Source organism: Quercus lobata, chromosome 5 (genome assembly GCF_001633185.2).
Source record: "Quercus lobata isolate SW786 chromosome 5, ValleyOak3.0 Primary Assembly, whole genome shotgun sequence".
NCBI classification, from domain to species: domain Eukaryota; kingdom Viridiplantae; phylum Streptophyta; class Magnoliopsida; order Fagales; family Fagaceae; genus Quercus; species Quercus lobata.
In genome coordinates this window covers 53,571,528-53,643,616 of record NC_044908.1, presented here as the reverse complement: position 1 = coordinate 53,643,616, position 72,089 = coordinate 53,571,528, and the positions used below count along the sequence as shown (strand labels likewise).

Below are 72,089 nucleotides of genomic sequence, written 5' to 3'. Positions count from 1 at the left end.
GGCCGAAGGATGAGATCTTCGTCCCTGCCCCGCATGGATTTTTCTTGCCCCATCCCCGCCCCGCCCCGCATGATGGGAAAAATTTCTTGCCCCATCCCCGCCCCTTAAGGCCCCACGAAGACCCGCGAAGCCCCACCCTACACCGTAAAACTTTATTTCTTGTTAATTTTCCCTACAACTATTACCATTTTTTCAAATAAAATGACATGTTTCAATAATAAAAATATACTTGAAATTATAAATAAATTTATCCTATCAAATTAAACTAATTTTTAGCAAAAACTAAATAATATTATCTAAATGTTTAACAAGACAATATCACAACAAAAATCTCATAACATGATAAAATAAAATTTTAACAAGCTTAAAGAAATAGTGTTGTTATGCAGCCAAATGCCTACACAAAATTACAAAAACAATTACACAGACACATATTTAGAGCCACAGACCCGTAACTCATTAAAAAAAATTATATTATGTACATGATGAAAAGTAAGTTGAGAAAGACCATATGAATCATGAATGAAATCATCCATTCAATAGTATATAAATTTGTTTCCAATAAAGACAAAAAAAAGAAGAAGTTAAAATTGGTACCTTATTTCCAACTTTGCTAGAGAGAAAAAAGAGGTAGAGTCACGTTAGGTAGAATAAAATAAGTTGATGATATTTTTGTTTAGATAGTAGGGTTTTAGGATACAATAAAATTACAATTTAACCCTTATTAATGCGGGACGGGGTGGGGATGGGGCGGGGTGGGTCTAAAAAGTGTAAACCCATCCTCGCCCCGCCCCGTGGTGTGGGTCTAAAATCTCGCCCCATCCCCGCCCCACCACCTTTGCGGGGTGGGGAAAACCCGCACGGGGCGAAGCGGGGAGGGGCGGGTCAAGCGGGGCGAGGAAAAATTGCCATCCCTATCAAGCCATATGCAAACTTGAAACTAAAAAGCTGTAATTGACTTAGGTATAAACATACCTTATTATCCCCACTAATAATTCAATATCCACTTGTGGGAGGTGGGATGCTTTGGGAAGGAAAGATTGTGGAAATCAGGGTGTTTCATCAATTCTAATTTGCATAATTACTAACACAATTTTTTGTGAAAATAATTGTTTCTGTGAAGTTCACCAATGACACTCTGATGATAAATTCAAACTAAGTCTAGTTCAACATATTAATAACTTTACTTGTGTGAGTTTTTAGGGTCATACCTTTTTATGAAAGCAGTTCTTCCCTTTTTCAACTTGGATATGTCCCACCAATCTCAAGTTTTGGAGACATATTTTATATCACTCTCAAGTTAGTATGTGGGCAATAAATAGACAATTTTAACTTACTCAATGAGAAGGCTAATCGTATCATATTAAATGCAATGTGAGGTAGTTGTGGTGCAATAAATGCTGAGAGGGTCATGCCTAAATAGTTGGCCTTTCTTTGAGGCAAATCGAAATGACTATTGCTTCTTTTTAGGTTAAATTTATTAACATGATGTTGTGATTGGTTAACAAGATTCAAGATTCATAAGGTCGGCATCCCTTTGCAGCTTTATGGATTGGTCTCTCATTGTTCTTGGCTTCATTTTAACCCACCACATTACCTTATAACTTCAACGCCATAATTAATCAAACAGAGAATTATGAAGAAGAATAACTATAAAATTGGATTTCTTTTTTTTAATTGCTGTAGACTCTCATTCACCTCTCTCCATTTTCCTTTTTCTATCCTGTTTAGCCTCTAGGTTGCACACCCTTTCTTTGTTAACTAACAGTTATGCATGAAATTTTGCCATTTTGTTATAGATTTTTGTTTTAAAATAATACAAGCGTATGATGTTTAAAATCCTATTGAGTAAAAACTCAAAGAACTAATTACTCTTCTTCGCAGGTAATTTATCATGTACTTTTGGAGGTTTGAAACTTGAACATACACCTGTCCACACTGACATTATATTTAATTAATTAATTAATTTTAAAATAACAAGAAACTTTATAATTTATCTATTCATCTAACATGAGGTTATTAAGACATTTTATAGTTTGACACAAGGTCTTGCTATCATAGGTGTAGGTTCGCTCAAGCCAACCTTCAACATATTAATAATCACAACATAGCCAAAAATATATCAATATTTTAAGACAATTTTTTTTAAGACAAAATAAACATGAACGAAATTGTATCTATCTCTAAATATTCTCGTATACTTATTTTATGCACACTCTTTTACTTAATATTTTAAATTGCATCTCATCAAAAAAAAAAAATCATTGCATGAGTTAATATACATATTTTAAATGGCAAAATTTCATATTCACATTTAAAATATAAAAAAGTAGATGTGAAATAATGGGTGTGAGATAATCTTTACCTTTTATATTAGGCTCTTTAGTAGCAATATATTTGCTCAAGATTATTTACAAAAATTTTTTTTCTTTTTATGATAAACAATTATTTGCATTCACTTATTACAGCGGAAACTATGATTTTACAAGATAGTATTAGCGAACTGTTGAGTTGGTAAACTCAAAGTGAATGCGTGTTGCATACTGCAAAAGTGCATAGGCACTTGTGGCATTTAAGAACTTGAGCTGAAAACGTTGCCATTTTACGCTCCGCCTCAAATGCCAAGGCAATTCAACAAGGCTCCAAAACCGTTTCCTTAAAGGCAAGTAACTATTGTCTCTTCCAACTAGCCTCGGTATAATTGATATAGATTACTATAATAAGTTATCACTTGTTTCTTAATTCAGCCTAATAAAATATTTCTTTTCTCTATTGTATTTTTCCCTGTTAAAAGTTATTGCATAGAGATAATTTATTCAGCCAAGGCTTTTTTTTTTTTCTTTTTTTTGTTTAGAAATGCTATGGACACACCCCTTCTCATACCCAACTCTACACTCTTGCTTGTGTGTCAACTCTTGAATGGATTTTAGTATCTTTAAGATCATATAGTTGACTCACACAAGTAGGATATGGAAAGGGGTGTGTCCCTATTACCTTTTTTTTTTTTTTTTTTTTGTCATACATTCCACGTAGGTATATACCGTATACATGTGGCATTTTACTTGGCATAAAAATGAATTTTTATTCTGGTGGACATTTTTCATCCATCACTTTAAGGCGTTGACTATTTTGACACAATACCAAAGTTTAAAAACCAATCTAACACATTTAAATGTTAAGAACCAAATTGACACATATAATAAAAATTAGGGACAAAAATGATAATGTACCCAATATTTTTTAAGTGAGAAGAAACAAAAATTGTTTTTTGTCTCATTTTTAGGATCACAAATTCACAACCAAACATACCCGTTGCTAATTTGTTAGGTAGGGTTGCCTTTTGGTCTTGATTCTAATCTTTGTCCCCCCTTTTTTTTTTTTTTTGAGTAAACAGTAATACTTATTAGAACACACACAAAAATAGTAATATTAGTGTTTTAAATCGGGTTTATAATATATTACATAATCAGAGTACAACTATAAAATGACCTAAAATTTGTAGTTGTAGACTGAAATTATAAACAATAGACGCTAAGCAGGATTGTCCCCTTTTGTTTTGTTTTGTTTTTAACAACTCAATATATTTTAAGTGGATGCCATAACTATTAAGTGGAAGTATTGATCTCTTTATTTATTTTTATTTTTCCCAAATATATTCATATACATATTATCCAAACATCGGGCTTTTCCAGTTAATGATGAGCTAGAGAAATAATTCCAGCATTTAATAATCAACTAATCATTAAAGAATGTTATAACGAAATGCACAACCGAGCATCCGAGGCACCCCACTATTGGGACTTCCTCTAACATCAATCATTTTCAATAATTAATGTAATCTTTTTAGTATAATTTCAATGCTCTTTAGGACCATTTATACAAGACAATGTCCCGTCCCAGCAAGAGATTTAAGGTCCCATCTAAATCATGGCTGGAAATGCCTTTATATGAACAAAATGGACATTCTAAATATTCAGCAAAAAAAATGGACATTCTAAATAATTATTGCGAAACATTAATTTGTGGCTATCTATTTAACTTCTCACTTAAGTTATAAAATTGAGTTGCGCTAAAGATACAACAAATTGTTACATCATATTTACAACAACTAAGGTGTCAATCCCACATAGATCAAAATAAAATAATAAAATATGTGCCTAGGACATATCACAATTAAAAATTTGGAGTTTGTGAGATTTTGTTGTGTCCATAGAATTTCTCATTTAAAAGAAAAAAACTATTTAACTTCACATTATACACAAAGAATTTCACAATATTTTTCACAACCACTGAGTTGACAAACTTTTACTGATTTTCGTTTGGACTTACCACTAACATCATTTTTTCACCAACCACTAATAATCTGCCACGTCAACAAATATGGAATTTTTTGTCTTCTAGATACCCACTACCTCTTTCTTAAAAATAAATAAATAAAAAATAAAAAATAAAAAATAAAAAGATACCCACTACCTAATGGTCACTCTAAAAGGGTAAGAACTAAATAGCCAACTAAAAGTAAAGACTTATAACTTTGATCAAAATTTAATTAAGTATTCTAACTTTACTTTCATTCAATCAAGTCCTCTAAGTTTCAAGTTTATTTAATTAAAACATTCCTGTCAACTTATGTTAGATGTTGACGTGAAGTGTCCTAATTTTGCTATTTTTAAAACTTTTAAGTTTAAAAAAATCCAATTAATTATTAAAAATAATTTATGGAAAATAAATTTATATATATATATATATATATATATATATATATATTCTCAATGAAACTCAACATTCAAAAACCAGTTGTGATGCTTGTCTTGTTCGTTGTGTTGTTTTGGGTACAGCCGTACAGGCAAAGGCCCTGCAACAACACCTTCATGGCCAAAATATAAAAAAAAAAAAAATACCCAATTTTGAACTGGAGGGAGAAAGCCTTTGTAAAAGGAGAAAATTAAATTAAGAATTGAAATAAATTAAAAATATGAGGGACAAAAGGTGTAGAGAAAGTGAAAGGGCTGTGAAAAATACAAATAAGAAACTAAATTGAACCCAACAACTGTCGATAACCAATAAAATTTAGAATTTGATATTATGGGTGTGATCAGAAATTCTCACCAATTACTGCAAATTACCCATCTAGACTCTAGAGATTTTGGACTTCCTCATCCACTACGATTGGCTGATAGTGCCCTTGAGGCAAACTTGTTCTCTACTTAAAAATCAAGGGTGAACACTAATAACAATCACAAGTTAACGTCTAGCAAATGAAGAGTGATGATAAGGTGTTTTTTTTTTTTAATTTGGAAAAATAATTTTTAGTAATTAATTGAAATTTTTTTTAAAAATTAAATAAATAAATAAATAACTAGGAGCACGACTTTCTCACACTCATGTCATGCTCAAGCTAGAAAACCACAATATTCAATTGAGTCCTCTAAGTTTGACCAGATAAGTATATTTTGTAGCTACAATTTTGGTTTTGGCATAATAGTTCTCAATATTCTCTTTTATGTGTATAGCATTGTTCAAAAACATGAGCACATATGTAATGAATTTTAAGAGTTATCTAATTTCCTTCATATGTTTAAACTTCAAGTTTATGTTCAAGTACAACTTTATGTTACAAAATGTTTGTTAAATTCATTAGGGGAAAAATTACTTTCCCCTTATATGTTTAGTTCGAAATTTTCCTCCTTATATTTAAAACTAACTAATTTCCCATTCTATGTTCCAAAATGCGCAAATATTCACATTTTGTTACTTTCATAGTAAAATCCAATCGAATCCTTTTGAATCTTGAAATATTCTTTTGTAAAAAGTATAAAATACCATTAACTAAAAATAAAAAGCTGAAATTGCCCAAATAATCTAACCTAGGTAAATTTAACCCAACCCATAAATTAAACATAACACATACAAAAAAACTCTCACATCGTGGTTCTCCCAATAAAGAAAATTCCCTCGAAAGTATTGGAGATGGAAAATTAATTGAAGGATGTGTTTATGAAATTATGAAGTTGTTTTGCATTAATTGTTGGGTTTAAAATTATTCTATAACTTATTATTAAACAACGTGGTGGATTACAAGTTTGTACAATGTACTAATCGTTGTACTACTACCATAGCTGCCAATGTACTGATATCCTCAAGTTGTTAATTTAGCATTAATTGTTGAATACTTTTAAGGAGTTTTTTTTTTTTTTTTTTTTTTTTTTTTTTTTTTGTGGAAGGGGGGAAACAAGATATAACATTAATTTGAATGTGTTATGTTTAATTTATAGGTTGGGTTAAGTTTACTTAAATTAGATTATTTGGGGTCCATCATTTTATTTTTAGTTAAGAGTAATTTAGACTTTTCACAAAAAAATATTCTAGGAATCAAGTATTTCATTGGATTTAACCGAAATAGAAACGAAATATAGGCATTAGCTCATTTTGGAAATATAAAACGAGAAATTGATTGGTTAAAAAAGAATACAAATCATTTGTAACTCTTTTTATGTTCCACCAATCATAATTTATCATGTATTTGTTTAGTTTTCCTTATAAAATAGCCAAAGTTTAAAATGGAAAAAAAAATTAACACATGACAAGTTGTAATTAGTGGAACATAAAATAGAAAACAAAAATTGGTACAGTTACAAAGGATTTGTACTCGTTTTAAAGACAATGGGGGAAGTGTTTTTACCCTAATGAATTTAATAAACATTTATTCCAACATAAATTTGTACTTAAACATAAATGTGAATTTTAAACATATAAAATAAATTAAGTAACTTTTAAAATTCATTCTATACGCGCTCGTGTTTTTGTGTGATGTTATGCACATATAAGAGATAAAACCAAAATATTAGCTATAAAATATATTTATCTAGTCAATTCTTTCTCACTTTCTCACGCTCGTGCTCAAGCTACAAAATATATTTATGAGGTCAAAGTTATAGGACTGAGCATGAGAAAGACGAGGACACCTTAATTAAATAAACTAAAAATAGAGGACCCATTTGAATTAAAACAAAATTAAAGAACTAAATTGAATTAATTTGGTCAAAGTTAGATTGTGTAATTCGTAATTTAGTCAAAAGTAAAATTGAATCACTTAATAAAAAAATACATTGTTAGTAAGTGGCTTCCAGACATATAATTTAAAATGTAATTCTCACTGTAATATCTTATTTAAAAACGTAAAGTCAAATTCATACAATTACTAATCATTAAGCATGGGAAATTACAAAAATCTTGAATTTATTAGGAAGTTTGAACCACCAAAGAAAGTTCGTACTATTAGAATTCCTATTCGAAGAACCTACCATAGCATAAGCAATTGGAACAAGCAAGATAGAAAGCACTTTGAACACTAAACTCTCCAGTCCTTGAGGGTGTTAAATATTAGCAACGCGATGTGTTATATCATGTTGTGTATGCTAAAGTAGATGCGGAAGAAGAAGCATAGAGGAGGAACACTGAGAACACAAGGGTTACGTGGTTCAGCCTTACGGCCTACATCCACGGAGGAATCCCTTAAGGGCTACATCTTTATTGTATGAGAGTGTAGTACAATAACCTCCTGTGTTACAATGAACCCTAACATGAGTATATATAGGCGACTAAACCCTAGACTACTAGTACAAGCAGGAATGGGTTTGGGCCTATTACATTGGGCTAATATATGTCTAATATATATCTCTAACACCCTCCCTCAAACTCAAGGCGGAATCTCGATGAAGGTTTGAGGTTGGATAAGTATGAGAAGATCACTTGGAGATGCCTTGAAGAATGCCTTTGAAGAAACCACAATGAAGAATGTGCCAAATGTCCAATTTCGGAGCTTCAAATGAAGAAACGGAGGCCAAAATCGGAATCTACGCAAAAAACTAAGCAAGATAAGCCCTTCTGGAAATTTTGACTTTTGGTCAAAAGTCAACGCAAAAAGTCAAAGTCAACTGGTCCATAGTCAAAGTCAACAGTCAAAGTGCTCACGGGTCAGATCCGGGTGGTCCGGGTCGGGTCGGTCCGGGTCAACGACGTGGTGCTGACGAGACGACACTGCTGACGTGGCTGATGACGTGTCGCTGATGACGTGGACTAGGGCGTGCGTGGCATGCTGACGTGGATAGGTGACGTCATCTGATGACGTCACACGTCATTAGCAGCAGCTCTTCGGTGCGTGTTCTATTCCTCCGGCGCGTGTCTAGAACTTCCGAAGGTGCGTGGAGGCGCGTGGAAGGGAGATTGATGCTCGGACTTCGGTGGTTTGGCAGATCAGCGAGCTGCAAGGCCGTCATGGCGGCGCGTGTAACCATAGGAGAAACTGACCCTGTGAAATCGGCGGCGCGTGGAGAAGTCGCTAGAAACTGCACTAGCGCGTGGTGGCGCGTGCAGCGTCATATGACCACCAGATTCTCAGGCTAAGTAGATCGGTGGACGAGAAGGCCGTCTTGACGGCGCGTGTGACTGAGATCTAGCCTGGGAGTCGAGAAACTGCGGCGGCGCTTGTGAGAGTTCCAGGAGCCATTGTCTGCGCATGGTGGCGCGTGCGGCTGCCGTTGGAGGTCGGGTTCCTGGGTTTTGGTCGCAATATGCCGTGGAGCACGTCTGTGGTGTTGGCTTCGTCAGGCGAGGCTTGGATTTGCACAGATCTGATAGGGAGAGACACAGATTGCTTGGGCTTGAGGATTTGGACATAGCAGGGAGCCATGGCGGCTGCGAGATGCTGTGGAGTCTAGATCCAGGAAACAAGCATGTGTGACTTCTGTTGGCGGTGTGCACGTGAGAATCTTCTTTGTTTGCTAGAGATGTTTGTTTGATGCCAAGAACGGAGTTTGACTCTGATACCATGTTAAATATTAGCAACGCGATGTGTTATATCATGTTGTGTATGCTAAAGTAGATGCGGAAGAAGAAGCATAGAGGAGGAACACTGAGAACACAAGGGTTACGTGGTTCAGCCTTACGGCCTACATCCACGGAGGAATCCCTTAAGGGCTACATCTTTATTATATGAGAGTGTAGTACAATAACCTCCTGTGTTACAATGAACCCTAACATAAGTATATATAGGCGACTAAACCCTAGACTACTAGTACAAGCAGGAATGGGTTTGGGCCTATTACATTGGGCTAATATATGTCTAATATATATCTCTAACAGAGGGAATCCAAATAAGCTTATCTTCAGAAATATAGATCATAAAGTGGAATTCTCTTGATCACTTCTACATCCATAGGAGTATAGTATAGACCCATATAATTCAAACACAAACCTTATTATCATTCCCAACTCTCCAACATGTACCCTATTCAAGTAAATGGCTTGCTGCCAAGATACTACGCCCAAGTATATGAAGGACGATGTGCCAACTTTGCATCCATGAAACTATCATTTGGCAAAATATTTAGCCTTTCAAACTTGAGCTAGAAGAGAGTCTTGATTGATAGTATTACCAAGTACTATCCTGGGTAATATTTAGCCTTTCCTCATATGAAGTTGAATCTACGACGGCAATTATCAAGTACTTACGACGGAGTTGTGCTGTAAATGAGTGTTAGCAACGGTCTCATCGGTAATATAGTATCACCGACAAGGTTTTTCCGACGGCCGTCAACGGCCTTTTACCGTCGGCAATACTAATCTGCAACGGCTTTTTGTGTTATTGCAACCAACTCTGGCCATCACTAGTCGCAATCTTTTTTGTAGTGTGTTAAGAATGCACTAGCCTTGCTTCTTATATGATAGCATATCCTGAAATCACATTCCACCCTGCTTCTTATATGATAGCAAATTTTAGACCAACCAACCCAATGAATTCGTCTTTCATCTGCCTTCTGACCACACCAAAATGAATTCATCATTCTTGTTAAATCCTTACATAATTCTAATGGAAGCTTGAAACAACTTGTAACAAAAGTAGGAATCGGTTGTACAATAGATTTAATCAATACTTCATTCCCAGCGTTAGAGAGACATTTTTCCCTCCAGGCATTAATTCAATTCCAAAATTTATCCTTCAAATTATTAAAAACTGGCATCCTTGATCTACCCACATTAGCAGGCAAACCCAAGTAACATTTCATGAGCGTCCAATATGGCATGCATAGTCACAAAGTGTTGATCTAAAATTTCTAATAATTATAAATTTATAATTAAGAGTAGTGTTTATTACACATACTCTATACACACACTAAAAATGAATTGAAATTGTGTGTGAATTGGTGTATGCACATTTTTCCTATAATTAATTCTATTTGTCAAATAAAGTTTAGTTAAGATAGTTAATAAATTTTTCTCCAAAAAAAAAAAGGATAGTTAATAATTATTAAATATCTTCATTATATTCAATGTTACTATTAGTAAAAAATTGAATGAAAGTCAATATATATATATATATATATATATAGTACAAAACAAAGATATACATATTTTGAAAAATGAACCATATTGTGTCTTTTTTATAAGATGAAATAAAGGCACGCTACTTATGTTTCTACCATGTTTAAACTTTTATGAAACATGGAACAACAAAATACAATAACTTAATGATAAAATAAAATTTTCTATGTTTCACCAAGACTTTTAAGGGAGAAAAAGAAAATATAGTGATACAAAAATAACATTATATGACAAAAAGTATTCATCAAACATAACTAAGATGTCGAAATTGAGAATTATAAAATCAAGATACTTTGGTGGCATCCATTACCTCTACTTTCTTTTAGCATTTACTCCATCTGTAAAAATTCTAGAATCAAACATGGTGTCTAAAAGTATCAAACATGATGTCTAGAAGTTTGGTTCTTAATAAAATATTACGCAAACACATGGGCAATGGAAGTAAAAATACAAAAAAAGCTGCACAAACATAGAATATTAAAGAAAAAAGAATGAAAAACAAAAATAACTTTGAAGAGAAATTCATGTAAAAGATACCTTGAGCCATGAGGATGAAGAGTTTATAGAAACATAAGAGTAGAAATGGCAAACCGCATAAAGATATTGTATGTATATATATAGTAGTAGGTAGGTTTGATTTAAAACTCTCAATGTTGTTGAGTAGCAATTGGTTTAAAACTCTCCAATTTGCTGAGTAGTATTTGATTTAAAATTATCATTTTAACATAATAAATAAATTAATAAAAAAATGATTTGTAAAATTGTGGAACTACCAAAGTTTATATGGCAAGCTAATAGTCAAATATCTTTGGTTTGGTTTAAAAATCTCCATGTTGTTAAGTATTAGTTTGGCTAAAACTTTTCAGTTTGCTAAGTATTAGTCGGTTTACAACTCTCATTTTGACATAATAAATAAATTAATAAAAAAAATGATGTGTAAAATTATGGGACTATCAAAGTTTATGTGGCAAAAATTAATAAATTAATGCTATGTTTGGAAGTTTGGAGGGAGAGGAGAGTAGAGGGGAATAGAGGGGAGGAGAGTAGAGGGAATTATTATCCTTCACCTTGTTTGAATGTTTTTTAAATTAAGTAAGGGGAAGGAGAATAATTAGTCTTTTCATAGTTTGTAATTTTGTTAATATGGTAAGAGTAAATTTGGTAATTCATTTAGTCAAACATTTCTAAGCTTTACTCTCCCTTCAAATCTCTCCAATTTGGGGAAATTAAAAATGAGAGGTTGGAAGTAGTTAGAACCCCTCCAAATCTCTCCCCCTCCTCCCTTAAAAAACATCCAAATAAGATAATTTAATTTATTTTCCCTCCCTCTACTCTACTCTACTCTCCTCCACTCTCCCTCCATCGAAACAAGCTATAAGAAACAATTGTGTGTGGAATTGTGGGACTACCAAAGTTTATGTGGCAAAATATAAGAAATTCAATTAATGGTCAAATGTCTTCAATTCAGTTTAAAACTCTCATTTTGATATAACAAATTAATTAATAAAAAATATTGTGTAAAATTGTGGGACTATCAAAATTTATGTGACAAAATATTTGAAGGTCAACTAATAGTCAAACATCTTTATGAAATTCTTTATGTATATAGTATTGCTCTTATATTATTCCACCACTATATATATAATGGTGGAATGATATAAGAGCAATACTACATACATAAAGAATATCACAATAGTTGAGTTAACAAGTTTTTACTAGTTCTCGTTTCAATCCACCACTAACATCACCATTTTACCTTCCACTAACAATTTGTCAGATCAGCATATGTGAAATTTTTTTCTTTCTTTTAGATACTCACTGCCCAATGGTCAAAACTCTAAGAGCAATAGCATCTCCAAGGATGCAAAAAAATTGTCTATTATATATCCTCAAAACCTACTTTATCTATTTTACCATCCAATTTTACAACTCACTCAACATCTCTGTTTCTATTTTTACATTCAAATCATTAAAATAATACAAACTATACCAACAAATAATATATATATATATATATATATATAAAAAGAATCAATTCTCTCTCATCTCTTTCTTCCTTTTTTTCCTCTCTTCCTCTCTCACTCCATCAAATCCACATAGCCAGCAATCACCAATAAATCCAGCAATCCCACTACCGCTAGCAACCACCTACTACCAAAACTTAGCCAATTCATCCAAAGTCAGCCATCACCACCACCATTGAAATACCACCAAACCAAAAAATAAAAAATAAAAAACCACTAAACCACCCAACTAGACCAACCACCCAACTAAAACAACCACCATCGTACCCTAACAACCCACAAACCACCACAACATCATTGCACCACAAACCCATAAAAATGAACAAAACTTCCATCCACCACTACCAAACACACCAAAATCCATACCACCGTTGCATCACAACCACCACCACAACTCAACCGCCGCATCACAGCCAAAACCCACCACCACATGACCCACCAAAACTCACAACCCACAGCCACGACCCACCAGAAACCCAGCTGATCCACAACCCCCATGCCAAACCCAAAACCCGTGAAACCCACCACCTAAACCCACACATCCCACAACCCATGCCTCCACCATGACACTCGCCCATCAAACACATGCCCACCCAAGGTCAATCTACAGCCAAGCAAGAAAGGATGAGGGGAAAGAGAGTGAGAGAAAAAGAGAAGAGAAAAGGAAGAAGAAAGAGAGTCTGAAAGTAGAGGATTAGAGGAGAAAGAGTTTGGTTGGTCACAATAATATGAGAGAGAGAGAGAGAGATTAAATGTGTTTTTATTTTTACAACCCATGAATAGTAGAGTTGTATATATACAATCTTAGAGCAATTGTAGTAGTGTTGCTAAAAAACTATATAGCTATTTTACCTCCACTAAAACACAAAAATAACCATACAGCAATGAGCTAAAAAAAAAAAATTATTCCCTACCCACTTAAAACAATAGACATTGGTTCATTTTTTTTACTTTCTTTTATTCTCACCGTGCTCTCTCTCAGTGTCACTCGCATCTCATCTGAAGCTCAAGCTCAAGCTCTCATCTCTCAAAACGCTCTCAAGCTTACTCTCTTAAACTCTAACCTCTCTGTTTACTGCCGTCGGCTTGACTCATCCTCAACGTCGCCGCCATCGAAGCTCGACGTCACCAACCCACCAGCTGTCCCAAGCCGCCAATCAGCCTCAGACCCACGCCGCCATCTGCCTCAGACACATGTTGCTGATCGCCTCAGACCCACTTCTCTTCCGTCGATCCACTTCAAGTCAGTTGTCTCTGTCTTCTTCATGTGGACGCTTGGGATTTTTGATTTGGGTATAACATCAAAGAATGGGTATAACATCAAAGAACGTGGGATTTGTAATTTGGGTATAACATCAAAGAATGTGGTCAATGATTTCCTTTTCTTGTTCCTTTAGTTTATTATTTTAGATGCAATAATTTTTTTGCTGTTCTTGCTCAATGAAAAGTTCTGTCATTTGATCTCAAAGCATCCATTCGTTTTGATTCATTTTGATTCAGAGCATCCATGAATGGACATAATGTATTTGTATTGGAATGTATTGGGAATTTTCTGTTTGCAGGAATTTGTTGTGTGGTTTTCTTGTAATAGTATTTATTTATGTTCTATTGCACAAAACCAGAAACAGAAGCACCCAAAAAGGATTTCTTGTGGTCATTTTAATGAGAAATTGTTAGTTTGGTTTTGAAATGCTCAAAAATGAATTTGTTGTTTTCTTTATCAGTGGGATTAAGCTACATGTCAAATTAAGTATTTATGCATAATCATGTTCTATTGTTATAATTCTAAGTATTTTAGGTTTTGATATAAATGTTAGTTTGGGAATTTTCTATTTGCAGGGAAGTATACATTTTTTTTTTTCTAATTTTATGGAGTCACGTAGAGACACGGAGTTACGTAGAGACCTAACATATTTCACGAGTATCATGAATGGGGATATAGAAATTGACTCACAACTTTTGGGAATGTCTCAAAATACTCCTATGTCAGTTTCTGATTCTCCACCTCCATCTCAAGTTGAAAATGTCTCTTCTACAAAAGGAAAACGGGGCTCTAACTTTAGTGTAGAGGAAGATCAACTCCTAATGTCAGCATGGCTCAATACTAGTGCTAATGCCATAAACACTAATGAACAAACACTAAATACATTTTGTCAAAAAGTTTGGGAATACTTCACACAGTGCAATACATCTAGTACCACACGTACTATTATCTCCTTGCTAAGTCATTGGGGAACAATTAGTGAAAAGACAAATAAGTTTGCCGGGTGTATGACTAAAGTTAACGCACATCATCAAAGTGGTATAATCGAACAAGATAAGGTATAAATTATATTGCAATAGTGTTAACATACCTATTCACCAATAGTTTGAAGATATTAATCATGTTATATTTCTTTTATATGTTGAGAAGCATGAGTCATAGGAACTTGTGCGAGCGTGTGAGTTTTATTGTAATTTGGTTTGAGTTATGTATATGAGTAATCTATGGACTACATTGTTCCAGCTATAATATGTGTTCTATTTTATATGTTTTCTTATAAAGTTCCTCCATTTCATAGTTCACATTGTTCCAAAATTACTTTCGAACAATTGAGACGATAATAGGCTATCATGACGATTGAGAAATTTTTTTTAGTCAAAAGATAAATTTGCATATATTTAAAACAAAATATTATTGTTACTCTAGTTTCTTATTTGCTATCATGATGATTGAGAAATTGTTTTAGTAACAAAAAAATGTATAAGTATAATTTGGGGTTAAAAAAATCACATGTTAACACTAGACGATTATTTGCTATCATGTGGCGGTGGCAGCGGCAACGGTGGAAGAGTCGGTGGTGGCAGCGGCGATGGTGGAAGAGTTGGTGATGGCAACAGTGGCGTTGTCGATGGTGGCAGCGGTGGCGTTGGTGGTGGAAGAGTTGGTGATGGCAGCGGTAGTGGCAGCGGTAGCGATTGCGGTGGTGGTGGAAGAGTCGGTGGCGGCGGCGGTTGTGGCAGCAGTAGCAATTACGGGTGATTGTGATTGTTGTTTATTGTAGTGGATATATTATTTTATTATAGTGGATATATTATTTTATTGTGATATTTATATTATTTTATTGTATTGAAAGTTAAAATAGATCCACTGCTGCAGCATGTACGTAGGTAAAATAGATAAATTAATTTTTTGTGGTGCTAAATAGCTAAATTTTTAGCTCCACTGTTATGGATGCTCTTACTGTTCACAGTTGGCAAAAAATTTTAAGTACCCATACTCGGTAAAACTCTCTTTTATTATCTTGGTTGGTAAAATAACAACTGGGAGATTTTACACCCCTTAATGCTAATGCTCTAAAAGGCTAAGTAGCCCACTAAAAGTGAAGGCTAAAAATTTGACTAAAAGTCAATTCAATTTTTTAGCTTCACTTTCGTTCAATTGAGTTTTCTAAGTTTGAAAATTATTCAATTAAAGTCTTCCCATCAACTTTCATTAGATGTTGCCATTAAGTGTCCCAATTTTTTTTTTTTTTGAATTTTTTAAGTTTTGAAAAAACCTAATTAATTATTAAAAAATAATTTCTATATATATATATATATATTTATATATATTCTCAATGAAACTTAACATTCAACAACCAATTTTAATGCCTGTCATTTTCATTGTGTTGCTTTGGCTATAAAAACAGGTCCTACTACGACACCTTCGTGATCAAAATAGGTAAAGTGAGAAGGAAAAAAACCCGATTATGAACTAGAGAGAGAAAACCTTTGTAAATGAATAAAATTAAATTAGTTATTGAAATAAATTAAAAGTTTTAAGGGAAGAATGGTATTGAGAGAGTGAAAGGGTTGTGGAAAATACAAATAAGAAACTAAATTGAACCCAACAACAATCAATGATGGATAACATTTAGAGTTTGATAGTATGGGTGTGATGACAAATTCTCACCGAGTAGTGCAAATTACCCATCTAGAGATTTTGGACTTCCTCATCCACGACAATTGGCTTATGGTGCCCTAAGGCGAAGCTGTTCTCTACTGAAAAATCTAGGGCAAACACAAATAACAATCTTAGGTTGATGTCTTTTGTTAAGAGGGAGTTGATGAAGAGTGACGCTAAGGTGGTATTTTTTTGAATAAAAAAAATCTGGAAAATATTTTTAATAATTAATTGGATTTTTATTAATTTAAAAAAAAATTGAAAACAAAAATTTAGGGCCACAACTTTTTTTCCTTTCTCATGCTCAAGTTAGAGGACGACAAAATTCAATCGAGTCCTCTAAATTTGACCACGTAAGCATATTTTGTAGCTAAAATTTTGGTTTTGACATAAGAGTTCTTTCTATTTTCTTTTATGTGTATAGCATCGTAAAAAATACAAGCACATATGGAATGAATTTTAAAAGCTATATAATTTCTTTCATATGTTTAAAATTCAAGTTTATGCTTTTGTACAAATCTATGTTAAAATGTTTTTTTTTTTTTTTTTAATTTCATTAGGAGATAAAGCATTTTTCCTACTTTATGTTTGAGTTAGTTTACAATTCTATACTTTATCTTTGAAATCAACCAATTTCTCACTATATGCTTCCAAAATAAGCAAATACTCACATTTCGTTACTCCTTCGTTTAAATCCAATAGAATCCTTTGATTCCTGAAATATTCTTTTGTGGAAAATCTAAAATACCCTTAACTAAAAATAAAATGCCAAAATTATCCCAAATAACTTAACCCAACCCATAAATTAAACATAACACATACAATTTATTACTACATCTTGTTTCTTTAAAAAAAAAAAAAATTAAAAATTCTCAAAAGTAATAGAAATTGTTGGCAATCGATTGCCGATTGTGTCTTAGAAAACGAAACAAGTCCAAAAAGAGTATGTTACTGCTTATATGGGAATAATTTTTTCTTGCGTATGTTGTTGTGATAACTCAATTACTTATAATCTTACATTATAATTTCTCCTTGTATTTTGACTAATTAAAATTTTTTTTTTTATATTGTATTTTAGGCTTGATGAACTTCACTGTGGCGTACCTACCTTAAAACTTTAAAGACTTCAAATTTTTTTTTTTTTTTTAAATAACAATTTTGACTTTAGCCTCATTTTTAAGGGCTAGAGTGGACCAACGATAAAATGGGGACGAAAATTTCAATTTTTTTTTACCAACGTTATATTCCCATATTTAGGTTTGATTTATAGGTTGGATTAAGTTTACTTGGGTTTAATTTACCAAATTAGGTTATTTGGGGTAATTCGGCATTTTAATTTTTAGTTGAGAGTATTTCAATACTTTTCACAAAGAATATTTCAAGAATCAAAATATTTCATTGGACTTAACTGAAGGAGTAACAGAATTTGGTATTCACTCTTTTTGAAAACATAGAACGAGAAATTGATTGGTTTAAAAAATAAGGAGGAAAATGTGAATTACCCCCAAACATAGAGGTGGGAAGTGTTTTTCCTAGTGAATTTGACAACAATTTTATAACATAAATTTGTACTTAAATATAAACTTGAATTTTAAACATATGAAAAAAAAAATTAGTTAAAATTCATTCCATATGTTCTATATGGAATGAAATTATATTTGCCATGATGCTATACACATTGTAAGGTCAATTTTTGGGGTCCAGGCCCAGCAGGTAGGTGATTCTGGCCTAAGGAGCCCTAGACAATAAATTCGTAGAGAGCGGGTTACAGAATTAGGTCCTAACGAAATGAGTGTTAGTTAACTTTGGGCCATGCAACGATTGAATGTAAGAATATCTCCTTCATGTCCACTGGATGCCTGGTCCGAGGAGACGTGTGGGTGCACTTCTGTTCTTGATCAAAGGCTATGGTCTTTCTCTCTCTCTTCTGTTCTTTCTTCCCTTTTCTACCGATCCACTCTTCATGGGGATTCCCTTCTTATATAGCCTCCTTGAAGTCATCAGAACCTTACACTTGTTGATCATCTGGACCTTCACTTGAGTACCCGTCCCATCGAATAACTCCCCTATCTTTCTGTGAGTTGTAGTGGTCAAGGTAACACTGTTCGTCTGTCCTCTCCACATTAATGCGGCCAGAAAAGTAGTTTCCCTGCATTTAATGCGGCAGCTGTAATCTCTTCCTTGACATCCTATACTCTATTCCCTCTCCTGGGCTTGTGGGGCTCATCCCTGCTACCAATACTCGTTGGTGTGATTCTTTATTACTGGTAGGATGCATGTTTGAGCCATACTTGGCATGTCCGAGGAGACATTCCTCCTCGGACCTCTTTTTAAATAAGTTTGGGCCCATAAGAATTGGGCCAGGAGCCCTTTTGGCGCCCTGCTTTCTCCTCAGACGTAGCTGGACTCTATATGGGGCTCAAGGCCCATTGCTTGATCTGGGGATGTTACCCCTACACACATAAAATGGAATATTTAGAACTTTTATGCCAAAACCAAAATATTAGCTATAAAATATACTTATATGGTCAAACTTTCTCATGCTTAGGCTGAGTTACAAAATATACTTATGTGGTTAAAGTTAGAGAATTGAGTGTGAAAAAGACATAGATGCCTTAATTGACTAATTTTGAAACTTCGAGAACTCAATTGAATGAAAGTGAAGTTTGATGGTTGAATTGAATTTTGGTCAAAGTTAAAGGCTGTCATTTGTGATGTTAGCCAAAAGTAAATTTGAATCGCTTATTAAAGGAAAATGTTTCTCTCCATACTAATTTGGAGAAAAACCATTCAAACTCTTCTTATATCATTTTTTTGGATGTAAATTTTGAAAATATTATCATTGGATTGCATGTTCTTATTATATTTTTTATGCTTGCAAAATTCCAAAAAGATCAAATTTCAATAGCTATGTCGTCAATCAAATATTTAAATTTCAAGTTTTTATGGTATTAAATTATGCATAAAATACAAATTTATTGATTATATAGTAAATAACATTTGATTTAAATGATATTTGATATGTATATTAAAAATATATAGAGCGCACAATCCAACAATTAAATTTTTAAAATTCAAACCTTGTCCTTAAAAAAAATATTATTAGTTAGTTTGGAAAGAAATTTTGTCTTTAAACAATATATCATTAGTAATTGGCTTTAAAGACATATAAGTTGAGACGTAATTCCCACTAAAATGTTTTATTTTTTATTTTATTTCAAAAAGTAAAATCAAATCATACAATCATCAAAAAAGGTTATGTATATATTCAAAAGATTCAGGTTACATATCTAGCAAATGTTGCCTTCCATCATCCACACGATCATGGGCAAAAGAATTCATATGATACCATATCTATTCCAAACCACAATTGCAAAATTAGCAAGATCTTTTTTATCCAACCATTGCAGAAAATGTGAGAAGACATCTTTAAACTCATCCTAATCACGACCACTCAGCTTCTGTGAAGCAATTGACCATACAGACCAAGCATTATTTTCCATTGGACAGAACCACAAAGCATGGGAAGTGCTCTCTTCACCTTGTTGACAGTAACACACAGGATCAGTGGCGGAGCCATGTTGGGCCAAAGGGGCCTTGGCCTCCCAAAATTCTTTCAAAAAAATTAGAATATATTCATTTAAACTTCTAAGATCTGAAATAAATAAAAACCATTCTCCCAGTTTAAGTTCCCGGCCTCCTAATCTCACCATTAAATTTATCTTCCTTTCTAACTTTTCGTTAAAAAACACACACACACACAAATAGTTATCTGACGTCAATACGATAAAAGCTTGTGTATAACATTTTTACAATAAATTTTTACAACAAATTTTAGTGGTAGATTTTTATTTTTTTTTGTTTTTAGATAGTGAATTAAATTAGGATCAATAATAGCTTACTAATTATAATTTATTATAAAAATATTGTAGACATAATATTTTTTTTTAAAGTATTACGTACGTAATATGTTCACAACAATTATCTCATAAAATAAAAGAGACAACAAGGGGTTTCAAACTTATTCAAAAAAAAAAAAAAAAAAAATAGCTTACTTTGGAATTAACGGTGGAAGGAGGCAGTGTTCTGTGCACTTGTCTTTTGTCTTCAAAAAACAATATCGGTTGATTTGCATTTGGGCTGACAGGCAACCGAGTCAACACCCATAAATGAGGCCCGTTCGGTAAATGAACTTAAATAATAGTTTTTAATTTTAAAACAATATTACATATTTTTTTCACATTTTTTTAACTAACACGTATTTTCATAAAATAAAATACAAACAGAATTATCAAACCCGAGTCATTTTTACTCTTTTCAGTTTTTCTCATATCTCTCTCACTCTCTCTCTTCCATCATTTTCCCGGTTTTTTTCATTCATTTGTGTCTGATTAGCTTTTTCTTCTTTCCTTCACAGTTTTAGGGTCCGTTTGGATTGAGCTTATTGTTGCTGAAACTGAAAACTGAAAACTGAAAACACTGTAGCAAAATAATTTTTAAATGTGTAAATAGTATCGTGGGATTCATGAATAGTGTATGAACAGTACGTAAACAGTGCATGAATAGTATTTTTTGTCCCCTGCACAGTGCTTTTACTGTTCACGTGCAGAGAAAAAAAAAAAAAAAAAAAAAAAGGTAGGAAAACGTAGAGCTGAAACGCAAGTTTCAGCTCTACCCAAACGGGCACTTACTCTAGAGTTTCTCAGATTGCTAAGCTCAAGTGCCTTCCAATTATAACCTCCACAGATCCACGTGTGTGGTTAAAAAATTAGACACTTCAAAAGCTACACACTATTTAATCTATTTTATCTACTCCCCATGTGTGATGTGACTCCTCAATTCCTGTTTACTTTTTACAATTTTTTTTGAGAAGACCCTTTTTTATAGGATTTTTTTTTTTTTAAACTGTACATATTATATATATATATATAACATAAAAATTGCCTAGCTCGTATATCATATATGTATATAGCCATTTCATCAAAAAAAAAAAAAAAATGTATATAGCCATAACTCTATGTAAACAAATAATTTTACAAAAAAATGGTGATAAAATAATATCAGTAGTTGGTTCAAATGAAAATGAGTAAGAGTATACCAACTCAACTATTATAAGAAATGTTATAAAAAATTATTGTATTTGTAATATTACTCATCATATAAATATAAAATAAAATATTTGATTAGATATTTAATTTTTTTTTAGATATTGAAATTTTATATTATACTTAATAATATATAATTTAATTTAATAAACTAGATTTATGGAAAATTTAAATATTATTGATTTATATAAACTTATAAAGCAATTAAACTCAACAAAAACACATTAAACACTCCGTTATCTGCACTCTATATTTACATTGAGAGAAAAAAAAAAATCATTTCATTTTCTAGTCAACCCCACCGCCCCCCCCCCCCCCCACAACACACACACAATTCTGACTCCGTTAGTGCTGAGGACATATATATATATATATATATATATATATATATATAAATTCTGCATAGTTGGCAATTAAAGAATCAATCAAAGCCCTCCATAGAAAAACCTTGAATTTATTAGGAAGTTGGAACCACCAAAGACTAAATAATTCTCTATAATTCGTATTCGAAGAACCAGCCAAAGCAGAAGCAAATTGAGAACGAGCAAGATATTAAGCACTTTGCACAGAAAACTCCTCAGTCCTTGAGATTGTACATTGTTCTCTCTTGTGTGTGTATATATATATATATATCTCTAGAACGAGACCCAAGCTCAAAGTTGCAAGCCTCGTTGCGCTTACCTTGCGGTGTTCTCACTTCTTGTAATCACGTGTCATGACATTATGTAAATTTGTAAATCAAAGTCAACATCATTGATGAGTCCATAAAAACTATTAAGGTTGTCCATCTTAATGGATGATCATTGCGTCATTAGTAGGCCATCAAAGATTTATGAGTAACCGCCCAACATATTCAATACCGATCATCAAAGGCCTTAAACCCTCTCATCAAGACAAAGAACGTTACAATTAGAGTAATAATCATCCTCATTTATGTCCAACAGCTACCTAAGTCATCTATAAAAGGGACAATCTGTCCATTTGCTAAGGTACATCAAAAAACTACTACAAAACACTATCTATATATGAAATATATAGGTTGGTACTAATTTAAGCATCGGAGGCTCCCCCACCGGGCACAACCCGATGGTCTTTTCGATCTATCTCTCCTTTATCTTGCAGGTTCTATAAGGTCATCTAATGTTCCGGATTGAACGAGGGACCCAACTGACGATTTTGGCATCATCAATCATCAACAAAATGTAATCCATGCTATATTGTAAAAAAGCATAAACAAAATTTATAAATTCGGCAGCAAAAATATATATATATATATAAAGGTTTTATGAATTTAAAATAGTATATATATATATATATATAAATAAATAAAGGTTTTATGAATTTAAAATCATACTATTTAAAATAAAAATTACTAACATTTCCATGCATATGCCCACTCCTGTTCTTTCATTTCGTCAAGTTCAACGTTGGCTGAAAATTCAACATTAATTTTTAAAAATATTTTGATCCCAATGGTTGAGATGATGCGTTATAAACTTATAATTGATTTCAATTCAAATAGTATCAATATTGAATCAACGTAAAAATGATATTATTTTAATCACAACATTTTAGTAGTAGTTATAATTAGATTAAAAAGTAATAGTTATATATATATAGGGTCTGTTTGGGATTTATTTATTTTGTTGAAATTGAAAATTTTTTGCTAAAAGTACTGTAGATAAAGGTAAAAGTTAGCTGAAATAGTACGGTGGAACCCATGAATAGTACCGAAAAGTGCAGTAGAGCCTATAAATAGTAACAAAAATAAGTTGAATAGTAAAATAAGTTAGTTTTTTAATTTGGAGCCAAACAACACCATAATTTGATTTTTATTTTTATTTTTTATATAAGATAAAAATTTTACTCTAACCTAATTTAAGTGTAAATGTATGTGAAACTCCCTCCTAGAACGAGTGGTAATAAGATTTTTTGTTAAGTGAATGTAATTTTTTATATATATATATATTTATATCATGATTCGTTAATTCCCTTGCCATCAAAGTTCTTCTTTCATAACTTAGAAAAGAGAATAAGGTCCTAGATTCAAATCTTGCAGTATACTCTCGGCTCATGTTTACTGGTGTCTTGTTAGGGCTAGGGGTATAACTATGGTTCATTTGAATCTCCCTTTTTTTTTTTTTTTTTTGGAATCTCCTGTTTCTGTAGGCTTAAGTCCAACAAATAAGATGCTATGTACTATGATCACGCGTAGGCAATACGCCAACTCAAATCTAACCCTACCAATTTTTTGTTCATTTAAAAAAATAAAAACCTAGAAAAAAAAAATTCACACATTATTAGACCGCCAAACACAAACAAATCTAAATACTTTCACTCGGATAATTGATAGTTTTTGTTTTTTTGGATGCGAGAATAATTTGATACTTGATACTTGATTTGATACCATAAAAGGTCGTTTCTGTGTTCCGACAGACTATTCCTAAAATACCCTTAGATTGTCTGCATGCAAGGCAGTTTCAGACACAACATTCCGAAAATACCCTTTCCTAGTCTTTAAAAGCTAGTAACCGACCCTTGGTCCCTACAGTACTCAATCACTGTAGGGAGTGGTCCCCACACATTACATGGGAAAATTGATTACTCAATATTTTAACACAAAAGTAAACACTTTAATACAAAACTAGTCTCCCTACGTCCAAAAAGATAATAATAGTGGGAGTAATACAATATTTTCACAATAAATTTTTAATGTTCGATTGTTATTGATTAATTTTTTTTATGTGTATTCAAATTAAAATTAATGATAAATTATTATTTGTGATTTGTTGTAAAATATTGTAAAAAAATGTTATGAACTTAATACTTCATAGCTTCTATAATATTTTTTTTAGTTGCACTGCTATAATAGTTGAGATAACGTCTAACTAATTGATTAATATAATGTATTTGCCAACAGAAAAATAGTAGTTAGACTTGAATTTTTTAAATGATTAATTATTTTAAGTAAACCATAAGTAACGCCTTCTCACATGGCCTAGTTGGACAAGAGAAGAGACATAGCTGTTACGTGAAAGCTTGTCATTAATCTATGAAATTCTCCCTAATGAATACAAAATTCCATTTTGGTCAAATCTGCTTAATTACTACTGTTTTTGTTTCTAATGTTTTCTTTGTTTGTTTAAAGATTCTAGAAAAGCAATGAGTGTGTTTTAAGGCAAAAGAAGTAACAAGGGACCCCACATATATGTGTGTGTGGTGTGAGGAGTGAGAGAGGATTGGTTTCAGAGCCACCATCAATAAAGACCCATGTTGTGGTCTCTGCATGAATGATGATGGCTCCTTTTGGGACATTATTGTATTTTCAGCACACTGACACACAGTTGCTTGCTCACTTGTACTTTTTTCTTTAATGGGTTTGAGTGGTTTTGGTCCCTTGTGTTGCTTATAGGTTTGAAATTTGGAATCTTGTTGGTGGGGTTTTAAGAATTAAGGGTAGAAAAGAATAGTAATATTGGGTTTTTTTTGGTTTGTCAGGCACAGCTTGGCTTGGTGCTTGGTGGTTTATTGGGGTCAGAAGGGAGGGGTTGACCTAATTTTGGTGTCTGGTTGAGGGATTTATTTTGAAGTTGTGGGGTTTGATTCTGGGGCTATTTTGTTTTTTTGGAAGAGGGTAATGTAAATGGAGTTGTTTTAGGCTTTTTTGATGGGTTTCTGAAGAGAAATGGTTTGTTCTCTTTGAATCTAGTGGTGGATTTGGGGCAATTTTGTTGGAAAATTTAGTGGGACTCTCTGCAGTTTTTCAGTTCTGTTTTTAGCAGGTAAGTGAGAGAAGAAACCACATTGTAGTTCTGTTTTTTTTTTTTTTTTTTAAGGTTCTGACTTCTGAGAGACTTGGCTTGGGAATTTTGGGTTTGGTTGTTCATGGTTTTTTCTGGTTTGATTTTGGTTTTTTAAGGTTAAAACTCAACTGGGTTTCTGTTTCTGCTGTCAAGATTGCTCTCTTTTTGGAGCAAAGGATTTGTTGGGTGTGAAAGCGGTTTTTTCAGTGTGAGATAGAGGTTACTGAGGAGGTTATCTTTGGGTGTCACATAAGCTCAGCGCTGTTGTTGAAGTTTTGAAGTGCTTGTATAGTGAGAAAATGGCTTGCATGAAACTGGGATCCAAAACTGATGCATTTCAACGGCAAGGCCAGGCCTGGTATGTAATTCAGTCTGTGTGTGTGAGTGTGATGTTACACTTTCTATGATGTATATATGAAATCTATTGGTTGTTGGAAGTGACTTATTTCTATTTTTATCATCCTTTATTTGCTTTTTTGGTGAGTTTGAACTTAATATTGTTGGACAAAAAATCTACTCTCTTCTATCGCTAGACAATTAGCTTACTTTGTCTTGTTAGAGATGTTTCACCCACTACAAAATCTGGCTGTTTTTAGTTCCAGTAATAAACCTTTGTGATCTGAACCGACAAGTGGTATTTTCTTGACAAAGGAAGCTTGCTCGTTCTGTTTGGCCTTATGACTCACAATCTTGTGTGTCTTAGTTTTGAGCTCTCACATTTGTACAGTAAGGAAAACTGAAGGTTTTGAGTTGAGATTTTTCTTTGTTAAAAGGTTGCTTGGGAAGATGTACATGCATTGCATTGCAGATATTGTGTTGACTAAATTGAACTTTGATAAAGTGTCTATAGGTGATTGGTTTACAATTTTGCTTAGTTTGGTAGAATTAGCACGGGTTGACCGTTGAGGAGTGGTTCAACTAATTGATGTTGATGGTCCTTCCTAACTGAGTGACAAACAGTTTTTACCACTTACTAAAGCTGATGGACAGTTTCAACTGCTTATCATTGTTTGTTCATCACCGATATCCTTATGGGCCGTTTGATATAACTCTTCAAACTAAGCTAATTCATCAAATGGGTTTGTCATTTTATTAATATGCACATCATCCATTGGATCTCGTATGGTCGAGGCCTGGGATTGGGGAATTTTTCATGGTAAACAAATTTACTGTACTTTTTTGTAAAAAAAAATACTTTCAAACCTAGCACATAAGTGAAGTGTGGTTTAACTCTTTTAAGTTTTATGAACTGATAGCAGTAAAGACCACAGTCATTTGTGGTAAACATAATTTATCTTAGAGAAAATCTAGGGATACAACTTTTGTGTCATAACTTTTGTTAAAACTTTGACATTGTCAATTGTGAGTGGTGGGTCCATGTGAAAGTGATTGTTCACTACTCACAATCAACCGCTTCTAGTTATGGCAAAAGTTGTGGCCGTAGAAGAACTGTTTAGCTTAAGCATAGTTATTATGATTAAGGGAAGAAGGTAGTTCTTAAAGGATGTTAAAAACTGTAAGTTCTTCCAAAGATCCGGTCAAAGAATATAAATAAATAGAGCAACGAAATTCCTCGGTTTAAATATATGACTTAGTACATCTCATATGCAAGACCAACTGGCTATGAAGGATGGATATGTGTATGATGTATGGACAAGAAGGATATGGATAACAAGATTTTGAAGATCTAAAAGGTTATTAGTTGTATATTATGGTAAATTAATCGTGCATGTGTTGCTAAAGTTCTTGTATATGTTTGCAGCTGCACAATTTATTTTCTCGGATTTTTTGGTATAGTTAAGACATGTTGGATATGTATTAGGGAGCACCTAAGAAGTATTGGTATCTGATAAGTATATGATGTGGATAAGGCTCTCTTGTAGAAGCATCTATTCGCTCACATTTGGTGTATTACATGCCAGAGCTTATGTGGCTCTTGTAGATTGTCTAGTGGTCAGAATAAATAATCCGAGATGGCTTCATGAATGATCAGATATGTGCACTTGCATCGTTTTTGCATATTTTCTTGTGGCAATGACAAAGACACAACATTAACCCATGTAGTCGGCTAGGTGGAGGAAGAATGAATATGAGATGGCTTTCTGCCCATTTTAATGTTCTATTGATGGTGGAATTAATCAGAATGTATAAGTAGTATATATGATTCTAGCATCTACAAACCTTAAAATTTTATGACACAAACATCTATTTTATAATAGCCTCTTCTTCAATTAAGGACCATTCATCACATTGTTCAAATAGTTTTATCAAGATGACACTTTCTAGTGCTTCTAATAGAGACGCCAAGGGTTAAAATCCCCCTCCCCCAATTGTAACTATTGAATTTTCAAAGGTATTATTGAGATCAATTTATAATTTTGTATTGTTTGCTGAAAGTTACTTTTAAGGACTATATTACCACGTTCACTAGTACCAACCTGGGATTAGTGTTTCGTGAACATTGTCTTTTTGTTTTGCCATTTTTTCAATTGAAGATATACTCTTAAGTACTCTTATTGATCACAAGGTGTTGCTTCCCTTGCATGTGTGCAGTATGTTAGTAATTTTTTTCCTGCCATTTGTTTTGACCTATCATAAATTGCAATGTTATAGGTTCTGCACAACTGGGCTTCCTAGTGATATTGTCGTTGAAGTTGGGGAAATGTCCTTTCATCTTCACAAGGTACCTTGTCTTTACCATATTTATATATGCTTATTTTCAAGATTTATATTCTTGTGGAAGTGTACTCGAATATATGCAACTGCTTTTTGTTAATTGATGAAATGGATACACTTCTTATACACAAAGTGTGTAATTAAGTACATCTAAAGAATTACGATGAATAAATATACAATTGTTTGAAGTAATTTATTCGACTTTTCAAGAATCTTATGTTGCATCATTTGTTATATGCCATGGAGGCAGTTCATTGGGTAAATTGTTGTTTAGATTTCTTGTATAGCCAGATTCTTCCTGTCAGGACTATTAACATTGAACAAGTTTCAATTACCCTTCCAATAGTCTTTTGGTGTAAATTAGGTTTAGATGTCAGTAATTCCTCATCCTCCCCCTCCATCATATTAATACCTCACATCTTGTTTTCTGCGTGTAAGTTGCATTTTTGCTACATTATCAGAAATTTTCTGTTGATTTCTTGCTCAAGGTGGCTGTTGATACTTCTGCCCATGCCAAACTAACTAGAGATCAGCATATGAGCATATATAAAGCTTCTGACAACTTGCACTTTCTTAAATTATGTTTTATTTTTTATATATTTATTTTTATCTTCACAGTCAGCTTACCATGTCCAGTAAATTATATAATAATTAATTGCAGAAAATTTTGTATTGGTTTCATATTACCTGTAAGGTATAATTCTTGTGTTTAGGTGAGTGGAACAGACTACCTACCATTTATGATTTCTTATGCTTGTTAGTAATTAATAATGCAGTTCCCTTTGCTCTCTAGAAGTGGGGTTATGGAAAAATTGATTGCAGAAGCATCTGAAGATGTAGAAGAAGGATGCACCATAAACCTTCCTGAAATTCCTGGAGGGGCCAAAACATTTGAACTTGTGGCCAAGTTCTGCTATGGAGTGAAACTTGAACTCACTTCCTCAAATGTTGTGTACCTCCGGTGTGCTGCTGAGCATCTTGAAATGACAGAGGAGTATGGCGAAGGCAATTTGATTACTCTGACAGAGGTCTTCCTGAGTCAAGTAGTTCTTCGAAGTTGGAAAGACTCAGTAAAGGCGCTGCAAACCTGTGATGATGTTCTCCCCTATGCTGAAGAACTTAACATTACGAAAAGGTGCATTGAGTCACTAGCTTCCAAGGCATGTACTGATCCAAATCTATTTGGGTGGCCTGTTATGGAGCATAGTGGGCCCATGCAGAGTCCTGGGGGTAGTGTGTTGTGGAATGGGATAAGCACAGGGGCTAGACCAAAAAATACAAGTTCTGATTGGTGGCATGATGATGTATCAGCTTTAAGTTTGCCACTATATAAGAGGTTGATTTCTGTCATGGAAACTCGTGGCATCAAACAGGAGATTATTGCTGGGTCCCTCACTTGCTATGCAAAAAAGTACCTACCGGGATTGATTCGGCGTCAGGGAGCCAGTGAGTCCAGTAACCGTCTGGCACCAGTGGCTTTGGGGGCTCCACCATCAGAAGAAGATCAGAAGCTTTTCTTAGAAGAGATTGATAGGCTACTTCCAATGCAGAAGGGCCTAGTTCCAACTAAGTTCCTATTTGGTTTACTACGAACAGCCCTGATTCTCCGAGTGAGCCCCTCTTCCATATCCAATTTCGAGAAAAGGATTGGGACGCAGCTTGATCAAGCTACCCTGGAAGATCTGTTGATGCCCAACTTCTCTTATTCCATGGAAACACTTTACAATGTTGACTGTGTGCAACGAATTCTTGAACACTTCCTTGCAATGGATCAGGTTTCAGGCGGGGCCTCTCCTTGCTCAATTGATGATGGCCAATTGATTGGGTCACCTTCATTGACACCCATCACTACAGTAGCCAAGCTAATCGATGGGTACCTCGCAGAGGTTGCCCCTGATGTTAATTTGAAGCTGCCCAAATTTCAGGCTCTTGCTGCTGCAGTTCCGGACTATGCCAGGCCATTGGATGATGGTCTCTATCGTGCAATAGACATTTATCTGAAGGTACTAATTATTTCATTGTCACATGGAAAGCTTGAGCACAGATAATTTGTTATTTTTTGACATGCATCTAACATAGCTGGACTGGAAATCATGTTAGATCATATTACATCTAGCCCAAAATTACTACTCTTAATCCTGATCCAGTTTTTTCTGTTGACCTTATCCAACCTGAATCACCACCTAATTCAAATTTGGTGGGCCAGGTTACAATTTTGACAGGAATTGGTTTCTTGGAAAAAGATTTTGGAGATCTAATTTTCTTTTTGCCTTCCCTTCTCTCTTCTTTCTTTCTTATATAGTCGGTTCTTGATTTCAACCTTTATGCCTTCTTTATTTATCAACACTTATTGACAGCAATTAGCTTCAAGTTTGTTGCTGTTGGGCACTGGTTTTGCCAAAACCTGAAATCATATTATAGACCCCTAAAAACATGGGAAAAAAGAAAAGAAGACAAGGCATGCTAGATTAGGTACATTTTCATTTTAAGTTTGTACTTATTTGGTTTCTCTGTGGTTGTTAAACCTGCAGTCACACCCATGGTTGGCAGAGTCCGATAGAGAACAACTCTGCAGGCTGATGGATTGTCAGAAGCTTTCTTTGGAAGCTTGCACCCATGCTGCACAGAATGAGAGGCTTCCTCTTAGAATAGTAGTTCAAGTTCTCTTCTTTGAGCAGCTTCAGCTTAGGACTTCCATTGCTGGCTGCTTCCTTGTTTCAGATAATCTTGATGGATCAAGACAGTTAAGAAGTGGGATTGCCCAATCGAATGAGGGAGGAGGATGGGCCACAGCTGTGAGGGAGAATCAGGTTTTGAAGGTTGGGATGGATAACATGAGGATGCGAGTATCTGAGCTTGAGAAGGAATGCTCAAGCATGAGGCAAGAGATTGAGAAGTTGGGTCGTGTAAAGGGTTCTAGTAGCACATGGGGAAATGTATCGAAGAAATTTGGGTTTAAGTTGAAGTCTCAGATGTGCAGTGCTCAAGCTGAATCTGTCAGCAACCAGAACAATGGTAATGGGGTTGGGAAGGTTGAGAAGTTGAAGGACATGCATGGAAAGCACAAGAAAAAGTCATCTCATATTGAATAAAACTTTCCTTAAATTGTTCATTATTTTGCAGTATTTCCTCTATTTCATTTGTAGTTTACACTTTTGACCCTTAAAGTTTAGGTCATTTTGGTCCTTCAAGTTTGAAAATTTTTATTTTAGTCCACCAAGTTTGATTATGTTTTCAAAATGGTCCTTTTGTCCATCTTCATGATCAGGCCATCAAGTGCCAATAAAACTAGGTCGTTTCTTTATTTCTCTCTCTTGATGGCTAGATTAGTCATGGACATGGATAGATGACCATTTTGAAAATAGAATCAAACTTGATAGATCAAAATGATAAATCTCAAACTAAAGGGACCAAAATGATAGCAATTCTAAACTTGATCCAAAAGGGTTAGGTCTTTTCTATTTTTATTTATTTTTTATTTTTTAAGTTAGGACATAGATTTCATCTCCCTCCTATATGTTTTTTTTTTAGTTTTTCCATTTTTAAACCCAGTGTAATGGAGACGAATGGAAGAAATTGTAATATGTAATTCTTACAATTGTTGCGCACTTGTGTTTTTTTTTCTTCATATTTTGAACTAGTTTTATATCTCTTGCTTGGCACAACAACTTTTTTCTTTTTGGTAGGGATTTTGACGTCAATTTCATAGTTTGTCATTGAGCAACTATATATGTCTGTTGTGTTAGACATTAGATTTGCGGTTGTAAACGAGTTGAGTTGAGTTAAGCTAAGTATTAGATGTTTAGGATTAGTTCAATGTGGCATGTCGAAGTTTGATTCATTATGTTGGTGAAAAAGTAGTAAAAAAAAAACTCTTACTTATTTACATACAAGTTATTTGATTAACTTTTTTTTTTCTTATATATAGAATATAGTAAACACTTATGTTAATTATATTTTGGTGCAAATTTTGGCAATGATATGGTGGCACCTTCTAGAGGAGGTGGGTTTTAGAGTATACTTGCTATACGTTTTTTGTTTTAATATTTTTTTTTAATCAACATATTAAATCACAAATTTAAAAATCCAACTTGGGTTTTAACTGTTTAAGTGGTAGCCTAATTATAATGGTATTATTTGTGGTGTCTCGTGTTTGCGGTTAATCTTCTTCTCTCTCTTTGCTACCTATTTATACCAAAAAAAGAAGAAAGAGAGAGAGCAACTTTTAATATATAAATGTCCGATATAATATGATATGATTCTAAAAAGTGAAAAACTAAAAATATTTAAAAGCTATAATAATTAATCATATTGTTGCTCTCCAGGTTGATAACTTGATATCTTTGCATTAATAATTCCTCGTTAATTCTTTGCACAAGAGCTAGTAAGTTACTCAATACTATTTTCTATATATAAAAAATAAAAATTAATTCTCATAAAAAAAAAAAAAATTTTTCTGGTTATGGAGAATTTGGATTCAAATTTCCTACCCTATTGTAATACTAATAATAACAAAAAGATAACTTTTTGTAATTCAACTCTTATCAGTTTCAGACAAACCCAAACACTGCATTAGCATCTTGACTTAATGAATAAGCAACGGCCAACGGGTATGCCATTTCCCCTTTTTGGGCCTGAAGTAAAGGCTTTGTCCAAAATCGGACCATTTAATTCAAGTAAAAGGTGGCAAAAATCAATAAAAATACTATTAAATTTATTTATATATATATTTTTTGGGTTTTGTACTTTACACACACAACTGAGTACCCTAACATGTGAAGTTACAATGATATAATAACAAAATCAAAACAGAAATTCATCTATTGCTTACTGAACCACAAAGTTGCGAATTGCCTTTACTGTGATGGGAAGGGAAAAAAAAAAAATGAAAAAAATGAGAGAGTAGAAAGAAAGAAAAGAAGAATTGCATGCTGTTATTGAAAGCATAATGGACTTATTCAACATGCAAATACCCTTTGAATTTTATTTTATTTAATCAATGCCCCTTGAATTTTAGAACTAAATAATTTTGTAGAATAGTAAGTTACATATTCTCTCCTATATATATATATATATATATTTTTTTTTTTTTTTTGAGATAATATAGATAGAAAACACAAAAAATGAGAAAAGAGAAAGTGAGAAGACAAAACTTATCATCAATGTTTGAAATTAATGTTACATATTCTCTTCTGTGTTATTAACATATTTTTGTAAATATTATTTTCTTAAAATGATAAACATTAAACAAACCTCACAAAATTTATGCATTAGAGTAACTCTACCTCTGCAACCACCACAATCAATGTTAAAGAAGTTGGGATGCCTCCTTTATAATCCATGTTTGCATACCTCCTTTTTAAAGTTGAGAAAGTTGTCAATTATTAATTTCATCACATTAGACTAATGTTACCTCTTTTGATCATTAGTAAGTGATCATTGCACTAAAACATATAAACATAAATACTAAATGACATAATTAAGTATTTCCAACGTAAATGTCTATAGTTGGCTATCAAAAACTTGGATCTCTGTAGTTTAAATTTTTCTTCCTAACTTAAAAATATATAAAAACAACTAAATGCATTTAATTAATAATTAAAAAAATAAAGCGCCACTAAAAAACCAAAACTTTGTAAAATGAATACAATGGGTTATACTATCCCTAATTTTCTTAAGAATTTTCTGTCTTTAGTTTTACCTATTTAAAGAAGAAAAAAAAATCCTGATTATTTAAACAAAATTTACCTAAAATTTAAATTCTGGTAAAACAAACTACTTACTGTAACTAACAAGCAAATTAGGTATGTCTACTAAGAAACTAATAAGTATGTTGATGCACTTACTAATATAGGAATTATTTTGTTATCTAATCACGTATCTTTTGTTTAATCACGAGATGTGGTGAAATGTTGGCCGGCCCTTGATATAATATTTTTTTTTTTTGATAAAGGCCGGCCCTTGATATGGTTGAAAACTTATGTAACAAACTTATTAATAGCTAATTAATCATATATCCTTTGTTATCAAAAGAAGATCATAAATGTTCATTTAGATTGAACCAAAACTTAAGTAACAAGTAACAACTGAAGTAACAAGTAACCAACACTACTATCGCTTGAACCGAAATATCAGCAAAAAAAACCTTCTTCCTTTTTTTTTTTTTTGGATTAATATATAAATATAAATAAACAAATAAAAGAGGTAACATTCCAAATCAAAAAAGAAAAAAAAAAAAACGTTTCTTTTTTCCACATCTGACTATTAATCCAATTCAATTTCAATTCCATTACGTCTCTCTTTCTCTCATCATCTCTATCAAATTCGTGGTCTTAGTTTAGATCTCTCTCTCTCTCTGCTTCGTAATATTGGATCTAAATTCAGTAATTTTGACTAGTATTATTACAATATAGTTTGGATTTTTATTTTTAGATCCGAAGGAAATGGACAATGGCGATATAGAGAATGCGGAGGAAGAATTCCCGGGCCGTATTGGCGCTCGTAAGTACCGACCTGTCGTTGCCAATGATCGCGCTGTGCTCCAAATGTCTTCAATCGATCCTGGATCTTCTTCCTCCTCCGCCGATCACCAAGCTTCTCGCCAGTACTTTCTCTCTCTACAATTGGATTTTTTTTTTTTTTTTTTTTTTTTTTTTGTCGTTGTTGTTGTTGTTGATTTGAATGGTTTGTGAAACTGTGAATGTGTGATGGAGTTCGAAGCAGCTTTACAATCTCTTTTTTCAGTGCTTTAGAAATCTGTTTGGATGGATGCAAAGCAAATCAGGCTGAATTTGATCGAGAAAAAGAAGAAAGGATTGTTGTTTAGGAGGATTGGATTAATGAACAAGAAAATGTTATTTTGTTAGGATGAGTTTTTGGACTTTTTTTTAAAATCTAAAATTTGAACTATCAAATCTAAAATCTGATTACTTTTTTTGGCTGTTCATAGTGTATGTTAGAATAGTCATGTTCTTAATTGAGTTCTTGCACATTTTCTTTACTGGTGGAGCATATTCAAGTGGTCAAAGTCGGAAATTTTTTGATATACATTTTGAGATAGTTTTTTTTGAACTTTTTAACAAATCTAAACTTTGATTATTTGATTGGTTGTTCATAGCGTGTGTTTAGAGTGATCATGTTCTTAATTGAATATTTTTTTCACATTTTCTTTGCTGGACGAGTCTATTGAGTAATGAAGTTAGATTTTTTGTCTGAATTTTGAGATAAAGAGAGCACAAAGAACTTAATATTCGATCTCTTTGATATTTTTTTGGATACGCAGAAATCAGTGACGTGAATTTGGTTCGGTTGTGCTTAAATTATAGGAATGGACTAATAAGATGGTTTTAGAACTAAAGGTTATTTTTTTGGATGAGTTTTGGAACTTTTCTATAAATCTGAACTCTAATGTTAAGAGTAGTCATGTTCTAATTGGCATTTTCTTCACCGGACGAGCCTATTAAGTTGTGAAGTTAGAATTTTTATCTGAATTTTGAGATAAGAGAGCACAAAGAGCTTAATATCCAATCTCCTTGATATATTTTGTATACATACAAATCAGGCGTAAATTTGGTAAATAGAAAACATCGCCTGGGAAAGCCTCACGGCCTGGTGGTCAGTGTAAAAATAATGACATTTTTGGATATGCCACTGCCTGTTTACTAAGATCATCATAGTTTATTAATGTGTGCGTCCCATTATCGCGGAAATATTCCCCCATGGCACACCCAGCATATGGGGCCAAAAATTGCAGAGGAGCAGGATCTGAAGCGGTGGCTGCTACAAGAATGGAATATTCCAAAGCATTTGCTTCTGAAAGAATTTGACCTATTTGTGCCACAGTTGAGCATTTAGGTTTTGCTTTAGATAAAGAAAAGAAAGCATTGTGTTTAGGAATGGATTAAGAAGTTTTTAGAAATAAGTGTTATTAATTTGGATGAGTTTTGAACTTTTTATAAATCTAAACTCTGATTACGTATTTGACTGTTCATAGTGTGTGTTAGAGTAATCATGTTCTTAATTGAGTTTTTGCAAATTTTCTTTACTGGACGAGCCTATCAAGTAGTGAAAGTTAGATTTTTGATCTACATTTTGAGATAAGAGAGCACAAAGAGCATAATATACAATCTCTTTGATATTTTTTGGATGCATAGAAATCAGGCTATGTGACGTGAATTTGGTTAGGTTGTGCTTAATTTAAAAAAAGAAGAAGAAAGCATCGTATTAGGAATGGATTAATAAGAAGTTTTAGAGCAAAATGATATTTGTTTGGATGATTTTTTGAACTTTTTACAAGTCTAAACTTTGATTACTTTTTTGGCTGTTCATATTGCATGTTAGAGTAATCATGTTCTTAATTGAGTTTTTGCACATTTTCTTCACTGGACGAGCATTTTAAGTAGTGAAGTCTGATTTTTTATATACATATTCAGATAAGAGAGCACATTATATATATATATATATTGTTTTTTTTTTTTTCAGAAAAATCAAAGTAGGAAAACAGGCTAATATGGGTGCTGATAGTAATGGAGGATCCTTGCCGGTACATGAACAAGCCAATGGTCCCTCGGGAGAATCAAAATTGGAATTGTTCGGTTTTGATTCTCTTGTTAACATTCTTGGTCTCAAGAGGTAGGTTGCTTTGCTTTTGTTCTTATTGTTTCTGAATTTAATCCATCTTTTTCTCAAAATTCAGTTTATATATTCCAGTATGACAGGGGAGCAGATTCCAGCACCTTCTAGTCCTAGAGATGGTGACGATGTCTCCATTACTCTTGGGTGGCCAAAGGTATATGCTAGTTTCTTGAACATTTATGCTGTTTCCTTGCATAATTTTTTCCCCTGCTGTTTGTTGTGGTATGCTTTGTTTTGATAGAAAATCATAATTTGAAATCACAGCATAAGAACTGATGAAATAACAATGCAGATAACATTCTTTCTTTGTATGTTAACGAAATGGAGATTTAAGAATCTAGGTTCTTATTTGTGGTTTTAATTGAAGAAAGTGTGATATTGTTTGTTATAATCTCTGAAGAAAGTGTGATATTGTTTGTTAAAATCTTAAGAACTGGTCTTTCTTTCCTGGATTTCATTTTCAATAGAGCCTTATTTACCGAGGGAAACTATGCCAAATTATTTTTAAAGATTGAATTTAGAGGTGTGAATCAGGTGTGTATTTGCCTTTTCATATGTTTCTTTTTACTGCTTCCTTCTATTCTAGATGTAACCTATTGCTTTGCTTGAAAACTGTTTGTGACTGAATATTGTATCAGAGTTATCTCTGGTTCATTGACCTTGGGCACTCGTCTGAACTATATTTCTGATGCTTTTTATTTGGTCTTTTGATGTGCTATCATATGCAGCCTGCTGATCCAAAATTTGGTACTCTGATGGGTGTATTTGTCCCGTGCTTGCAAAACATATTGGGAATTATCTACTACATCCGATTTTCATGGTAAGCAATGTTGCTGGAGTTCCTGCTGAGACTAGTTAGTTTCATAACACTTGATACATACATATTCACACACAACTGGTGGGTTATGCATCGCCACCTCCATATTGCTCTTATAAGGGGAAGAGGTGCCATTGGAGAAGAGCTCATTGGTTACATATGTATATATTAATTGATGGGGTCTCACCCTATTTTACGTATAATAATCATATTATTTATAGATCTAAACCGTTCAAACAAATCTTGTTTCTTGATAATTCGATAGTTGCGGGTGAAGCTATTTGAACCTTGGATGTCTCCATTGGAAATACTAGGAGGTGCCAAATCTATAAGCATGACAGTAGATAGTTGTCAAATTTGGCTTAGATCAATGAAGTGACCTATATGTTCATTTATATTTTCGTACTCTGTTTACTTTCGTATATGAAGTGACCCACACAATATAAATGTTTACTTTTTCGTACTCTGTTTCTTTGGGCTCGTATTTGGGGGTGTACGAACTGTACTGCTGTAGCTGATTTTTTAGTTTCTATTTCCTTTAGCTCTTGATCTTCTTGTATTTGTTTCTTTGTTCAAAGTGTTCACCATCGTGAACATGATGTTCAATTTTTTTCAATAAAAGTCTTATTACTTATCAAAAAAAAAAAATGTTCATTTATATTGTGTGGGTGTGCTTCTATAATAAGATAATGTGATACCGCTTCCCACTTTTGGAGCACTTAGGTGAGCATATTGCATATATGAGTTAAAAAAAAAAAAAAAAAATCCTGTGTTGCTTTTAGTAATGTCGAATTTATAATTGTCACTTGGCTATCTAGTGTATAAGAGATGCTAAACCTATTGAATGGTTTGAATTGCAAAAAATTCACCATTATACACGAAAATGGATGAGATCCCATCAACTTTGATGGAGCACTGTTCTATCATAGTTTCTCTCGTATGTGTGTGTATATAGAGAAAGAGAGAGTAGTACGGGCAAGGGTTTTAAAGAAGCAATAAATAACACTTTAGGGTTTAGAGTGCCTGCATAGAATCTGACTGAGAAGAAAAGAGATCTTCTTAGCATCTTTATATGTATAAAAAACATACACTTACACACACATTCAGATGGTCATACATGTGTGTGTGTGTCCATGCACATACATGCACAAATAGAAAGGGTATTCTCTCCTTTTGTGTCATCTTATGAATATCCAAATTAACCATAAAAAAATTACTAGTAGAAGAGCAGAGATATACATCTAAGGCTTATTTAGTCAGAAAAATTAAGAATACCATTTTTTGTTCAGTTCTCTCAACAAATATCTTATTACTTATCAAAGAAAAAAAAACTAAACTACCGTCAATCAACTTCCAACCCATGTTCACTGCCATTTTCTTCTTTAATTTCCCTGTGCTCCTTTCTTCATTTTCAATTTCTCTCCTGCAACTAAATAATTTACCAAATTTATTCATTTAACTTGTTTTATCTTTTATGTTTGTAACTGTAGTAATTCTCAATTATTTTTAAATAGTTAAAAAAAAGACACACATCATGTATGTCCTCATGTAGCGTGTGTTTGTGTGTGCATAGTTTTGTACACACACGCACATACTAGATGGGGGCATATTTATAGAAAAACGTTTATACATACTTATATTGACATAAGCAAAATCATGAAATCTAGATTGGACTCAACCATGACCACTCTTCAGCCAACCCCCCACACCCGCCACCAGCACCACCATAATCAATCATGATTGGCATGCTAGGTTCTTGCCATTTAGCCAAAGTTGGAAATTAACCAGTTAAAATGTGGGACTGAAATTGTGAATGTAATCATTTAATCATAATTCTAACAATCCCCTAATGTTTGGGCCCAAACTCCCCCTTGATAATTGAGGCCCAACATGTGAAATTTTTAACAATTTTAAATGGGATATAGAGTGGAGACATGGATCGAACTTAGGACTTCATGCTCTGATACTATGTTAAGTTACCAATTGTCCCAAGTGGTTAAGCTGTTAGGAAATTGTAAGTTTAGTCATTTGACTATAATTCTAACATATAAAACAATGGATAGGGGCAAAACTGCCATTTTTCTTTGTTGGTTTGACTATTTATGAAGAAAGATGTAAGGAGAATTGTGTGATTGTGTGATTATATGCTTCATGCAGTAGGCTACTGTGTGATCTTGTATTCAAGTAGATCATGTTTGATATATAATCAGAGTTTAATTCTTACATATCATTGCTTGATAATTGATTTTTACTTTCTAGGTGCATGTGAGCTTAAACTAATAAATTGTAGTGTTCTTAAAGGGAAGACATATATATATATATATATATATATTTGTGTGGATAAGTAATGTAAAATTTCATTGATATCAAAAAATAGAGTTACCCAAGTATACAGGAAGTATACAATAGGGGACCATACAATCAATCTTGCGAATTACATAAGATACTTATATCTTTTACCAAGCTACTTGAAGTCTCTGCTTAAGATCTTCATTTTAACTAAAGATAGAAAAAGGATGGACTAGTGTAAGGCTTATGAAAGAGATTGGGGGGGGGGGGAGGGATATCCTAGAAAAGTAGGTGGATGAAAGGGTGGAAGCTATTTAACATCCTTGTTAAGGGAAGTAATCTTATTAGATTTAGGAGAATTTTGGAAGTTTCAAGATTTTGAAGAGAAAACAAAGTAGACTATGAAAATAAATAATTCTAGAGGCTCTTTATCTGTGTAGACTACAAAGATGAGCGCCATTTGTTTTTGTCAAGTTGACTGTAAGGTGTAAACCTTTTTGTTAAGAAAAAATAAATTTCCCCATCTATTTAATGGACTAAATAACAGAAAGGAGGCACGCCTATAATATAATTAAAAAAAAAAAAAAACCTATAATGAAGTTTACTATTATAGAAAGAAAAGGCAGTTTTAGTTGACACCGCAATGTTGCAATTTGGAAGATTGTGCTACATTGCTTAATGTGGTGCATTTTGAGGAAGAGAAATGCTAGAAATTTTGAGGATGTTGAGTGGTCTCTCATTGAGCGTAAATCCATTTTCTTTTCTTCTTTGCTGGAATGGGCTAGAGCTCTCCAAGTTTTCCCTTGTGTTTCCTTTTTAGATTTGTTAGAGTTTTGTTCTTTGAGATGTTGATGTTGATCTTTCTTTGTATGCCCCTTGTACACTTGGAAGTTTTGCTAATTCAATAAAAGTTTGTTACTTATAAAAAAATAAAACTGTTATAGAAAGAAAAGCTCCAAGGTGGAAAAAAGTCAAGTAGGAGCTTTCCAAGTATGCCTGGACTAAATAACAACATTTGGTTATTTGGCAGATTGAAACCATCGAAAGATGGCTGACATTATTGTCTAAATTGCAAATGGACCTTGTTATGTCTACATGTTTATTGTTTATAACTTTTCCTAGATTGAAAGAATGGTTCTACCAAAATAACAATTACATGTCCACATGTGAATTGAGTGTTCCTTAATGTACTTGCAGTGTTTGAGGTATTGGTGTTTGATTTATACATGGCTCCATTGAGGATGTTCTCTTCTTGTGTTGAGAATTAGTGAGTCATTATTTTAAGGCTGCTTGTAAATTCCCCATGCGGCTGTACCAGGCATTTATTCACATTTGTTAGGGTGGTAATTTTGTAAGGGGGAGGGCTACCATTCCTGGGTTTGTGTTGAAGAACTCATTCTATGTTTGTTATGGGTAATTTATCAGGTAGCATAATAATGTAACCTGGATCTCTCTATAGTGACTAATTTTGACTGGATACTGATGATCATAATTACTTTACCTGTATGTCCTTCTTGTGGTTGTTTTTTTTGGGTAAATGATTGAATTCAATGTGTTGCCTTTCTTGTTTGACCAACTATTTTGTCAGTGATTTCTTTTTTCAAATTATGAGCATTGCAGGATTGTTGGTATGGCTGGCATAGGCGAGTCATTGTTGCTGGTGTCTTTTTGTGGTTTGTGTACTTTTCTGACTGGAATATCACTGAGTGCTATTGCAACTAATGGTGCGATGAAGGTAGATGATGTTTGCAATCTACTTGCTACTTTACCAGATTTGCTTGCCTCTTTTTGCCTCTGGGGTGATGATTATGAATGTCAATGAAAGCAAAAACCACTAGCTATTCCAAATATATTAATTGATCATGCTTGAGAGGAGCAGGTGTTATTTCTGGGATGTCAGTTTTGACAAATTATCCGCAAGTACTTTTCTATATCTTACTTGTTGGTTTCAATATGTTATTTTGTGAGTCAAGAAAAAATTGGGTAGGTTATTATTTCTTTGTGTAAATTTGCGAGGGAATTGAGGGACTTCTCTCTCTCTTCCTGATCGTTAAATATAACTCGCACACTCATATGGGATTGAACTATTCACTGCTTATTTATGGAGAGAGGAGATGCTATTTGGCCCTAAGATCATTGGGGACATTTTTGATGAGGGAAAACACATTTATTCTTTAATGTGTTTTATTTTGTACTGGGATACACTAGTGCAGATTGGTACAAAGTATTTAAAACCTGTGGATTAGATGATCAAGTGATGATGCAACACACACACTCACTCACATAGACACAAGATATTCACAGGGTTTTTGCACATATTTGGGTTTATAATTATATACATTATTGTTCAAGTGTTCTGCTGCATTATATTGTTTATTGCAAAACCTCACCTTTGGAATGCCTATTCATATTAAAATTTGCTCCTGTTGATTTCACCAAAGAGATCATGTTGGAATTAATGATAAAATGTTCTTGGAGGGTTTTGCTCGTTCCTCTTTTTTGGAATTTTTAGATCTTTGTAATTTTGTTTATATCTGTGTTGCTCTTGTATACTTCCCATGTACTAGGGCTTTACCCTATTTTCTTTTTCAATAGAACTTTTATTACTTATAAAAGAAATTTACTTTGCTTCTAGGGTGGGGGACCGTACTATCTCATTGGTCGTGCCCTTGGTCCAGAGGTTGGAGTTAGCATTGGACTATGTTTTTTCCTTGGGAATGCAATTGCTGGAGCCCTGTAAGTGTATTCTATGAACTTAGCTGTGATAATGGCATAATATATATGGTTGAGGTCCTTAAGAATGATAGTCTTTAGGCATGCCATTAATGTGTTCTCTATATTTTGCTTGATTTATGATATGAAAACATTACTGTTGTTAACTTTGCATTTTCATGTGCTTCTGGTACTAGGTATGTGTTGGGAGCTGTAGAAACCTTTCTGAAAGCTGTGCCAGCTGCTGGGATTTTTAGAGGTTACCATGAGATTTTGCTAGTTGACTGCATCCTTTTTTAGATAGCATGAGACTACCAATTGTTGACAGTTGATGTTTTGCACTTTGGTTTTTTTAATAACTGTGTGGTATTGGTACTGTCATTGCAACTCCGAACTTCTGGCCTGATACCAAGTTTGGTGTGAATTGGTGTGCGGTCCAGCATATCTTTAATACTGTGTTTTTTTTTATTTTATTTATTTATTTTTTTTATATAATAATTTTAAATTGGTAACTTTCACAGGACCCAATGGGTCTTAAGTGCACGACCTCACTTTCCACCTAGCACTTGCAAGAGGAAGAGGTGCCAGTTGAGCTTTAGCTCATCGGACTAATAGTAGAGATATAGTAAAAGTTGTGTTGATGCCAAGAGCCTTATAGCTCAATTGGCATCTCTCTATGCACAAACTGCTTGGGGGATTAGGAGAGAAGGGGTTCGAGCTGCGAGGTTGGCAGCACATTATTGTATTTTTTTTTTTTTCTAACTGTCTCAAAAAATAAATAAATAGCTGATGTGGCATCATTATTTTAAGGTTGTTACTTATATAAAAATAGTAAAAGTTGTGTTGATGATATCGTAATAATTTTGAATCTAGTGTCTTCTTCTCATTTGAAAAAAAAAAAAAAAAAAAAAAAAAAAAAAAACAAAAAACAAAATCCACTGTCTTCACCTTGACAGATGAAAAGATTTTCCTATCATGGAAATGGTTGTGCTATTTGAACTGTTACAGAATTTTGACATTTGATGTAGGACATGGAGGATCTTTCATAAAAGGCGCATTTTGTAATTCTTCCTTCTCTTTTGCACGTGTTCACCTTGCTTCCCTAAAACAATAAAAAATGTAGCATCTTTAAAAAAAATAATAATAAAAGAATGCACCCACCACATTTTTTTCTGTGTGAATGTACAAAAGCTTTTATGGTTCTTCTATATGACTATCCATTATGTTTGCTTTCTCTGAGGTTTGCAGTTGCACTCTGTATACTTAAACCCAATCACACTCTATATAGTTAAATTGTTGGCAGTTGTTTTTATTGCACAAATAAGCAAAATGTACCGTTCAAATATATTAAAATTGTATCTTGTAATATTTATAGGTTTCTTGTTGTTAATGCAGAGACTGTCACAAATGTTAATGTGACAACATTTGAGCGGGTAGAAAGTCCTAGTCCACATGACCTGCAAGTTTACGGGATTGTTGTGACTATTGTCCTATGCTTTATTGTGTTTGGTGGTGTGAAAATGATCAATCGGGTTGCACCTGCTTTCCTTATACCTGTTCTATTCTCCCTATTCTGCATATTCATAGGGGTCTTTTTGACAAGGAAGGATCATCCTGCAGGTGAGTGTATTTTTTATGTTTTTCAATTTGGGAATTGGTCTCTCTCTCTCTCTCTCTATATATATATATGTGTGTGTGTGTGTGTGTGTGTGTGTGTATTATTTAACATCACACTGTAGTGCACATGATAGCGATGCTATGAGTCTCTTGTAGTTGAGAGCATCAATAGACACATTGAAGTAGCTTTTGGGAGAATTTTGTTACATGTCCTTATTTAGTTAATCCTCGTGGGACCCAAATCAATGTCTAGAAGTGAAAAGTGGGCAAGGGTTAGTTAGGGCGTTCCCTGTAAGCGATGCACTACATCTGTACTTTTTTATATTTTGTTTAAAAAAAATATTGATTAATACTTGGGGGCCTAAGGCAATTGCCTCACTTGTCTATATACTGGAGCTGGCCCTACATATACGCACATACACACGTTTACATTCATTGTTATGTGTTGCATTTTTGGCTAATGATTCAAATATCAATTACGTAATAGGCAGGTGGTCTGCTTATGATATGAGGTCAGGTACTTTGATTGTCTTTATTTTGTGTGTCGCCATTTTTACATTTGTAGCTTTCGCCTTTAATTCTTATTAGATATTTGTGCTGCTGATTCTTTTATCCTTTTTCTGCTCATTCTGGAATTTATTTGGTGGAGGGGTCAATAAAGTTATCTTCTCTTGCAATCTTTGGAACAGTTGGAATAACGGGCTTGAGTTTGGACACTTTTAAAGACAACTGGAGTCCAGGTTATCAGAATACCAACGAAGCTGGAGTTCCTGATCCCGAAGGAACTGTTTACTGGAATTTTAAGTAAGCTATGACCCTAATTTCTTATGCCAATGTTATCAGATAAATGCCTCGTTTGTCTATTATATCACTTAGGGATCCAATGCTATTTCTACAACATATTTTAGGATTGTCTCAGCTTTAGAGTTTGGTGGATTGTTTGGCCTCCAGATTATTTATCCCTAGTCATAAGTTGATGATTTAATGACACTTTCAGTCATTTAAGAAAAAAACCTTAGCAATGATGGGGCTATACACCCACATGTCACTCAATATCTTTTTATTGGGTTTAAATTTTACAAATCTACCATTGGATTACATTTTCTTTTTATATCCTCCATGCTTGCAAAATTTCCAGAAGATCAAAAATAATAGATATGTCATCAATCAATCATTCAAATTGCAAGTTTTTATAGTCTAAAATTTTGCATAAAAAATAAGTTTATAGATCATATAGTAAATAATATTTGATTGACCCAAAATTTGACATGTGTGTAAAGAGCGTAAAGAATTCAACAATTAGATTTTCAAAATATGTAATAATGTTAATTTTTTTGAAGGAAGTTGTAGTCTTAGGCCACAACCAAGTTTGTAGCCAAACATATCGTGCTTTGCCATCATTATAAGAGAATTAGGAGTTTCCATTTGGTCCTAGTTTTACATTTAACTCTATTAATAACGTGACTAGTTGTGAGATATCAAATCAGTTTTTTATTTTATTTATTTGTTTATTTTTTTAGTAAATTGCTGCTTAGGAACTATGTATAGTTATTAAAGGTGCTATGCACACAAATTTTAGAGCAGGATCCGTTCTCAAATTTTCAGACACCACCTTACATGCTAATCTCATAAAAAGAAATGACTGTTTAAGAAACTTAAGTTGGGAAATGATTAAGAGGTAAACTAGGAAAAGAAAAATGAAAAGTCCAGTATTTATATAATTTATAAAAGAACTAAGAAAAGACTACTATATGCCAAGGACAACAGGAATCTGAAAAGAAATGAAGGAATCTGAAAAAAGAGAGAGGAAGAGACTTGGAAAAGAAATTAAAACAAAATAAAAAAAGGAACTGAGAAACACTGAAAAGGTAAGGAACAGACAGAGAAGAAGAAGGAACAGAGAGAGAGAGAGAGAGAGAGAGAGAGAGAGAGGGGAAAGTGTCGTCTCCTCTTGTACCTTCTGTTCTTTAGTGAATCCTTTACCTTTCAACTTCATATTCTCTCGATTCAGTCGATAGTATTTCAACTTAACATAGAATGACTATTTTTTGGTGCAGCGACATTTTTAGCAAGTAGGTAATCTGTGGTCGCTTTAGGTGTGCTTATGTGAAATTGCCTTGTGTTGGCTATGAAAAACTCTAGACTTGTGCTGCATTGTGCCTTTACTTAATGATGTAGGATAAATTGGGGAATTTTTCTACGTGTGCTTTTGCTGGGTTTAGGGTTAGGAGAATTTATGGATCTAGGGTTTAGGAATTTTTGAAGAAAGGATTATGGGATTGTGTTAGGGCTTTGGAATTATAGGTGGTTTGATGGCTATTTAGTAGAACAAAGTGTGTTGGGGTTTTGATAGGTAAAAGAAAATATATTTGATTTAGAGTTGAAAAGAGCTAAGAGGAAAGGGTTTTGGGATTGTGTTGAAGAAAGTGTTATGGGATGGTGTTAGGACTTACAAATTAAAGGTAGTTTGATGAGTTATTTGATGGCTATCTAATAGAAGTGTGGGATTTTAGGGTTTTTATAGGTAAAAGAAAAAGAATTGTTTTAGGGTTGAAAAGACGTAAGAAGAAATACATCTTCACCGATTGTCCCAAAAGCTTAATTTATTGGGATATGGTAAATTTAATTATTTAACCACGTAATTCTAACACTCCCCCCTACTTATCCAAAAAAAAAAAAAAATTCTAACACTCCCCTTCACGTGTGAGCCGAAACTACCTTATAATAAATGAGGCCCAGCATGTGAGAATTTAAATGGAAGGTAGAGTGAAGGAGTCAAAGATTGAACTCAGGATCTTATGCTATAATATTATGTTAATTTACTAATTATCCCAAAAGTTTAAGCTATTGGGATATGGTAAATTTAATCATTTAACTACACAATTCTAACAATTTCAATAGATCTTTGTAATAACAGAGGAATGGAAAAAGAGGTGGTATGTCTTAGAAAATACTTGGGAAAACATACCTAAGATGGAATGCTTTCTTAGGCATTTTTGCAATATGTTCTAATCCAAGTGACCTGTTGATAATGCTTCAAACAAATATTTCTTGTGTTATTCTTTTCTTGGGATATTGCAGCCTGATTTTGTAGGCAAACAAGACTCTTGGATTGCCTGGCATGGGAGTTTTGAAATGACACCCCCCCCCCCCCCTAGCGCGCGGGCGATGTAGGATTTTAGGAATTCAACACTAAGTTAGGATTCTTGATGAGATCTTGAAGGGTTCTTGAATGGGGTTTGATGTTTAAGGGTTCTTGTGTGCTAATCAATAAAAAGTCTGGACCTTGAAGGAGTTTGATGGCTGTTTGGTGTTAACACAGTGAATAAAGAAAGATAAACCCTAGGCAATTACACCTAGGTTTCCTAAACAGTTACACTTAGGAACGAGAAGGCAATCCCACCCTCAAAGTTTGAAACTAGCTACTGGAATTAAAAACAATCTCACTATGAATGTTATAGATTCCGATAAAGCCCTTTATTTAGGCTCACTCCAATCAATATTTATTATTCTTACCTTAAAAAAAAAACCTTTATATAGGCTATTGCTAAATTAGTAAATCCTTTCCTTAAAGTACTAGGATGTGTAAATATCCTATTTTTGAAAAGACTAGGACTACTAATAACTATAGAAAAGTACTTAAGAACTTCTAAACCAAATAAGAAAAGGACTTAAAACACAAATAAGACTTTGGTACAGCCAATGACAACCAGAAAATTAAGACCTTACAGATTCCCTTATTCTTGTTAAACTTAATTAAAATTGATCCAGCGGCAAATGAACAATAAAATAAGACTAAATTCAACCTACTTTAACTAAGAAAGGTCCCAAGAAAGTTTTCCATTATCTGAAATATCCCAAATTAATGCTTGAGCACTAGAACCAGCTTTGCCCCGTTGCTTGTAAGTCTCAGAGTGGGCTGCCAATTATGAAACTCATCATCCCCCCATGTGCATGCGGGTAGATGGGCAATATATATATATATATATATATATATCGCCTGCCCTGTCTTAACTTGCAACAATTGTGTGCATGACAATCAGGTTTTTATTTTCATTTTTATATTTTAAATGGTTCCCCTTCCCAAAAAAAACCAGCAATAACAAAAAAGTCTTTCTTTTAAAAGGGTCTAGAAGATGAGAAGTGGAAAATGAGGTCATGAGGTTCAATGAAGCCATATCTAATTTTTGTATTTAATTATCAAAAAAAGAAAAGAAAAAAAAGAGTCTGGAATTGTTTGCACTTTGCATGCTTGTTTAAGATAATGAATTTATTGAGAACCGAGCATCCAGATCCTTGGATCATAGTAAAATGTAGAATGCTGTGAAATTTTAGTTGTATTGTCTCAAAAGTTGTTTCCTTTGTGGGTAAACTTTTTGTGATCCAGGATTTCTCTGAAGCATAGCTATAAATTTATTAAAAATGAAATGGAATTATTTATTTCATGGTGTTTCTTACCTCATGTTTTCTTTTCTTACATTTTTCAGTGCATTGGTCGGCCTCTTTTTCCCTGCTGTAACAGGAATTATGGCGGGTTCAAATCGATCAGCTTCACTGAAAGATACTCAGCGTTCAATTCCCATTGGAACATTGTCTGCGACTCTTACAACTACTGTAATGTATCTCGTTTCTGTGTTTTTGTTTGGAGCCCTTGCCACCAGAAAGAAGCTATTGGCAGACAGGTATTTATATTTCTTTTAAGTTGTTGCGCACGCAGTTCCTTTTTCTTTTCTGCTAATGAGCTATCTCAAATTCAATTGACACTTCCTTGTCCACAAGAATGGGTGGATGGTTAGGTTGTGTGTTAAAAATCTCTTGGTTTCTTGTGTAACTTTAGTTACCAACAAAAATAAATAAAAAATCTTTTTTCTTTCTCTCTCCCCCTTGCCTTTGACATCAGATTTCTAATGATATTCATATCAAAAGTTTAATAAATTGCATATATTCCAATTATTTTCAGCAGCTACTTGTATTCAATTATGAGGCAAATCCATGAGCCATATACCTTGTGAAGCCGTCTGTTTATCTATGTTGACTGATTAAGAATTGAAATAAAATTTGTAGTTCTAAATTGCTGCATTTGTATGATTTAAAATGTTGCAAAGGTACTATCATCCTTTTCGCTATTTGGAGAATGTATTCCTCCATACTCCAAATGTGCATGAGAACTATGTAACCAACTGTTGCATAGAATCAGATTTCCATAACCTAGGGCTTGTATTTATTTTACGTCACCCAAGTATCATGTTTCTACTTACTCTGGTCTGTGCAAAGTAATTTGTAAGAAGTGTTAAATCTTGCATAAACCAAAGTGCAGTAGACAACCATGTTGACTGTTCCATAAACTTCTTTCTTTTAACAAAGCGACCAATCCGAAAGGGCAGATCATGGCATTTAAAAGCTCAAATCCAATTTTTTTGTCAAAAAATAATGGATGAAAAGCACAGAAAAAGAAAAAAAAATGAGAGTAAAAAAATAGAGCAGTTTCAAGAGGGTCACTTACCTTACTACCATGTTAGAGTTTGACATCCAAGGGAAGAAGCAAAGATAATTGGATGAAAGTGATAGGATAATTGATTGCTCAGAAGATTTTAACTCTTTTCAGTCATATATTGGAAATTTTAGCCAGGAGGCTTTGGAAGAGTTGACTATATTTCTTCTTTCTTTATTATTATCTTTTCTGCTGTAATGTGTTGTTTCTCTTGTTTCTCTTCGTCATTACTTGCCTAAGAAGCACAAACACTCCAAAATACCCATCATGCACATGTCAAACACATGTTGAACACCAACACATGCGTGTCCCCGGAAGGAAGAAATAGATGTTTTATTTTAAAAATTCCTTTGACTTTAGGTATGGTTTTAAAGATTTTAATAGTTATTTATTTTGAAAACTTAATTTTAACATCAAAAAAATGAGAGGTCGGGCCTTGGTGTGATGACCAGTGTCTTCCATCAAAAGCAGTAAGTCGTGGGTTTGAGTTTGGGAATTAGCCTTTCCAAATAAAATTGGGAATAAGGTGCCTACTATGACCTCTCCTGGACTGCGCAAAATAGGAGCTTTGTGCACTAGGTATTACGTTTTTAATATAAACATAAAATATGCCTAAAAATAAATAAAATATACATAAGAGAAATGCTATATTCACAACATTTCTCAACATTTTCACAACAAATTTTAATGGATAGGTTGTTATTAGCTACTATGGGTGGATAAAAAGGTAATTTAAGTGGTAGATTCAAATTAGAATCAATAATAACTTAACACCTATGACTTGTTGTAGAAGTGTTGTGAAAATGTTTTGGACATAACATTTCTATATGCAAAAAGATATAATAATGAAGTAACATATCCGCACCATGTCACGTCCTACTTTTTTAAGAATTACCATGTCGTCATGTCTTGTGTCGTGTCCATGTCCATGCTACTTATTTGCAAAGCCTTTTGGGTTGATAGAAGCTGTAAGGTTTAAAATATTCTTCAAATAGAAAAATTAATTACTTGGTATATCCATGAAGAATACAAGACATTAACTTGCTGATATTTTACTTTTATTTTTTAAATATGGATAATTATCTCTATAGAATAATCTTAGCAACCTTGTAGAATAACCTGTCTGCAGGAGTTAGATATTGTAAAGAATGCCATGAAGAATATATTAAAGATCCAAATACGTACATTATTCTTAGAAAACCTGGATGGATAAGTAATAAATCCACTTGGTTTCACACTTGGTGCAATCTAAGTTAGGTCATCATTCTCTTTGGTTTGCACAACCAAGAAATTATTCCTAGGGTTTACAAGAGGATTAAAAATATGAGATACTTAAACGAATTGCTCCTATATCGCGCATGGTACATCCTTCTCTTTGACATTCTTTCAACTGGAAATATTTTATGAATCATAAATAACTACATCTAGTCAAATATTGCTGAATAGTTTATGATGGTGTCTTCTTATCACTAATCTGTCGTCTGCAGCACCCAGCAGCACCTAGTTAGGGGTTAAACAGCTGGCTTAGTTGCCCTTGGTCCTGTTTATTATTATCTCTACTAGCCTTCCATGTGACCTGTTGGCTGTGTGGGGATCACAAAGTAAAAGGTCCATGGTTTGAGGACTGGTAGAAAAAAGAAAACTTCTTTTGGTAACTGTCTTGTGTCAGTTTTGAGAGTGCATATTCGTATTACTTTTTTTCAGGTTTTAAGACTTACATTTTAACGTGTATGTTAAAAAGAAAATGTTTTCATGAATTTGAGTTAATAAACTTCTTTTAACCGTATGAACTTTGAAAAGTGAAATCAAGTTTTTATGCAGGTTACTTACAGCTACAATTGCTTGGCCTTTCCCGGTCATTGTTTACGTTGGAATCATTCTTTCAACATTAGGGGCTGCTCTTCAGAGCCTGACAGGTGCCCCACGCCTTCTTGCAGCAATAGCCAATGACGACATCCTGCCTATTCTTAACTACTTCAAGGTTGCAGATGGGAATGAGCCCTACATTGCTACCCTCTTTACTGCATTCATCTGTATTGGGTGTGTCGTAATTGGGAACCTGGATCTTATCACACCGACTATAACTATGTTTTTCCTTCTGTGTTATTGTGGTGTGAACTTATCTTGCTTCCTTCTGGATCTTCTAGATGCTCCCAGCTGGCGTCCTCGGTGGAAATTTCACCACTGGAGCCTCTCTCTTCTTGGAGCGTCACTTTGTATAGGTATGCTTCCTTGTCATGTATCTTATTTGTGATTTTGTTTTCTGATTATCTAGTTTTTGGGTGCACAGGTCATAGCCATGTGTATTTATGTGTGTGCAGCCAGTCTGGTTTGATATACTCTGACTGTCATACTTACGTGGTTCTTTTGTTTTGCATGCAGTGATTATGTTCTTAATCTCTTGGGCATTCACTATAGTGTCCCTAGCCCTTGCAAGCCTTATATATTATTATGTGAGTCTTAAAGGAAAGGCTGGGGACTGGGGTGATGGTTTCAAGAGTGCATATTTTCAACTAGCTCTCCGCAGTCTCCGGTCACTGGGAGGTGTGTATACTTCTGAGAAGACTATACCATGACCTCTTATTACTCTTCATTAGTGATTTCCCATCCTCATTGAATTGTGAAAGGTACCCTGTGCCAATTTTTTAAAAGTTGGGTGGGGCCTGTAATCCTTTGGTCTGTGTATGTATGTATCATGAATGCATATATGTCTGTTCCAATATTGTAATTTAATTATCGTTATTTTTGCAGCAAACCAAGTGCACCCAAAGAATTGGTATCCAATCCCCCTGGTATTTTGCAGGCCATGGGGGAAACTGCCAGAAAATGTACCTTGCCATCCAAAACTTGCTGATTTTGCGAACTGCATGAAGAAAAAGGGCCGAGGAATGTCTATCTTTTTCTCCATACTAGATGGAGACTATCATGAATGTGCTGAAGATGCTAAGACTGCCTGCAAGCAGCTCGCTACCTACCTTGATTACAAGCGTTGTGAAGGTGTGGCAGAGATAGTTGTGGCGCCTAGTATGTCTGAAGGCTTCCGTGGCATTGTTCAAACCATGGGCCTTGGTAATCTAAAGCCAAACATTGTTGTGATGCGTTACCCTGAAATATGGCGTCGTGAAAACTTAACTGAAATCCCTGCTACCTTTGTTGGAATAATAAATGACTGTATTGTTGCAAACAAGGCTGTTGTTATTGTTAAGGGTCTTGATGAGTGGCCCAATGAGTATCAGAGACAGTATGGTTCCATAGATCTGTATTGGATTGTGAGAGATGGTGGTCTCATGCTGCTTCTCTCTCAGCTCCTTCTCACTAAAGAGAGCTTCGAGAGTTGTAAGATTCAAGTCTTTTGCATTGCAGAGGAAGATACTGATGCTGAGGCGCTCAAGGCTGATGTGAAGAAGTTTCTTTACGATCTTCGGATGCAAGCTGAGGTGATTGTTATAACGATGAAATCGTGGGATTCACAGGCAGAGGGTGGGTCTCAGCCAGATGATTCAATGGAGGCATTCACTGGTGCGCAACAGCGGGTTGCTACATACTTAGCTGAGATGAAGGCAGTGGCTGAGAAAAATGGGACCCCACTAATGGCTGATGGAAAGCCAGTTGTTGTGAATGAGCAGCAGGTGGAGAAGTTTCTTTACACTACTCTGAAGTTAAATTCAACGATACTAAGATACTCAAGAATGGCTGCAGTTGTGCTTGTGAGCCTACCGCCGCCTCCAGTGAACCACCCGGCATATTTCTACATGGAGTACATGGATTTGTTGGTAGAGAATGTTCAAAGGCTTTTGATGGTTAGAGGATACCGTAGAGATGTGGTAACTCTGTTCACATAGTTGTCAGTGGACTGCAATTCTGGACCGTAATTACTACATTGTTCATATTATTATTATTATTTTTTGTTCCCCCCTCTCTAATTTTTGTAGTTTAAATGTTACATTTATTCTTTTTTTTTTTCTCTCTTGCAAAAAGCGGTATTTTGTTATTTCATTCACTAATGTAGAAATTTTGGAATGACTGGTTCTTTTGGGGGAACTTTATAATTTTAGTAAAAAGTTTAGAATCAAATTTCACAGAATTGAGACAATCTTTCTTTGAACTACAACATACATTTGATTAATATTTAAGATTTCTCTTTACGTGGCAACCATTTTGATGGAGCATCTCTCTCTCTCTCTCTCTCTCTCATACACACACAAGTCATTCAGAGATTTTTCTGTCGTTTTAAAGTTTTACTTAATAACCATTGATTGAAACTTGAATGCGCATGTATATTATTATAGTATCATACTAAAGCTATAACTGATTCGTGGTGCCAATCCGGATATTATCTTTTTATCAGAAACAAAAATTAAAACTCCAAAGGTGAAGAGAATTTGTGATAGATTAAAGTTTGTAGATTCTTGGTGTGTTGATTCAGTTGGGAAATCTGGTGGTCTTGCTCTTTTTTGGAGAATGGGTGTGGATATAGATGTGGTTTTCTCTGATAAGAATATGATAGTTGCTCTGGTATATTCGGACCCCCCTGATTTAGGATTCATTGGTACTTCCTTCACATGGTCAAATAAAAGAGAAGGTCTAGCCAACATAAGAGAAAGATTGGATCAGTGTTTGTGTGATCAAGGTTGGCAGACCTTATTCCCCAAGGCTGGGGTTAGACATCTTTGTAAGTCTAATTCGGACCATAATCCAATTATGCTGGATACCAATTTGGAAACTAAGATGGGCTCTTGACCTTTCCGGTTTGAAGCAATGTGGACCAAAGAAAAAGAGAGCAAAATGGTGGTGGAAAATGCCTGGCAAACTAGGGTGGAAGGTTCCCATGGCTTTAGGCTAGCAAAAAAACTATCAGTAACTAGTACTGACCTAGTGAGGTGGAACAAAAACTCTTTTGGGAATACAGAGGAGAAAATTAAAGACCTCCAAGACAAGCTGTTGAAGATCCAACAAGTAGTGCGCACGAAAGGGAACTTGAACCTTGAAGCATCTCTAAATTTAGAGCTTGATGAATGGCTAGCCAAAGAAGATTTGTGGTTGCGGCAAAATTCTATAGAGTTGTGGGTTAAAGAAGGAGATTGCAACTCTAGATTCTTCCACCTTTCAACTATCATTAGAAGGAGAAGGAACTACATTTCAGAAATCAAGTTAGAAAATGGGTCTTGGATCAGAGACTCGGAGGATATTCAAAGATATTTTTTGGATAATTTTTCATCCTAATACAATTTGAGCCATCCTCAGTTTCCTGAGAATCTTGAGAGTCTCATACAACCTTGTGTAATCGACCAAGATAATTTGGAGCTTTGTAGAGTCCCCTCTAGAGATGAGATTAAAAAGGTAGTATTTGGAATGAAGGCTCTTAAAGCCTCGGGGCCAGATGGCTTCCCAGTGCTCTTCTATAAGAACTATTGGGATATAGTTGGTGATCAACTAATGTTTGCTGTCCAGGGCTTTTTCCGTAATGGCTGGCTGTTGAAGGAATTCAACAAGACTTTTATCTCCCTTATTCCTAAAAAGAAAGGTGTGCACAATTTTAACTATTTTCGCTCTATCGGTCTTTGCAATGTGTGCTATAAGGTGATATAAAAAATTATTGTGAATAGGCTGAGACCTTTGCTAAACAAAATGATAGATCCGGCCTAAGTGGCCTTTTTGTTGAATAGGTGGATAATGAGAATGTGGTACTAGCCCATGAGATTGTGCATACTTTCAAACATACGGGGGAAAAAAAGGCTACCTTAGTATCAAATTAGATTTCCAAAAAGTCTACGATAGAATGGAATGGAGTTTCTTGATAGCGGTTCTTAAAGCCTTTGGGTTTAGTAGCAATTTTACCAAGCTTATCCACCAATGCTTATCATTAATAGAGTTTACCTTATTGTTAAATGGGGGCCAATGTCCAAGCTTCTTCCCTTCTTGGGGTCTTAGACATGGCGATCCTTTATCGCCTTATCTCTTCATCCTAGGAAGTGAGGTGCTCTTGAGGCTCTTAAACAGGGAAGTATCACAAAAAAGGCTTTTGGGGGTTAAAGTTTCTAACGCTGCTCCGTCCATCTCCAAGCCATGCTATGCGGAAGACATTATTTTGTTTTGTAAAGCTAAATCTACCGAGATTGCCATCCTCAAATCTTGCTTGGAGAAATTTTGCTCTTGGTCGGGTTAGATTATTAGCGTGGAGAAATCTGGCTGTTTCCCTTCTAAAGGGATAAGTTCCCAGTTCATTAGTCAGGTTAAGCATACTTAAAGACTCAATACGCTGTCTCAAAACTCCACCTATCTTGGGGTTCCCCTCTTTCTTTCTAGGAGCAGAAATAAAGATTTCAGGTTCATTAAAGAGAAGTTGGATAACAAGCTATGTGGCTGGAAAAGCAAAAATTTATTTTGGTCAGGAAGAGCTACTCTCATCAAATCGGTTGCTCAAGCAATTCCGATCTATGCCACGTTCGCCACTTTGCTCCCTAAAGTCTTGTGTGACCAACTTGATGCTTCAATTCATAGATTTTGATGGAATCCAAATTCAAAATTAGGTTTGTACTGGACTTTGATGTCATGGTTGTCTTTATGTTGGCCCTAAAAGGAGGGAGGCTTGGGTTTCAAAAATTTCTGGGACTTCAATCAAGCTCTCCTCTCCAAATTTGGCTGGTGGATTGTTTCAGGAAAGGATTGCCTCTGTGTTCAAGTGATGAAAGCAAAATACAAGGTTTGAAATAATTGGCTTTCCCTCTCCTTTTTGGGTAAAGCTTCTCCTTTTTGGAAAAGTTTAATGGGCATCAGACATCTTGTAGCTAAGGCAGCTTGCTTTCAAGTTGGGAATGGTGCTTCAATTCGAATCTAGTTTGATCCTTGGATTCCCAACCTCCCAGGCTTTATCCCTTTTCCTAAAGAGAGCGCTAACTCAGATTTGGCCTTGGTGGTTTCGCAACTATTAACGCCAGAGCAAAGAAATTGGGACATAGCCAAATTAATTTTTTTTTTTGAAGATCCAGTGGTTGAGCTAATTCTAAGCATTCCCATCCTTGTTTTCCAAAAGGAAGATAGTTGGGATAGGACAGCTTCAAACTCCGGATTGTTCTCTGTTAAATTTGCTCATTGGCTCTTGAGAATGGAATCTCCTCCCTCCAATATTGATGCTATTAGGGGTTAGATTTGGAAGAAAAAATTATGTGAACGTTTCTAGATGCTTCTTTGGAGAATTGTTGCTAACTTGCTGCCTACTAAAGAGGTAATTAGCAGATTTAATGAGAGTATGGATTTATGCTGCCCTCTTTGCAGTTTGGCAGTGGAGACAACTTTGCATCTATTCATGGTATGTCCCTTTTCTAAATCATTATTGTTCCAATGCCAACGGGGGTTGAGAATGGAAGTTTTGAATTTTGAATCCCCTTTGGAGTTTGTCAATTTCCTTTTATCTCCAAATTTTGCGAATAATTTGTTGCCTAGCCAAAGAGATGACTTTTTGTTACTTGGTGCCATCCTCTATGATGTTATTTGGAAGTAGAGAAATCGTTCCATTTTTGAGAACATGGACATGAATTTGGAAGAAGTTGCAACCAGAATTTTCAGCTTTTTGTTGAGCATAAAAGTGCTAGACCCCCCCCTGTTAGACCTCGAGTTTCTGCATCAGCCTTGAGTTGGAGTTCTCCACTGAGGCATGGCTTAAAAATAAATGTAGATGCTGCGGTAGGACCAAGATTCTTTGTCATTGCTGTGGTCACAAGAGATTGGAGAGGGAAAGTGGTATTTGCTGGTTCAAGGAAAGTGAACACCACCATCCCTCTTAAAGCTAAAGCGGAAGTAGTGAGATGGGTGCTTTCTTTAGTTTTGGATTTAAGGTGTGATTCTATATCAGTGGAAACAGACTTTCAAGTCGTGGCCAAACTCCTCTCGAACTCAATAGCGCCTCCCCCTTGGAGAATCAAGTTTTTATGCTTTGATTTGAGGTCCTTTTTGGCTAATTATAGTAATGTAGCTGTTAGATGGGTGCCTAGGATTTGTAATGAGGCTACCCACATTTTAGCCAAGTGGTCTTTATTTTGCAATTTTTATGGCTCTTTTGATGTTAGCTTTAGTCCAGACTATTTCTCTTATGTAGGGCTGTCCATGAGTCGGGCGGGGCGGGTTTGTGCCCAACCTGCAACTGACCCGTCGGAGATCGGGTTTTACGGGTCGGTTTCCTGTCGGGTGAGCATCGGTTTCAGGTGAAGCTAAAATTCGCCTGAAACCACCGAAAAAGGAGAAAATCGGCGAGATCTCTCCTGAGCTGTCTAAGAACCAGTGCAATCTAGTCAGATCTAGTAGAGATTTCTTCAAATCCGATGCTTTTTCCCCCAAATCATGTTGGAAAACTTGTCAGAAAGCTTGAATTCGCTGTGGGTTGTTCTCTCTTCGGGCGGGTCAGGTTGAATGGTTTTTGAAGGAAGGGACCTGAAACCAAACCGGCGACATTGGGTTTTGGAGCTCGGGACCCGTGTCCAACAACTGGAGTAGTCGGATCGGGTTGTAGCGGGTCGGGTACAGGCGGGTAGGGCAGGTGAGATGGATAGCCCTACTCTTATGTTGTTTTGAGAGAGTCTAGTTGCTTGTTGTAGTTTTTTTCTTTCTTAATAAAAGCTTCTGATTATCAAAAAAAAAAAAAACTAATTTAGATCCAACAGCTTTCACTCCCTGTCGTTACGTTGGTTCTATGGCCTTCCGCACATCTCTAAAATGGACATTCTCCATGTAGTTGATCGCAATCAAAACTACGTCAAGCCTTTTTTTTTTTAATTTAATTTAATTTATTTATTTTTATAGACATGATATACTACGAAAAATTCTATTACTATTGAACTATAACTTGAACCCCACCTAACCATCAAAGTTGGTTACCCTTCATTTTCCCTCTTGAAAAATCTTGGGTTTTTTTTTTTCCCTTACAACTTGATGGTAGGTCATGATTGTGTAGGTTAATTTAGAATTAACTCCCTTTAGAGCATTCTCATTAAGCCTCCTAAATGCTATAAATGCTATTTTTTAGCATCTAAACCCCCAAAAACCAACTCCATCAAAAGTCTTATATGTTATAAAATTTACAATCTTGCTACAGTGCACTCTCATTTTTGAGAGCGCACTATAGCAATATTGTATAATATTTTATTGATTTTAATTTTCTCTCTCCTCAGACTCTCATACTTTCCCTCAAACTCTCAGACTCTCCCTCTTGTTCTCTGGTTCTCCCTCACAACCTAGGCATCATTTCCCTTCCCTTTTCATCATGCTGCCTCTGTTCTGATGAGCATCTGATCTCTGTTAAGCTTCAATGGTTTGTGGTCGGCAATTGTGGTCATGATTTGGTGGGTTTCGTGGGTCTGATTTGGTGGGTATCGGTGGTGCTTGGCGACGGTTTTGATGGGGTTGAGATCGGGGTGGTGGGTTTTGGTTGGGGTTGAGCTCGGGGTGGTGGGTTTTGGTTGGGGTTGAGAATTGGGTGGGTGGTGGTGGGTTTTGGTTGGGGTTGAGATCGGGGTGGGTGGATGGTCGGTTTTGTGGTGGCAGCGATGGAGGTTTTGTGGTGGGTTTTTTGCTGTGGTTTGTGGTAGTGGTTTTGGTTTGGTGTGGGGTGTGGGTCGTGGGTCATCGATATTGGGTTTGTGTGTGTGATGGGTTTTGGTTGCTACAATGGTGGTGCTGTGACTTGTCACGGTGGTACTGTGACTTGTGGTGCTGTGGTGGGTTGTGGTTGCTACAACGGTGGTTATGGCAAGTGGAGCGGTGGTGGGGGTGGTGGAGGAGGGGGTTGGCTGGTTGCTATAGTTTTGTGCAGTTGTTTTATTATTATTTTAATGAGTAGTTTATATTATTTATTTGAAATGGTAAAAAATATAGAATCTTTGATGTTGGGTATATTATAAAATGAGTTGTTAAAAGTTGAAATTTTGAGTTTTGAGATGTTATATGCTAAAAATTTTACTCACGTTGATAAGAATGCTCTTACAAGATTGATGTGGCAAGTTTTAAATACAAAACGAAAATTATTTAAAAAATCATATATATATATATATATATATATATATATATAGTCAAGGGAGAGAAAATTCAATTAAAATTTAAATAAGAGCTAGAGTCTAATTTTGTGTCATGTGTCCCATTTAATCTTTTTAATTTTTGTGACAAATAAGTTAATTAAGTGCAAAATACAAGAAGTCCAATATAAATGAACCATAAGAAATCCAATTATATATCTAAACTTAAGGAAAGAGAAAGTCTGAAAGATTATGCTTTTCAATGTCATTTTTTTTTTCTAGCTAAATTAATTCAAATTTATCAACTTTTTACATAATACCATGAACAATGCTTATTTATTAAGTAAAAATTTATTTATAAGTTAATGTGTTGTACCTGTGCATATACATGAGGTTTTAAACTACTTTATTTATCATGCTGTGCGAGATGATACCATCCAGATTCAATATACAAGTCTTTTGTACTAAAATTGATGGTAACTTTAACATTTTTCTATAATTAATGTCATTCTTTGATGGGGTTAAATTGATTGTCATTGTGTGAATATCCTTTGTCTATTGTCTTTTGTTATTGCTTTTTTGCTCTCTTTAAGTTATCGAGATTATTGCTTTGTGAGGTTGTTACTATCAACGAATTTTTTCCAGTTGTTTGGTATCTGCCTTAGTGGCACAAGGGACAGAGGTCAGTTATGTTTTTCTATAGAAAAACATGTACGGGGTCTACGTTTTGCAGTAGGAATCAACGTCTTATAAAGTTATGATTCTCGGATTTATCTCCCACTTTGAAGTTTCAGTGTATTTATAAAGCTTCTGAACATACTCGCTGCCAAAATCTTTTAAAATAGAGGTTCTTCAAATCAGGTTGATATGTTTTAGTTTTCTCTTATTCTCATGGTTCTTGAACTTTTGATCATTTTTGGGAAAAGAAGAGTTCAACTGTTATCATTTTTGCATTTTTTTAGTTGCCTTAGAAAGCAAAACCTACAATAAAACAAGAAAGAATATGCAGTCATTTGCTTCACTCACATAAGAATCCAATATGACTGTTTCCTTTGACTTGCAACTTGTTCAAACTATATGACAATAATAAAAAAAAACAATATTATGCCTGTATTCTGCATTCAAATTTAACCCACTTTCATTTTTGTGTGCATATTACTAGAATGGCTGGGACTGAAGCGTCAATAAATGGTTTTCATGACTACCCCAAGAACTCATTCCAGAGTTGGGGCAACTATTTCCAAGCACTAATGGAAATACCACACCGGTTGTTGGACCGGATTATGAGCCGATCACTTGACCAAACGAAGCTGGTGGAGGTGAAGGCTGAGAGCCAGCATGAGATGAAGAAGACACTGACTTGGTGGGATCTTATTTGGTTTGGCATGGGCGCTGTTATTGGTTCTGGTATCTTTGTGCTCACTGGTCTTGAGACCCAGTCACATGCTGGTCCTGCTGTTGTGTTATCTTATGTTATCCCTGGAATTTGTGCCTTGATTTCTGTTTTCTGTTACACTGAGTTTGCCGTGGAGATCCCTGTAGCAAGTAAAAGCTTTTTGATCCTACAATTTTTTCCCCCATTAAAAATGATTCAAGAATCTAATTATTATGTCCATCGTATGATCAAGTGGTTTGTATACTACTGATCACTTCATCTTCACTATCAAGGCTGGCCCTTCCACTAGGCCAATTAGGCCATTGCTTAAGCTCCCTAGGTGGAAAGGGGGCCCAAAATTTTGAAAAAGAAGGGATAGTAGAAATTGAAATTGAAAGCTCTGAGTTCTTATTAGATATGACTATTTGGTATGATATATTATTTGCTGTCAACTCTATTAGTAAAAATTTACCATCAATTAAAATGCCTTATTTCTTATTTTAAAGGATATAGAGAAAATAGATTTACATCTACTATGAATTCATCTAAAAAAATTGCATCTGAAATGGAAATAGAACCTATATTTCGTGAGAAACATATAATTCATAGAAAGAAACAATTTGATGAAAATATTCATAATGAGACAACATGATTTGCTAAAGAATATTTTAGAATTGATTATTTCTTATATATAGTAGATAAAGCAATTAGTTCAATTGAGAATAGATTTGAATAATTTCAAATATATGAAGATATTTTTGGTTTTCAATTTAACATCACGAAATTGAAATCACTAGATGATTATAGTTTGCAAAAATACTGTCTTAAACTTGAATATTTTCTCAAATATGATATTTATTATGATATTGATGGTTTAGATTTATTTTTAGAGTTAAAAATTTTAAAAGAAATTTCACAAATAAAGAATATACTCCAATTTACATACTAAATTATATATATAAAAAAAAGGTTAAATTCATTTCCAAATATATGCATTACTTATAGAATTTTACTAACAATACTTGTTACAGTTGCTTCTACAGAAAGAAGATTTTCAAGATTAAAATTAATAAAATCATATCTAAGATTAACAATGTTCCAAGAAAGATTAAATTGATTAGTTATATTATCGATTGAAAATGGGGTGTTAAAAGAACTTGAATACAAGAACTTAATTATTAGTCAATTTGCATTTCAAAAGTCAAGAAAAATATATTTTAAATAAAATATATTATAATAAAAAATATTAATTAATTAATAAATAAATATAAAAAAATGCCTCATTTTAGTTCTCAGTCCTAAAATGTCTAGGGCTGGCCCTATTCACTATTCATATCAAATTACATGGTAATATCTATATTCAGATTTTCACAATCAATGGTAAAAAATAAAGTCTATAAAATTCATGAAAATAGCAATTGTAAAAATATATACCATTGTCCAACATCTCTTAATGAGATTTAAATTTTTTTCGAATGAAGCTAAATTTTGTACTCGGGCGAAATTAGATCTTTAAGAATAAGAGGGTCAAAGTAATAACAAATATAAAAATTAATCCAATTTAAGAAGGTTACATTGGAAATATGAATAATTGGGGGAGGGGTATCCATATATCATTTTAAGATTTTAACTTACCACCTATGAATAGTTCTTTCCTACTATTTAACTTATTTGTTTAGGTACAGTTTAACTTATTGGTATAAATAAATCCCATTCTTCACGAACAACTAATTATTTAACTCAAAAAAAAAAATGTACATTTATTCACTCTTAACAAGTAAGCAAATCAACAAATTAATAAAAACATACATATGCTGATATGCATACCATAAGACCAAGGTGAAGGATTGTGTGACTTACCAAAAGAGTAATAAACAAAGAAATAGTAATTTTATGGTCCTAAAGGATTCCAAATAGCATTAACAATATAATTAATATCCAAAACCTTAACAGGAAAATGCAACAATGGAGTTCAATTTCCATGACACAATAATGCTCGAATATTATTAGGTATGTTTAGAATAGTGACATGGTACGTACGTACGTACGTACGCCACACCAAAAACTATTAGCCACTTGATATGAAAATATAACCTAAGCTCAAAAGGTTTTAAAAATAATTCTTGTATTACATAGCCGGTAATTGACACAAAACGCTACTATATTGTAGGTGGTTCATTTGCCTACCTAAGGGTAGAGCTTGGAGATTTTGTGGCCTTCATTGCAGCCGACAACATTATCATCGAATATGTGATCGGTGGAGCAGCTCTTGCAAGTTCATGGACATCATATTTTGCCACTCTCTGCAACCACCAACATGACGATTTCCGCATCGTAGTCCATTCGCTACCAATCAACTACCAATCACTAGACCCCGTTGCTGTTGTTGTCATTTTCATCATCTGTATCCTCGCCGTCATAAGTACCAAAGCCTCATCACGTTTCAATTATGTCACCTCAATTGTTCATCTCATTGTCATCATCTTAATCATCATTGCCGGTCTTACAAAAGCCAATCCCAAAATGTTGCACGGACACGGACACGGATACGGGGATACGGCAATTTTTGAAAAATAAGGACACGACACGGCGGGAATACGGCGGTTAAATAATTAATTATATTTTATATTTAGGAATATTTTTAAATATTTTTAGACATAAAATATGTTTATGTCTAAAATTTAAATTATGTAAAAATTACAAATAAGTAAACCAACACCCAAAGTAGTATTGTAGGTGCCCAATTTGTTACGATCCCAAGACAGTATTGGGCTCGTACGAAAGGAGGCCCTCACAATATCATTTGTAGAGAGTGGGCTTCAAAGGTGGCCTCGGGCATAGATAATCTGCTTGGTAGTAGTTCCTCTGGGAGAATACTGCCTGGGCGGGTTTGATTTCCTTTGTTCCCCTTTTATACTGGTGCTCTATCCCCTTTTTGTATCCACGTGTTGATTTTACTTTTTGGGGTGCAGGCCTATCCAGTCGACCCATACCTAGAGTGGTTGGGAGTTGCTGGAAAGGCGCATGGGCATGGGCATGGGCTTGTCAGACGCCGAATTCCGTATTACTGTGTTGGCTGCTTTTTTCCCTGGCCCTTCCCTTACACTCATTTTGTTCCTCTCTTTGGGCATTTAGTGAAGTGCCGAGGAGGAGGTCGTCCTCGGCAATGGCTCTCCTCGGCTTGGGCCGCGGACCTTAAGATAAACTGGGCCTGGGCCGGGCTACACTTTCTTTGGCTCCACAATAGCCCCTCAAAAGCCTGCTGCCCGACTTTTAGTTGGGAAGGAGGGTTTTGATAATGTTGGGCCTACATCATAGCCTGTTCTGATTCTGCACTCCATAAATATTTGCATTTTTCCATTTACTCGGGAGTCGTGTCAGACCAAGGGACGCGCCTTTATTTTTCATTCGCGCGGAGCCTTTTGATATTTCGATACTCGAGGCGCGCCTTCACGAGGATCTTCAGATCCTACGGCTGAGGTTGAGATTGGAAATTGAGTCCAGTCTGCTTTGTCTGTAGCGTCCCTTGGAAATTTGCACAAGTTTAATGCCACCGGTCTGCTCTGTGTATAAATAGGATAGGGGGTCACTCCCCTTGCATACAAACCCTTCTTCTTCCTTCAGAAACATAATCCATCCGCCATACTCAGTCTCCATTTTCAGTGTCATTTAGCCTCAGGGCAGTATGCTTGAGGCATGGGTGGGGATGAAGGGTCTTTACCCGTTTCAGAGGCACCGAATCCTCAAGGTGATGTAGTACGGACAAGGATGGCACAGGTTCAAGCCGGTCCTCCGCTTTGACAGGGGGAAGATGGTCTTCCTCTCTCTTTTAGTCAAAATTCGAAGCAAGTTCTGGTCATGCCAGATTTTTGGCATGTCAGAAGAAGGAATTTCCGCCATCAGCGTCGTCTGCCTTGCCGCAGGCAAATTTTCGCGAGGGCTCCCCAACTTCCGGCTCCCTGCACCTTTTCTTCAACGGTGCAGGCCCCAAGTTGGGTTCCTTGCACCTTTTCTTCAGCGGCGCTAGCCCAAAACCAGGTGCTCTCTGCACCTTTTCTTCGAAGGTGCAGGCCCCTCGTCGGGTTCTTTTGCTGCCTGAGTTATGGGCATGTAAAAGTATTGAGGAGTGGTTCCCTTACTCAACATCTCGGCGCAGCAGCCAACCTCTCCTCTGTGTTCCTCCTTCGGCTTTATCTTTACTCTCTTGTATTTTTCTTTTTACTTACGTAGTTAGCTTTAATGTAAGCTTATTTCATCTTTTCATTGTACACTGTACTATTCCTTTGTTTTAATAAAAGATGAGTTTATTTCTTTCTAAATACTTTTCCTTTCTGCAACAACTACTTTGTGCATGAATATTAAATATAAGCTTGCCTTTAATGATACTCGGAGCAGAAAAATGTCTTAACACAGATTCCTACTAGTTCAAACTTATAGACATTATCAAGTATAACAATGGTAATCTTCAATAAATTAAACTCTTGGAACTAACCGGGATAACGGCTGAGTGCTGCGCGATGCATGCTAGACCAATGTCCGAGAACGATAAACTCTAAATAATTCATCCGAGAGGGTAGCCGAGCAGTGAGGGACCTCAATTGTGTTCTTTTTGGTAGCACATTGCTCTAAGTTGCGTCAATCCCTTTGGTACTAAGGGTCCGAGGGCAGGATGGGCAATCCATTCAGTGTAGGGATTAACCCAACCGTTAATGGGGGAATTCTCCTCGGATAGTTTCTAAGGCCCATGTAACGTAGCTTTTCTTTTAAGTAGTTGGTTTTCCCATAGGCTTGAGTCCGAGGACCATACAAGGCCTTGGTTCTGTCCAAAACTTGTAATTTTTCTTCTAAGTAGTTGGTTTCCCCAGAGGCTTGAGTCCGAGGACCATACAAGGTCTTGGTTTTGTCCAAAACTTGTAATTTTTCTTCTAAGTAGTTGGTTTTCCCAGAGGCTTGAGTCCGAGGACCATACAAGGCCTTGGTTCTGTCCAAAACTTGTAATTTTTCTTCTAAGTAGTTGGTTTCCCCAGAGGCTTGAGTCCGAGGACCATACAAGGGTAATTTTTCTTGTAAGTAGTTGGTTTTCCCAGAGGCTTGAGTCCGAGGACCATACAAGGCCTTGGTTCTGTCCAAAACTTGTAATTTTTCTTCTAAGTAGTTGGTTTCCCCAGAGGCTTGAGTCCGAGGACCATACAAGGCCTTGGTTCTGTCCAAAACTTGTAATTTTTCTTCTAAGTAGTTGGTTTCCCCAGAGGCTTGAGTCCGAGGACCATACAAGGCCTTGGTTCTGTCCAAAACTTGTAATTTTTCTTCTAAGTAGTTGGTTTCCCCAGAGGCTTGAGTCCGAGGACCATGCAAGGCCTTGGTTCTGTTCAAAACTTGTAATTTTTCTTGTAAGTAGTTGGTTTCCCCAGAGGCTTGAGTCCGAGGACCATACAAGGCCTTGGTTCTGTCCAAAACTTGTAATTTTTCTTGTAAGTAGTTGGTTTCCCCAGAGACTTGAGTCCGAGGACCATACAAGGCCTTGGTTCTGTCCAAAACTTGTAATTTTTCTTCTAAGTAGTTGGTTTCCCCAGAGACTTGAGTCCGAGGACCATACAAGGCCTTGGTTCTGTCCAAAACTTGTAATTTTTCTTGTAAGTAGTTGGTTTCCCCAGAGGCTTGAGTCTGAGGACCATACAAGGCCTTGGTTCTGTCCAAAACTTGTAATTTTTCTTCTAAGTAGTTGGTTTCCCCAGAGGCTTGAGTCCGAGGACCATACAAGGCCTTGGTTCTGTCCAAAACTTGTAATTTTTGCTTTTCTCATCTGTGGGGCCTTGACGGGAATGAAATCCTCGGCCGAGCCCCTTGAATCATCTACATGGCTGACGCTATAAGTGTAGCCCCTAGTCAAGGATCATAGCCCCTATCGAAGCTTTACGCTAGAGCACTGTAAGTGGCTGGTAGAAACGACACGGGTATTGTCTCAAACCATCATCTATGCCAAGACACAAACCTCCCCACAGACGGCGCCAATTGTAGGTGCCCAATTTGTTACGATCCCAAGACAGTATTGGGCTCGTACGAAAGGAGGCCCTCACAATATCATTTGTAGAGAGTGGGCTTCAAAGGTATGGCCTCGGACATAGATAATCTGCTTGGTAGTAGTTCCTCTGGGAAAATACTGCCTGGGCGGGTTTGATTTCCTTCGTTCCCCTTTTATACTGGTGCTCTATCCCCTTTTTGTATCCACGTGTTGATTTTACTTTTTGGGGTGAAGGCCTGTCCAGTCGACCCATACCTAGAGTGGTTGGGAGTTGCTGGAAAGGCGCATGGGCATGGGCATGGGCCTGTCAAACGCCGAATTCCGTATTACTGTGTTGGCTGCTTTTTTCCCTAGCCTTGCCCTTACACTCATTTTGTTCCTCTCTTTGGGCATTTAGTGAAGTGCCGAGGAGGAGGTCGTCCTCGGCAATGGCTCTCCTCGGCTTGGGCCGCGGACCTTAAGATAAACTGGGCCTGGGCCGGGCTACACTTTCTTTGGCCCCACAAGTACAATAATACACAATATTTAACTTTAATAAATAAATAAAACTATAACAGGACACATTAAAACAAAAATTACTAAATTTATAATAAATATTATAATTTATAAGACAAAACAAAAGACTGAGTAAAAAAATACATTAACTGTGATAACTGTGAGAGTGGGATTAATTTAAAAAAAAAAAAAAACGCGTTATAAGTTATAACTTATAACTAAGTGAGTACAGTACTGTGTACACCAAAATTGATATCTGAAAGAGAGAACCAACAAAAAAGAAAAAAAAAATAGAGAGAGGAGGTCGGTGTCGTCGGACTTGTTGTCCACGTCGAGAGAGAGAGAGATCGCTGGAAGGGACAGGGCACGGTGTCACTCGACGTCTATGGAGCTCGCCGATCGGCCCGATCTAGTTCCGGTGAGAGACAGAGGGCAACGGCAAAAAAATAAACAGAGAGAGGAGGTCGGAGTCGTCGGACTTGTTGTCCACGCTGAGAGAGAGAGAGAGAGAGATCGCTGGAAGGGACAGGGCACGGCGTCACTCGACGTCTTTGGAGCTCGCCGATCGGCCCGATCTAGCTCCGGCGAGGGACAGTGGGCAGCAGCAGAGGTCAGAGGGAGGGTGGGTTGAGAACCTGAGAGGTGGGTTTCTCAAAATGACTTCTCAGACTCAAAATCTGTGATTTTTTTTTTCTTCACTGCTGGCGTGTCGGACGCGTCGGAGCCACGTTGGAGCCGTGTCGACGCGTGTCGGAGAAACGAAAAAAAAAAAAAGAGGACACTCACCGGACACCGGAATCCGGCGAGTCGTACCCGTTCCGGTGTCCGACACCGACACAACACCGACACGACAACGACACGACGCCAAAAATGGCGTGTCCGTGCAACCTAGAAAACTACACTCCATTTGCTCCTTTTGGTGCTCGAGGCATGTTCCAAGCTTCAGCTGGACTATTCTTCACCTATGTTGGATTTGATGCCGTTTCAACTGTGGCTGAGGAAACTAAAAATCCAGCTAGAGACATCCCGATTGGACTTTTTGGCTCAATGGTTATAAACACATTGGCCTATTGTTTACTAGCTATGACACTATGCCTTATGCAACCGTCCGCTAATGTTGATAAAGATGCTCCATACTCGGTAGCATTTCAAGCCGTAGGTATGGGTTGGGCTAAGTATAGAGTCGCACTTGGAGCACTAAAAGGCATGACTTCAGTTCTGCTTGTTGGAGCTGTTGGTCAAGCTCGGTATCTTACACATATTGCACGTACACACATGATGCCTCATTGTTTAGCTAAGGTCCATGAAAGGACTAAAACAACCATTAATGCCACGGCTATCATGCTTGTAGCAACCGCAATCATTGCCTTTTTCACACCGCTTACCATTCTTGCAAACCTTCTCTCAGTGTCTACACTGTTCATTTTCATGCTTGTAGCTGTTGCGCTTATTGTGAGGCGCTACTATGTTAGTGGGGTGACAACACAAGTGAATCGTATTAAGCTCATTGTGTGTCTTGTTCTTATACTAGGGTCTTCATTTGGGACTGCTGTTTATTGGGCCCAAAGTTATGGTTGGATTGGGTACACAATAACTGTGCCAATTTGGTTTGTTGGAACAATGGGGCTTTGGCTTTTTGTTCCACATGCAAGAAATCCAAGACTTTGGGGTGTACCATTGGTTCCATGGCTCCCTTCAGCATCCATTGCTATTAATTTTTTTCTACTTGGGTCTATAGATAAAGCATCGTACCTAAGGTTTGGCATATGGACTGGAATTCTCATGGTTTACTATTTATTTTTCGGATTACATTTGTCCTATGACGATGCAAAGGCAAAGGCATCTAGGGATAGGAGGATGGATGAGCAGTCGAAGGTGCTGGAAGAGGTTCCGGCTCAAGAGTTTGTGAACGTTGGCAATGCTTCTACACTTGGCGCCACTTAGATATTTATCATGGTCACTTATTGGTGTTATTTAAATCTTGAATGCATCTGTGGAAAACATTATATAGTACCAGTTGAGCTACATGTGTAGAAGCATCATAGTTGTTTATATTGTGAAAGAACTAATAGAATTTAGCTGTTACAGGTGGCCACAACTATGCTTCCACACTAGGTGCAACTTAGATGTTTATCATCCTCTTTATTATAATGGTAATACATATGTATGTTGTTAATTAATAGCCGTTTATAATGAGGTGATCGTATTTATTTATAGTATTTCAATGGGTGGGTCCATAGTGGAGTAAATCGCTGGTCCAGAGAATTTTTTCAAAGTGCAGATGGTCAGATTCGAACTAGGGAGTACATCCAGTCGAAACTGGTACAAGCACCTTAAGACCGAGTGCACAACCAACTCGGCCAACCCCGAGTTAGAAATTATCTAAGTTCAAACATTATATAATAAAGTGGAGAATAATTAAAACATGTCTAAATTATAGAAAACATGTTAATAATTAAATTAAAAACATAGAAAATGTTTCACTAATAAAATTAAAACTAGCATCAGTTTCTTTTATGCCATATATATCTATATTTTTATACAGATTCAATAGTTCTTATTGGGCCTAATATAAGTTTAATTGTACATTAGTGGCATGGCTACTGACAATATAGCAATTCATTTGATTTTCATCCTTCATACTGCATTATTTATCTGCTTTAAGTGGGCTTATATGTGAGGATAGATTAAAAAAAAAAGAAAAAAAAAAAGTAAAAAGGCTTTGCTATTCAATTTGCTCGGTCTGTATGACAACTATTTTTAAAAACTTAATAAATTATTTTTTCTTTCTCATGACCGCTCATTCCAAACATGAAAATATTGCATTTTCTCTTCCCTCCTAGCCAAAAAATCTATCATTCCGGACATGATCTTCGTTGTTGGTATATCAACCTTACTTGTGAATATCTTTGTGCGACTGAAAAATAACATGACTAGGTGGTGCGGCCTATCAACCAAACTATTTTTTCTTTCCCAAGACCGCTCATTCCAAACATGAAAAACACTGCATTTTCTCTTCCCTCATACCAAAAAAATCCATTGTTCTGGACATGATCTTTGTATGTGATATATCAACCATACTTGTGAATATCTTTGTACTATTGAAAAATAACATGACTGGGTGGTGTGGCCTATCCTTGAGTAATCGCAGGTCCAAGTTGCTGAGTTGCATTTAATTTTATCAGTCTTCGCAGCCTAGGAGAGGTGGTTGTAGACCATGTCATTGCTAAAGTAAGGGATAGCGATAAAGGTGATGTGTGGCTATCATAAGGCGGGCGAGGCTGATCAATTACAATATGTTACTTGAACTATTATGCAAAAAAATTAGTGAAAATTTTGTCACTTGACTTTATTCATATCATTATTGTATTGATACGGCTCTCTTGAGTTTTATATAAACTAGTCTTGAACTTACGCGATGCGCAGGACTATATAAATTTTATAATGTGATAATTTAAAATTTATTTTATGAAATATTCTCAAGATTATATATTTAGATTAGTCATTGTAACAAAATATTTTTTTCATAAAAATATTTCATTTAAATGTATTTAATTATTAATTTAAAATAGCTCTGTTCTATCTTGCCCTCTACAAAACCAACCAAGGGCCAGGGCCAAGGCTAGCATTTGGCAAGGCCACTTAGGCCATTGCCTAGGGCCCCTATATAAAAAAGCCCCCAAAATATTGAGTTATTTTCTTGGAGGGGGGCATAGTTGAGCTTTTTCACTTCAAGAAGACCCAAAAACAAATATGGGACAATAGAAATCCAACACAGTTGAAATTATAAATTGTTTCAAAAAAAGTTATGTGGGTATACCAAATTATCATTGATGATCAATTTCTGATAACAACTTGAGATTTCAATTTTTGTAAGTTTCTCATGGGACCTACATAGTAGATTGTCTATATTAATTATCATCCAATATCTCACATGATCACACACCAAACAATGTCTATCTCTCTCAGCACTAAGATCAAATTTAGAAATTAGAATGCAACTTTCATTTACAATGTATCACTTTACTCAAATTAAATCAAAACTTTTTTAAAACAAAAAATTATCTCTTTCTTGAAAATTGATACAAGAACCATATTATTGATTCGCTATATAAAATTTATCTTGAATAATTAAGTATTAACTCATCAAGTTATGTATTTAATTTGCTTTTGTTTTGACTAGTAGGATTTGTTAGATGATTATATAATTAAGTGAAGCAGTAATAGTGTCTTTCATAAATTAGATTATACTAGCATGTATCCTATGTAAATGCATGAGTGCATTTAAAATTAAACATAATTTTTATTATAAGAATATAAACAATTAGTCAAATTATTTTAAAAGAAAATAGCATATAACACATGCATATATAAGTATGGATACATTTAAAATTAAACATAATTTTTTTCATAAAAATATAAATAATTAGTCAAAATATATTTTTTTTAAAGTAAACGTAATTAGTCATGTAATAAAATTCTTACCTAAATTTAATATTACTTATGATCATTTTTTTTTCTAATTTTTAATAAAATAGAATGTATGGTGATCTTTGTTGTGTGGTGATTTCTATTGAGTATATGGGATTGGTTTTCTTTAAAAAAAAAATTGTATAGTTCATTAATATTAGATTCTTAGTATTTTGCACTTATTAACTCACTTAATTAGCACAAAAATTAAAAAAACTTAAGTGGACATATGACACAAACTTAAGTG

At 34.9% G+C, this 72,089-nt stretch overlaps 4 protein-coding genes across 6 annotated transcripts; all 4 read left to right on the top strand.

Moving 5' to 3' along the window:
- The first annotated feature begins 14,333 nt into the window (after positions 1-14,333).
- On the top strand, positions 14,334-15,429 carry LOC115990692 (glycine-rich RNA-binding, abscisic acid-inducible protein-like). The gene is made up of 2 exons (XM_031114498.1): positions 14,334-14,494; positions 15,225-15,429. Exons 1-2 carry the CDS (start codon positions 14,334-14,336, stop codon positions 15,427-15,429), a joined length of 366 nt encoding a protein of 121 aa, XP_030970358.1.
- Positions 15,430-24,475: 9,046 nt separating this feature from the next.
- On the top strand, positions 24,476-31,544 carry LOC115989625 (BTB/POZ domain-containing protein At1g30440). Of its 3 annotated transcripts, XM_031113416.1 has the most exons (6): positions 24,476-24,849; positions 24,936-25,219; positions 25,357-25,598; positions 27,854-27,923; positions 28,693-29,919; positions 30,448-31,008. In XM_031113416.1, the coding sequence occupies exons 3-6, from the start codon at positions 25,540-25,542 to the stop codon at positions 31,006-31,008; spliced, it is 1,917 nt and encodes a 638-aa protein (XP_030969276.1). In that variant the 5' UTR covers positions 24,476-24,849; positions 24,936-25,219; positions 25,357-25,539. The 3 variants fall into 3 exon arrangements, with proteins under 3 accessions (XP_030969276.1, XP_030969275.1, XP_030969277.1); XM_031113415.1 differs by having other exon boundaries at positions 24,477-25,219; positions 30,448-31,544; XM_031113417.1 differs by having other exon boundaries at positions 24,477-25,219; positions 25,394-25,598; positions 30,448-31,319.
- Positions 31,545-34,153: 2,609 nt separating this feature from the next.
- Positions 34,154-53,581, top strand: LOC115988995 (cation-chloride cotransporter 1). Its single transcript, XM_031112635.1, has 13 exons — positions 34,154-34,520; positions 36,398-36,547; positions 36,626-36,704; positions 37,279-37,370; positions 41,277-41,391; positions 42,292-42,392; positions 42,566-42,627; positions 43,764-43,988; positions 44,675-44,789; positions 48,473-48,667; positions 51,298-51,698; positions 51,859-52,020; positions 52,228-53,581. Exons 1-13 carry the CDS (start codon positions 34,360-34,362, stop codon positions 53,316-53,318), a joined length of 2,949 nt encoding a protein of 982 aa, XP_030968495.1. The 5' UTR covers positions 34,154-34,359; the 3' UTR covers positions 53,319-53,581.
- A 7,062-nt stretch (positions 53,582-60,643) lies between these two features.
- On the top strand, positions 60,644-69,316 carry LOC115990691 (cationic amino acid transporter 1-like). The gene is made up of 3 exons (XM_031114497.1): positions 60,644-61,025; positions 63,026-63,368; positions 68,257-69,316. Exons 1-3 carry the CDS (start codon positions 60,644-60,646, stop codon positions 69,314-69,316), a joined length of 1,785 nt encoding a protein of 594 aa, XP_030970357.1.
- Positions 69,317-72,089: the final 2,773 nt, after the last annotated feature.

What these genes read in the sequence shown, in the direction of transcription:
- LOC115990692 (XM_031114498.1), top strand. Translation starts at nt 14,334, where the DNA reads ATGAATGGGGATATAGAAATTGACTCACAACTTTTGGGAATGTCTCAA. An exon ending in GAGGAAGATCAACTCCTAAT is followed by an intron (nt 14,495 to 15,224) that starts GTCAGCATGGCT and finishes TGGCGGTGGCAG; the next exon opens with CGGCAACGGTGGAAGAGTCG.
- LOC115990691 (XM_031114497.1), top strand. Translation starts at nt 60,644, where the DNA reads ATGGCTGGGACTGAAGCGTCAATAAATGGTTTTCATGACTACCCCAAG. An exon ending in CGTGGAGATCCCTGTAGCAA is followed by an intron (nt 61,026 to 63,025) that starts GTAAAAGCTTTT and finishes ACTATATTGTAG; the next exon opens with GTGGTTCATTTGCCTACCTA. An exon ending in ATTGCCGGTCTTACAAAAGC is followed by an intron (nt 63,369 to 68,256) that starts CAATCCCAAAAT and finishes GGCGTGTCCGTG; the next exon opens with CAACCTAGAAAACTACACTC.
- LOC115989625 (XM_031113415.1), top strand. Translation starts at nt 25,540, where the DNA reads ATGGCTTGCATGAAACTGGGATCCAAAACTGATGCATTTCAACGGCAA. An exon ending in CAACGGCAAGGCCAGGCCTG is followed by an intron (nt 25,599 to 27,853) that starts GTATGTAATTCA and finishes GCAATGTTATAG; the next exon opens with GTTCTGCACAACTGGGCTTC. An exon ending in CAATAGACATTTATCTGAAG is followed by an intron (nt 29,920 to 30,447) that starts GTACTAATTATT and finishes TTAAACCTGCAG; the next exon opens with TCACACCCATGGTTGGCAGA.
- LOC115988995 (XM_031112635.1), top strand. Translation starts at nt 34,360, where the DNA reads ATGGACAATGGCGATATAGAGAATGCGGAGGAAGAATTCCCGGGCCGT. An exon ending in AGCTGCTGGGATTTTTAGAG is followed by an intron (nt 42,628 to 43,763) that starts GTTACCATGAGA and finishes TTGTTAATGCAG; the next exon opens with AGACTGTCACAAATGTTAAT. An exon ending in CAGTCTCCGGTCACTGGGAG is followed by an intron (nt 52,021 to 52,227) that starts GTGTGTATACTT and finishes TTATTTTTGCAG; the next exon opens with CAAACCAAGTGCACCCAAAG.